At 43.9% G+C, this 51,748-nt stretch overlaps 1 protein-coding gene and 1 pseudogene across 2 annotated transcripts; both read right to left on the bottom strand.

Annotated features, from left to right (window-relative positions):
- Positions 1-15,036: 15,036 nt before the first annotated feature.
- E2F6 (E2F transcription factor 6) lies at positions 15,037-34,889 on the bottom strand. Of its 2 annotated transcripts, none has more exons than XM_043469337.1 (7): positions 34,406-34,889; positions 26,394-26,448; positions 23,068-23,284; positions 20,349-20,504; positions 19,274-19,388; positions 17,565-17,721; positions 15,037-17,049 (listed from the first exon to the last, which is right to left on the bottom strand). In XM_043469337.1, the coding sequence occupies exons 1-7, from the start codon at positions 34,511-34,513 to the stop codon at positions 17,000-17,002; spliced, it is 858 nt and encodes a 285-aa protein (XP_043325272.1). In that variant the 5' UTR covers positions 34,514-34,889; the 3' UTR covers positions 15,037-16,999. The 2 variants fall into 2 exon arrangements, with proteins under 2 accessions (XP_043325272.1, XP_043325273.1); XM_043469338.1 differs by having other exon boundaries at positions 23,068-23,208; positions 34,406-34,477.
- A 15,388-nt stretch (positions 34,890-50,277) lies between these two features.
- LOC122442810 lies at positions 50,278-50,404 on the bottom strand (annotated as a pseudogene).
- Between the last annotated feature and the right edge of the window lie 1,344 nt (positions 50,405-51,748).

Below are 51,748 nucleotides of genomic sequence, written 5' to 3'. Positions count from 1 at the left end.
GGATTCCAAACTCTGTGAAAGTCACCATGAGCCTGTTTCCCAGGGTGGTTTCTCTCCTGCCGTGTGGTCTGTGGCTGACTCAGCTGCCTGGATTCCCAGCTTGGGCTTGGGTAGAATCCAGGTGCAAAGCCTGCCATTTAGGAAGAGCATTTGAAGGTTTATTTATTTAGGTCTTTGATTTTTCACATCAGCATTTTGTAATATTCCACATATAGAACCTGTACACGTATCGTTAAGTATATAACCCAAGTATTTCATTTTCTTTGGAATAAACCGTAAATAGTGGAAAGGTTAAGAATCTTTAAAAATTTGTTTTCACTAACAACAACAGATAAACAGATCTTAAATGTGCTGTTTCAATGGGTTTTAGCAATTGTATACACTGTCACCACTAAACAATACAGCATAGAGAATATTTTTGTAGATCAAAGAGTGGATGTTCTTCACCCCCCCGTGACACACCCACTGTTCTTCTTTAAAAAAAAAATTTTTTTTGGCCACATCCAGCAGCTTGTAGGCCCTTAGTTTCCCGACCAGGGATAGAACCCTCTCTCTCTGCATTGGAAGACAGGGTTTTAATCACTGGACCACTGGGGAAGTCCCAACATAGAGAACATTTCTGTCACCACAGAAAGTTTTCAACATTCCTTAGAATACCTCTTTCCAGTCAACTACTGATCCCATATTCTCACACTTAGGCCCACAATGTCTTCTCATTTTTTCCCTAGGGCTAAAGTTATTAAACTCTAAACTGTATTAACATGGAATTTTACATCATCTTAGGTTAGATTGCCCCACATAATGGTGACTGTCTGAAAGAGCTTATGTTGGAAGAATGAGATACTGATGTCAATTAAAATGTTGGTGACCTTGTTCAAAAAAAAGTCTCTTAATGAAATGTTTAAACATTCTCTCGTAAGAGTATTTAATTGAAGTGATAATTTTTTTTTCTATTTTGAACTTTTTGAGTTTGAAAGTTCATTTTTCTGATTGAAAATTTTATTTCAAATGTTTCAACTTCACGCGTAAAGATAGATGGATAGAAATAAAACTAGGAGGAAATGTGGATGATTTTTTACTGCATTTTCCAAACTTTTTGCTACAACCATATGTTGCTCTTAGAATAAAGCAATAACATTTGCCTAAAATGTATTTTTAAAACAATCATGTTGAATCGCTTTATATGACCTTCGGTCAAAGTGTCAGATAAGTGTTCTCATTTAAGAGGCCACACAGTCTACAAGCTGTGGTACTTCTGTTTCTCCTCACCTAAACACTAATTGGCCCCCTTGGTGCTTTTGTGTGGACTGTGATGCATTCTGGGGAAAGATAAAACATATCATTATAGATAAGAGAAAGTGTTGACCAGGTTTGTTATACTCACAGGAAGAGGCAACGTTCCATTTCTCAGAACTTTAATATATATTCTTTCCAACTCATAATACATATAATTTCTTTTTCTCTCTTTTTTTTTTTTTGAGGAAAAATGAGTAGAGATTTAAAAAGCAATGTGAGTTTAGTGAAATGGTCATGCCACCTGTGCTGGACTGGATTTACCTGACCTTGGAATTCAAAACCCTGATGCGTCACAGCTGCTAATCAATCATGCTTCAAGCAAGCTAGGTGTTGAGTTTATATTTCATTTACATGCATCCCACATTTGTGGATACCCTAAAATTAATGCTGAATATGCCTTATTGATAACTAGGCCATGAGATAAATCAGCTTAACTGCTTTAATAGCTTTACCTTTTATTAGAACCACTATAACTGGTCTTTGACAATGAAATATTTCTTGATTAAACATTTTAAATATCAAAATATAATTGTTTAAGCTTAGTTACAGTCTATTAACCACCCCCCGTTTATTTGGAGGTTAATAAAAGTTTACTTCAGAGTTGTTTACTAGCACTTTCTGTGCAACAGAAATGATCTCTCCCTGTACTACCAAATGTGTGAGATACCAGCCACACGTGACCAGTAAGCCCTTGAAATGTGGCCAGTGTGACTCAGAAATTGATTCCCCTTTATTTGATTTTAAACGAATTACCATTTAGAGTTAAATATCCCCTTGTGGCCAATGGCTACTGTGTTGGCTGGCGAAATTTCAAAGAGTAAGGTTCAAACCAAGATAAAAGACAGCTCCTACTGTATACAAAAATTTTTTTGGTCCTGTATGAATTGGAGATTGAGCTTTTGTTGCTGAAATTCATAACTGTGTGAGAAACATGAGGTCTGCTGAAACCAAAGAACCAAAATGGTGATTAACTGCTTTCATCTTAATGTGATATATGGACACGTTAGACCAATCAAGACCAGATTGCTTTTCTGATATGAACAGAGACAATCAGTACTTTGGACAATACCTTCCACTTCCTGTTCTGTGTCTTAGAGATGGTTGATTGATTACCCTTCCTAAGGTCATTGTCATTGAGTAATAAGAAGTATTTTTGTTTTATGGCCATAGCACCCTGAACACGGCTGATTTCATCTGATCTTGGAAGCTAAGCAGGGTCTGGCCTGGTTAGTACTTGCACGGGAGAAGCATTTTTGTAAACAACAGTTTCAGTTTTGTAGAATGATTGAAGGGTCATTCCTTAAGGCAGTTCAGTTCAGTTCAGTTCAGTCCCTCAGTCATGTCCGACTCTTTGCGACCCCATTGTTCTGCCCGTAGTCCGAGTCCCCGGTCGGGAAAGAAGACTCCTCGAAACAATGCAACTCGCAATAGGGGAATTTATTACTGACTCGAGCCAGGGCCTCCCGCCCTCACCAGGTGTGTGAGGACGAAAGGCCCCGAGCCCCAGTTCTCTCGGGTATTTATTAGGTCAAAACAAGCAGCAGGTAGTTGGCGCAATCGGATTGGTTACACAGTGGGTAGTTGGCGTAAGCGGATTGGTTACACAGTTGCAAGGTAATTTTTGTTGGCCCTACGTGGGGCTTTCAGCTTTCCCCTGATAGGTTCCCTTTCTTCTGGCTAGGCATATGTTGATTGGCTGGCTCCAGGAGGCCTGATAATTATGTTACCCCGGGAAACCAGGCCTACTCCTAATCTAGGCTGCCTGCCATGGCATTAGCCGTGACAGCCTCACACCCATGAACTGCAGCACGCCAGGCCTCCCTGTCCATCACCAACTCCCGGAGTTTACCCAAACTCATGTCCATTGAGTCGGTGATGCCATCCAGAACCTTTCATCAAGAGGCTTTTTATTTCTTCCAGCTCATCCTCATCTCAACCTCTCATCTCATCCTGTCATCCCCTTCTCCTTCTGCCTCCAATCTTTCCCAATATCAGGGTCTTTTCAAGTGAGCCAGCTCTTCACCTCACGTGGCCAAAGTATTGGAGTTTCAGCTTCAACATCAGTCCCTCCGATGAACACTCAGGACTGATCTCCTTTAGGATGGACTGGTTGGATCTCCTTGCAGTTCAAGGGACTCTCAAGAGTCTTCTCCAACACCACAGTTCAAAAGCATCAATTCTTTGGTGCTCAGCTTTCTTTGTAGTCCAACTCTCACATCCATACATGACTACTGGAAAAACCATAGCCTTGACTAGACGGAACTGTGTTGGCAAAGTAATGTCTCTGCTTAATAATATGCCATCTAGATTGGTCATAACTTTCCTTCCAGGGAGTAAGCATCTTTTAATTTCATGGTTGCAGTTACCATCTGCAGTGATTTTGGAGCCCAAAAAGACAAAGTCAGCCACTGTTTCCACTGTTTCCCCATCTATTTGCCATGAAGTGCTGGGACTGGATGCCATGATCTTAGTTTTCTGAATGTTGAGCTTTAAGCCAACTTTTTCTCTCTCCTCTTTCACTTTCATTAAGAGGCTCTTTAGTTCTTCTTCACTTTCTGCCATAAGGGTGTTGTCATCTGCATATCTGAGGTTATTGATATTTCTCCTGGCAATCTTGATTCCAGCTTGTGATTCATCTAGCCCAGCATTTCTCATGATGTACTCTGCATAGAAGTTAAATAAGCAGGATGACAACATACAGCCTTGAAGTACTTATTTTCCTATTTGGAAACAGTGTGTTGTTCCATGTCCAGTTCTAACTGTTGCTTCCTGACCTGCATACAGATTTCTCAAGAAGCACATCAGGTGGTCTGGTATTCCCATCTCTTTCAGAATTTTCCACAGTTTACTGTGATCCACACAGTCAAAGGCTTTGGCATAGTCAATAAAGCAGAAATAGATGTTTTTCTGGAACTCTCTTGCTTTTTCTATGATCCAGCAGATGTTGGCAATTTGATCTCTGGTTCCTCTGCCTTTTCTAAAACCACCTTGAACATCTGGAAGTTCACGGTTCAAGTATTGCTGAAGCCTGGCTTGGAGAATTTTGAGCATTACTTTACTAGCATGTGAGATGAGTGCAATTATGTGGTAGTTTGAGCGTTCTTTGGCATTGCCTATCTTAGGGCAATGAAGACTGACCTTTTCCAGTTCTGTGGCCACTGCTGAGTTCATGATCTGAGCCACAGTCAGCTCCTGGTCTTGTTTTTGCTGACTGTATAGAGTGTCTCCATCTTTGGCTGCAAAGAATATAATCAATCTGATTTCAGTGTTGGCCATTTGGTGATGTCCATGTGTAGAGTCTTTTCTTGTGTTGTTGGAAGAGGGTGTTTGCTGTGACCAGTGCGTTCTCTTGGCAAAACTCTGTTAGCCTTTGACCTGCTTCATTCTGTACTCCAAGGCCAAATTTGCCTGTTACTCCAGGTAACAGGCATTCCAGTCCCCTATAATGAAAAGGACATCTTTTTTGGGTGTTAATTCTAGAAGGTCTTCTAGGTCTTCATAGAACTGTTCAACTTCAGCTTCTTCAGTGTTACTGGTCGGGGCATAGACTTGGATTGAATGGTGATATTGAATGGTTTGCCTTGGAAACAAACAGAGGTCATTCTGTTGTTTTTGAGATTGCATCCAAGTACTGCATTTCAGACTCTTTTGTTGACTATGATGGCTACTCCATTTCTCCTAAGGGATTCTTGCCCACAGTAGTAGATATAATGGTCATCTGAGTTAAATTCACCTATTCCAGTCAATTTTAGTTCGCTGATTCTTCGAATGTCGACGTTCACTCTTGCCATCTCCTGTTTGACCACTTCCAATTTGCCTTGATTCATGGACCTAACATTCCAGGTTCCTATGCAATATTGCTCTTTATAGCATCGGACCTAGCTTCTATCACCAGTCACATCCACAACTGGTTGTTGTTTTTGCTTTGGCTCCATTCCTTCACTCTTTCTGAAGTTATTACTCCACTGATCTCCAATAGCATATTGGGCACCTGCTGACCCGGGGAGGTCATCTTTCAGTGTCCTCTCTTTAAGCAAAGGGGCATAAAATGACTGATGGGGCGTGATGGGAAAAGTTTGGTACAGTTCACTCTATTTAGAATTTTATTCTCATGAACTTTATGTATCTTTCTGACAGACAAATACATGAAAAAATCATTACATCTAAAAAAAAATAAAAGGAAGAAACTGAATCAGTGTAATTCATACTGCTTTCACTCCTGTGTATTCACAAGTAATTATTAGCCTAATAATAACAGCCTGAACATGATCACTAGGGTAAGTAATCATGTGTTTTGGTGTCAGGTGTTCATTTCCTTGTAATTATTTTTAAAACTTGTAGCGTGACTTCTCCTTACATTATTGGGAAAGGGATGTTTTCCTCTTGAAGATTACTCAGAGCCCAGAGTTGTACCATCTCTTCTTAATGGGAAGTTTCCTTTCATCATTTTCTTCATGAAATTTGACTGCTCCTGCCCACATTTTCCATCTTATTCTCCATTCCAGGGCATGGAAACAGCTTTACGGAAAGGCTGGCTTTGTGCCATTATCAAGAGGCCAGAGCAACCTTGAGGCCCTTGGATATGAAACCCCACCCTGCCGTGCCCCCCACCCCTGCTGCTCTGCGCCCCGGGCTCGCAGATCCGACCTCCCCGGGACACCGTGGCCCTCCAGGTCTGCACCTCCGCCGTGTTTCACGAGTCAGCTACAGTGAGATGAAGAATGGCTCTCTCAGGCCCTCACTTGTCCTGCCTCTCATGGGCTTCCCATTTGGACCCAAGAACATCTGCATTCAGCCCACCTTGACAGAGGTCTGTTCTGAATGGTTCTCCTTCCCTAAAGGAGCACAAAATTCCTTGGAGATTTCTGAGGACGGTCCACTGAAGACTTCAAAGTCTGGGAGGCCAGACCTTGTGGACCAAGACAGCTGAACCAGTGTACCCTCCTCCTTGGCTGTCCCTGCTCTGGAGGATGGCTGGCCAGGAGGGCCACGTGGGTAAACCGTAAACGGGACTGAGAAAGCCCTGGGCGTAATCAGAAGCCTCCACACTGTGTAACTGCTGCCTCTTGCTGCCAGGACTGCAAGGAGGCTCAGCACACAGAGGGAAGACATGCCCTCGGGGATGACATAGTCACAGCCGGCTATGTGAATTTCCCTCACCCGGCTCCAACATCTCCACCTCTTAACAGAATTGATACATAGGCAAGGACAGCTAGGATCATTGGACACTAAATCCTGAAGACAATAGGATTTGACTATTGTGACTATCTTAAGAAATGAATAGTGAAAGTGTTGTAACTTCTCACTTTATTGTGCTCAGTTGCTAAGTTGTGTCTGACTCTTTGCCACCCCATGGACTGCAGCCCGCCAGGCTCCTCTGTCAGTGGGATTTTCCAGGCAAGAATACTGGAGTGGGTTGCCATTTCCTTCTCTAGGGTCTCTCTGTCTTAATGGAAGATAAAAATCTGTGCATCCCCATCTATCTCTCTGGGAGTTAGAACTCATTTGGCTGTGGCTGGAGCATTTGTTGCAACAATAATCTGATCTGAGAAGGCTGGAATGCTCTGGATTCCTCCATTCACCACTACACCAGCAGATGGATCAGACAAGGGTCCTCTGAAAACAGCAATGCGCCCCCTACCATGCAAGGAGCCCCTCTGGTGGACTGATATGGATTCAAGCTTAAATATCTGTTCAATTACCGTCTCAAAGCAGAATTCAGATTCACCTCATTTCTATTAGATTTTTCAATTTATCAAATACTTATAGAGTATTTACTATGTGCCAGTTCTGTACATTACAAATGCTTCAAAAGTAATGTAGAAGCACTAACTCATTTAATCCTCATACAACAACCCTACACATTTGTTATTGTCCTTCTTGGATACATCTTTTCATCTTTCCAATCCAGGTCCCTTTGACTACTAGGACCAAACTGTGAACCCAGGCTAAACAAACATGTGTGTTCCAATGTAATGCCAAGCCACTTTTGAGAAGGGAATGGCTACCCACTCCAGTATTCTTGCCTAGAGAATTCCACAGACAGAGTAGCCTGGCAGGCTACAGTCTATGGGGTCACAAAGAGTCAGACACAACTGAGTGACTTTCACTTTCTCTGGAAATTTAATCAAAGTTATTAAAAGCAAAACACCCTAGTCCATCACTTCAATATAACCTATACATTTTCTAGAATGGCTGAAGAAGAAAATGAAAGTAATCTTGTTTCAATCTAAATGTCCATTGACAGATGAATGGATAAAGAAGATATGGTACATATATACAATTGAATACTACTCAGTCATTGAAAAGAATTAAACAATACCTTTTGCAGCAACATGGATGGACTATTTTATTAAGTGAAGTAAGTCAGACAGGGAAAGACAAATACCATATGAGATCAACTTCTATGTGGAATCTAAACTATGGCACAAATGAACTTATCTATGAAACAAACAGATATGCAGACATAAAGCACAGCTTTGTTGTTGCCAAGGGGGAGGGGTGGGTTTGTGGGGCTGGAATAAGCAGATGCAAGCTATTATATTTAGAATAGATAAACACCAAGGTCCTATTGTAGAGTGAAGGAAACTATATTCAATATCTTGGGATAAACCATCATGGAAAAGAATATGAAAAGAAAATATATGTATAGCTGAATCACTCTGCTGTACATCAGAATTTAACACAACATTGTAAATCAACTGTACTTCAATAAAATACGCTACAAAAAAAATCTTGTTTCCTTGCCAGTCTTCACTTCTCTCCTCAAGCCCCTTCACACCAACAGGGAGAAACCTGATATTTCACTTCAGTTCAGTTCAGTTGCTCAGTCACGTCTAACTCTTTGCAACCCCATGGACTGCAGCACGCCAGGCCTCCCTGTCCATTGCCAACTCCCAGAGCCTACCCAAACTCATGTCCATTGAGTCGGTGATGCCATCCAACCATCTCATCCTCTGTCGTCCCGTTCTCCTCCTGCCTTCAATCTTTCCCAGCATCAGGGTCTTTTCAAATGAGTCAGCTCTTCGCATTTTCACATTAGACCATTATATATACTATTGTGGGCAAGAAGCCCTTAGAAGAAATGGAGTAGACATCATAGTCAACAAAAGAGTCTGAAATGCAGTTACTTGGATGCAATCTCAAAAATGACAGAATGATCTCTGTTCGTTTCAATATCATTCATTATTCACCATTCAATATCATTCAAACCATTCAATATCATGGGGATCCAAGTCTATGCCCCAACCAGTAATGCTGAAGAAGCTGAAGTTGAATGTTTCTATGAAGACCTAACAAGACCTTTTAGAACTAACAACCTGATATTTACCGAACCCTTATTCTAAGCCAGGTGCCATGTTTCCCACCTCAGGCGAACCATTTTAATGAGTAATCATCCTGAGCTCAGAGAGGTTAAGTAAAGGACTTAGAGGCCTCTGCCGTGAAGTGGAAGATCCTGGATTCAAGCCCCCTCTGCCCCTCTTTTAGAAGGTGGGGACCTTGCCTGTTTGCACGTATCTAGCACTTGCACAATGTGCAACACACGTCTGCGGAATGGAAACAGATTCCAGTCTTCCTGACTCTAAGGGGCTCTCGCTAGGATTACTGTGCTATTGTCTTTCTCAAATCCTAGTCTGACCTCTCTGCTAACTGGTAAGGAACAGCAGCCCTTTATTCTCCAGGGACTAGAGTGTCATGGAGGCTCTATCACAATGCTTTTCAACCTGTAGCTTGAGCATGATGAAGTCTTCAAAAAAATGAAACCCATGGAAGAGCGTATTGCAGGGGAGTGAGTTACGTCTTGTCTGGGAAGCGTCTGTGTGTGCACTGAAGGTTGAACGTCATCCTTGCTGTCCTTGGACCCCTCTCTGCCTTTGCACATATTGTTGCCTTATCTGGAATGTTCCTTCCCTTGCTCTGTCTGGGGACCCCCAGCTGTCCTTCAAGTCAGCCACTCCATTCTCACCTGTTTAATTCTCATCCCTTCCTCTGTTTCCCGGGTGGTGGTCACTTGTTTGCAGCTCTCTCCCAGTGCTGTGGGTAAAGGCAGGGACCAAGTTCTGTTGGTTTTTATCTTTCAAATGCCTGTAACAGAGCTGGTCTCAGGAGGACTCTGAAATGTTCAGTCTTTTATAGATCCCTGCCTGCAGTTCACCTTTATTGAACATCCATTTATTTCTTAATATGTCATAATTTCCCATTATTGTCATATTTAGCTTTTAATAGCAACACAATTCCTCTGTGATCAAAGCTCAAAAATAATGAAAAGGTTGACTACAACTCATATCCATTATGATTCTTAGATTTGTCTTGAATGAGCTGAGGATCACGTAACACATTGGTGATGTCATCTGCTTTTTGTTTCTCCCCGCTCCCAATACTGATGGAAGTGTGTTAGTCTCTCAGTTGCGTCTGACTCTTTGTGACCCCATGGACTGTAGCCTACTAGGCTTCTCTGCCCATGGGATTTTCCAGGCAAGAATACTGGAGTGGGGTGTCATTCCCCTTCTTCAGGGGGATATTCCTGACCTAGGGATTGAACCCACATCTCCTGCATTACAGGCAGATCCTTAACTTTCTGAGCCACCAAGGAAGCCCCAGTATTGATGGAACCCCATTTAAATTAGGAATGCCATCGGTGCATATTTCAGAAGATTCATTCACTTTTTAGTGTAAAGAAATGGTGATCAGGGAGCTCAAACTGGTGCTCTGTGACAACCTAGAGGGTAGGATGGGGTGCGAGGTGGGAGGGAGGTTCTAGAGGGCGGGGGCATATATATACACATGGCTGATTCACGTTGATGTATGGCAGAAACCAACACAATATTGTAAAGCAGGTATCTTTCAATTAAAAATAAATTTAAAAAATTATAAAAAAAGGAGCAGTCAAAACTATGAAGCAATTAGATGAGTAGATAAGAGTGTATTTTTAAGAGAGCTTTTTGTGGCATGTGTATCTCCTTCTTAACATTTGAGCAATTTAAAGAATTTAAGTTGTTACAATAGAAAGAAAGAAGCCGTGATCAAAAAGAGGCCGATTGACCCTGTAGGAATAAAACAGGACAAAAAGATGAGTAAAACTTACACTCTGGGATTTGAAATTCTCTCTTCATAAATAAATTGATTACAGGCAACAAAAGACACTTAAACATAAGACGCCTCATCGAACTCCGGCTAAACCTGAAAATAGCCCCCCCGACCCCATCCATTTCATGCTTGTTCTTTAATTTTCCATTACAACAGCTGCCTTTGGGAACACCTAGAGTAAATTTGAGAAAAATAAGCAAATATCAGTTACCAGTCTACTGTGGAGTGGATGGTTTGCTTTTCTTACCGCCTACGCAGCACCTATGCTTCAGGACTGAAACACTGCAAAAAGGCTAGGCCGTGCTTTCCAGCCCAGCCGCATGGCTGCTCCATTCATGAGCGGAGCGGCTCTTTGTTGGAACACGCTCAGCGCACAGACCCGTGGGCTGCATTCTTGGCCCCACACTTCAGGGCGGTGTAAACAGCTGAAGTGGCCACCTTTGTAGATACCACTCCCGGGTTTTAAAATGACTGTAAGGTTTTACCTCCTCTCAGCAGAGTTTCAGGCTATAAATAGAAGAGAACTAGGTATTTACCCGCCTTCCCCACAGTTCCTGCACCGACAACAGAGAATGTAAGGCAACCTTGCAGACGAGCCATGAATCATTGCGGCCAATCCTTGTCCTCATCTCAGTAAAGGAGAGTGGAGATGAAGGAGGGAGATGACAGCTCCCAATGGGACTGGCTTGTATTTATACAAGTTCAAACCTTCTTACCACACACACCATCAGAATGCAGATCTCCCAGAAACTACCCCTATCACAGCCATCTGCTTGGACTCGGGGAGTCACTGAGGTCATCTTAGACTTGGGAATCAATTTAGAATCATAGGCAATGAGAACTAGAGTAACCCCTTGGCCAATGTGGGGCTTTAGGGGCTCCCACCCTCTGCAGTTGAAAATCACTTTTTCTTTTTGGCTGTGCTGGGTCTTCACTGCAGTGCAGGCTTTTCTTTAGCTGTGGAGAGTGGAGGCTACTCTCCAGTTGTGGTGCTTGGGCTTCTCATTGCAGTGACTTCTCCTGTTGCAGAGAAGGGCTCTAGGACTCACGGGCTTCAGGAGTTGCAGCACACGGGCTCAGTAGTTGTGGCTCCCAGGCTCTAGAGCACAGGCTCAGAGTTGTGGGATATGGGCTTAGTGGAAAAGACTCTTGAGAGTCCCTTGGACAGCAAAGAAATAAAACCAGTCAATCCTAAAGGAAATCAACCCTGAATATTCACTGGAAGGACTGCTGCTGAAGCTGAAGCTCCAATCCTTTGGCCACCTGATGCAAAGAGCTGACTCATTGGAAAAGACCCTGATGCTGGGAAAGATTGAAGGCAGGAGGAAAAGGGGACGACAGAGGATGAGATGATAGGATGGCATCACTGACTCAATGGACATGAGCTTGAGCAAGCTCCGGGAGATGGTGATGGACAGGGAAGCCTGGCGTGCTGCAGTCCATGGGGCTGCAGAGTCAGGTACAACTTAGCAACTGAACAACAATGGGCTTAGTTGCTCCGAGGCATGTGGGATCTTCCTGGATCAGGGATCGAACTGATTGGCAGGTCTCCTGAATTGGCAGGCAGTTTCTTTACCACTGAGCCACCAGGGAAGCCCCACATAAATTTTATAGTCTGTTCTCCTGTTTGTGTTTCCCCTGTGAGTTCCACATCTGTGGGTTCAACCAACCTGGGATCATGCGATACTGCAGTATTTGTTGAAAAAAAATCCACATGTAACTGGATTCATGTTACTCAAGGGTCAACAGTTTGATGGAATTTTACAGTTAGCCTCCAGGTGAGATTAACAGGGTGGTTTCTCTTATGCCATAGCTGGCCAAGGGCAGGGCTGGGGCTGCCATACCTTGGGGCCATTATGGTAGGAAGTTTCCTCTCCAGATCCAAGCCCACCCTTCTATGCTGTTCTGTCCCCCTGGGGCTGGGCCCTGCAGACCCCGTGGCCCTTCCTTCCCTGAGGGCTGGCTGGGTGCTGAGAAGGAGGCAGTGGTGGGAGAATGGATGGCAGCAAGAGAAGAGACTTCCCTTTTTCTAGCTCCTGTCAGCATCCAAGTTGGTTGCTCCGGCACCAGCCATGGAAGGGCCAGCACTAGTGGCTGTAGCCCCGTTAATAGTGTACGCGCCAGTGTCCCTCCCTGATCAGACTTGAGCACCAACCACTAGCTGGGTGTCTCCTTCACCAGAGCACTGGTGTGGCATCTCCTCCAGAGATGTGAAGACCTCTCCTGTGGCTCCCGCGTTATGGGAATGCTACTTCATCCCAGGCGCTACACCTGCTTCCTAAACTATTTGCTACCTCGAGGTCCCTTTTTGCTACTTCAGCCTCCTTGTATTAACTCCCTCTGAAGCAATACCTACTGTGGTTTTTCCACTGGACCCTGCCTGATAGGATTCTCGGTATTAAGTGCATGTTGTACCATCTTTGGAACACATAAATCTTACTGAAACATCTAAGGCATTTGTTACTTTCTGTTCAATAGATTCAATGCCATGGACCAACCTGATGTTCTGAGAGGTGTGAAGACAAGATGTCTGCAGACTAGATTATGGCGAGAACAGAGAAATGGACACATTCTAGAATATAATGCTGATTCCTTGACAGTTGTAACTTCTTTCTTCCTAAATTATTTCATTTAAATCTTAATATGTAAAAGTTAGCATGAATTCACTGTATCAACAAGAATGGGCTCTGAAAATTTAAAGTCAATGCTATTCATTCTCAAGCAGCATCTGCTTAATTGGAAACAAGAGATCTGACAATTGTTAATCCTCCACTAGGTGGCAATCATTACACAAATTCGTGTTCGACTCCCATGATGCTAATAGCCAACAAACAGATTTGACAGTTAAATTTTACTGCTCAGAAGCAACCCACAGCAATTGGGGGTTTGCCAAAGGTACAACACTGCTTTGGTGTGAGGCTGTTTTGAGTCTTTCACTCACTAACTTGTAGCAGAGACTGCTGTGTATGCTTAGCCTGCTAGACTCCTCAGTCCATGGAATTTTCCAGGCAAGAATACTGGAGTGGGTGGTCATTTCCTCCTCCAGGGGAATCTTCCCGACCCAGGGATTGAACCCTCGTCTCCTGCGTTGCAGGCAGATTCTTTACCCACTGAGCCACCAGGGGAACCCCACAGCAGAGACCGCTAGTTGTCCCGAAACATACTAGTTAGGATAGGCTTGATTATGTCACAGTAATAAATTATTAATAGCTCCAAACAAATTAAAATGATTTGACACATTTCATGCTGCATGCAGACTGTCAGGGCAATTCCATGCAGTCTCAGGGATCCAGGCTGACGGCGACCCCAGGATCTTAGAGCTGCATCACCTACAACGTATGGCTTTTTTGATTGCTGGGGCAGGAAGAGCTACTGCAGAATGATGTGTGGTCTTTTCACCACGTCACTGCCTCCTCACAGCTAACTGGATAGAACTTCTCACGTGGTCTTACTGGGAGGTTGTCTTCCTGCCCAGATAGGAGAATCAGATTGTCATGTCTAACCACACCGTGTATCTATTCTTCTTTCTTGAACAGCAATAGAACTCTTGTGTTAGCTGGACATGGGGCTGCCACTCCACCAATGAAGATTCCATTTCTAAATGTAAGGGGCTATGTCGGGTGTAACCTGATGTGAGGTGTAGGAAGTGTCCTCAAGGAGAGGTGTACCCTTCTCTCCTTTCGCCCTGCTTGCTGGCTAGTATACAGACACATGCCCAGGGCTCTTCTGGGTTCTGAAGCGACCTTGGGATTGGAAGCCAAGCCTGAAGGAAGAACTACCTGGAAAGAGCCCCGGTCCTTGTGCCCCTGGAGGCCACACCAACCCTTGACCATCTGAAGTGACAGGTGAAGCTGCATCTTTTATGCCACTATAATTTGGGGGTTGTTTCCTGCTACCTGCAGCTGAATTTAATCCTAACATGGGTTCCTTTCCCAACAAGTAACATCCCCCTCCCCTTCCACATTCAGAATTAACTGATAGACACGGAGGTCTGAGAGATGGAGGTCGCAGTGGCTCTATCATTATTAATGCTGATTGGAGACACAGCTTTACATTGGTGGACAAAGGTGCAATTTCCTAAAATCAGACAACAATGGAAGTTGACTCTGACTTTCATAGATGACTTCTCTGTAGCAGGCAACCATGTTTGCTAAAGTTTTACCCACAGTAGTGTCTTTTAAAATTGCCATTGAACTTCTCAAACCCTGCTGCTGCTTTATCAACTACAGTTTATATTCTCAATCCATTGTTGTCACTTCAATTTTCACAGCATCTTCACGCAGATTAGAGCCCAACTCCAGAAATCATGTTGTTTCATCAATAAGAAGCAACTCATCTATCAAACTTTTTTTTTTTTATAACAGATGTAACAAAATGAAAAAAAACCTGACATACTGCAAGAATTACCACAATGTGACACAGACATGAAATGAGCAAATGCTTTTAGGAAAAGTGCTCACGGACTTGCTGGACACAGGGGGGCCAAACCTTCAGTTTTTAAAAAATCACAGTATGGCAAAGCATAAAATGAGGTACGCCTGCACAGAGATGGGCAGTGCTGTTGAGGACAGAGCCGGGAGGAAGAGCCTGGAGGCCCGGTTCAACGATGCTCACTTTAACAGTTGTGAAAAGAAGAGACGAAACACCAGAAGCTGGAGTGATGAAAAAGAGTCATTTATGTAACATGTCTACAGTTTACAGAGGGCTTTCGTTTACACAATCTCACATTACTCTCAGAATGATTTGCAAAGTAGAACACTTTGTCACATTTCACAAGTAAGGAACTGCTGCTTAGAAAAATGCTATCACCTGTGGCCATGCTTCCTTTGTGGGTTTTGGGGGCACCACCTTCTTCAGCCATTTTTTCCCTCCTCCTTTTTTCTCTCTTGGGAAAGGCTTTTTCTTTGGTGAAAGTGTTAAGTTGCTCAGTCGCGTCCGACTCAGCGACCCCATGGAAATCTCCAGGCAAGAAACTGGAGTGGGTACCTCCCCTTAAAATAAATGCTAACAGGCCTTTCCTCTTCTCCTGCTGGTACCCTCTCATTAGGTGGCCTCACCCACTCATGTTTAGCCATCACATGTAACTGACAGCTGCCAAATGTACAATGCAGAGCCTGGAATCCTCCGCGGAGCACTTGACCTATACACACAACTTCTGCCTCGTGGCCAAGGCCTGCAGAGGCAGCTGCTAAGGACTGTGAGGAGGGAGGAGGCTGGTGTTCAGCTGAGGGACAGGACTGCAAAAGCCACTGGAGCTCGGAGGTGTGCGAATCCTACATACTTGACATGATTTTCCAGCATGTTGATTTTTTATTCCTAAGCTAACTCTTTTTCTACATGGTCCTAATCTCACGTCACCTCAATTCTTTCTTTCAAAGTGAGAGAAGTTTAAAATATGAATCTGAATGATATAAGAATTTTGAATGGTATGAGCCAAGCATTATCAGTCTAATTATACCATTCACTCACTCACGCACTCACTCACCTGATTTGTTCAAACATTTATCGAGCGCTTTTCAATTGCCAGGAGTGGCGCAAGGCGTTGGGCTTAACAATGATTAAGACAAAGTCCCCCAAGGAGCTCACAGTCTAATGGTAAACTACTGAGTAAACTGAGGCACAGAGTGGTAATGACTTACCCGATGAGGTAGAAAGAGCGAGGTGCTCAGGAACATGGGACTAGAGCTGGAGAGAGGGCAGGGGACCACTGACTCATTGTAAATAAACCCCTCTGGTTGAAAAGCAAGGCTGCGTACAGAAACATATTACAAAATCTTGCAAAAAAGGTTAAAATAGTTTTCAACTGTCACCATGACTGAATTCATGTCTTGCAAGGAATTCAGTCATGAGCTGATGGCATTTCTGCACTTGTCCCCAAAGCTTGGGGCACGTCAGCAGTCTGCTTGGACACAATGACTCTGTAGGGAGCCTGAAGTCCAATTTTAGCACTGGGAAACCATACTGAAATACTTGCATTAAATCCACAAACTTTAACTGCACACATATTTATGGTACTTCTACATGTAGAAGTTAGGGAAAAAACTCTCCTCTAACCCTCATTCGGAGGATTCTAATAAGTTATAGATACCACAGAAATTAGAGAATATGTCTGTTACTTTCCATATTTACATTTTGGCTGTACAAGGGTGAACAGTCTCACTTAGACGTATATCACAAGTGATCTAGACATTATACAAATATGTACAAAGACATCACATCAGGTGTGTGCACACACCCATCCATGCAGACATGAACCCATGTAAGGCAACTTCTTTTGTGACAACAACACGCGATCCGCGCGGCAAAGGGCAGAGTCCACGAGGAGCTGTCCACCCAGCCTGCCTGTCTGTTTCAGTGACAGTCGTGTGATTCAGTAATTTCTGTAGGCAAGATGACTGCTTCACTGGCAAAAAAGCAGTGAATAATTATACAAAAAGCTGTTTTCAAATGCAGAAACCGCCATTATCCAGGAATCTAAGGAGCAAAGTGCTTGGAGGCACTCCTGGCCTTCTTGCAGCTACCAAGAATGAGAAAACGGCAGGGACGATTTATTGCTCTGAGGATCTTCATCCACACAGGAGTCCAAGAGACTCCATGCATGGACCGTCAAACACCATCAGTTGCTCACTTCAAGCACTTCCTCACTTTGATGTGGAGGATTTTCTTCTGAAAGATAAACACGGGAGAAATCTTCCTAAATGAAGGTCTCAAAGGCAGGCAGCTAAGAGAACATTCAAATTTTTAAGACAAAATAGGAAGACCTCAGTCAAGAACCATATTCTTACATGAGTGGCATAAGGCCAATGTTTCCAGTCTCACAAGAATAATAAACCAGGACTCAAGCATGAGCCTGAGGACCTGGGTCAGAGGATCAGCCTTCTCTACAGAGACCACACTCCAAAATCAACTACAATTCTAACTTTTCACAGGTATCAAAATTACACGGGATTTAACAACAGGGTTGTTAGAAACAGTAAGCAACTATAGTAAGAATTACCCTGTAATTTTTAACTCATGTTTTTGTAGCTAGGAAGAGTAAACATATCTTTAAGGCCATAATATTCATTTTATGAATATTATTCATAAATATTCATATCCATAATATTCATTTGTTAAACTATATACATTTAAAAAATCATTAGAGTCTTAAATTTTCCTAATCACAAAATCGGCGTGTTTACCTTTCTCAGGTTGAGGGAGCTCCGAAGGCTTGCTTTTGGATGAAGAGGTCCCTACACTGTCTGACGTTTTATTACTTGAGTGGGAACCCTGCTCCACTTCACATAAATAAACATCAATGGGTCCTTTGGTGCTCCTGATATGTACTGTGATAGAATCCTAGCACAAGATACAGAAAGCATTAAGATGAATGAGAGGATTCATGAATTACATTTTTTTACTTTCTAGAACTGTAGAAGTTTCAAGGGACACTTCTGGAAATTCTCATCCAGGTCGTTTCTTTGCTGTCATATATTTGAGAATATCATGTATTTGCTTAGCCTGAACCACAGGAAGCACTCATTAGGAAGCATCACCTTGAAGTCACAATTTGAGTGTGATTAGAATAAACAAAAGGTGTTCCTTAACTGTAATACACTGTCCAGTAACAGCTAGGGTCTCACGTGGACTGTGCTCTTCTAGGGATAAAAGGGGAAGGTGGGTGAGAGTCACCTCACCGAGGGAGGTGAAGTCCCCTATTGCAATGAAGAGGACACAACTTCAGCGCTGACGGGTCTATCAGGCCATCAGCACTCCATCTGTCCTAAGAATGGTCTCACTCCTTGGTTGAGTCCACCCTGACCACGCATCTATCGACAAGTATCTTTCAACACAAACTTTCCTGCAAGCAGCTGACAGTATTTCCATTTACACATTAATTTTATTTTTCATTTTAAATGTTTAATTTAGTGTCCTCCTTTATTTGTGAGTCTTTTATGAGTTTGGTTAGTGAGTTAATTCCCCAGAGCCCTGTTTGACACTGGATCTTAACACTGAGGCCAATTCTTGGTGATTCCTCTAAGAGGCCATGATAGTACAATGGCTAAGAATAGATTCTGAAGCCAAACTGTCTGGGTTTGAATTCTGTTTTTCTTACTTACTGTATGATGGTAAGAAAGTTTATCTTTCTGTGCTTTAGACTTCTCATCTGTAGAGGATAATAATCATGACTGCTGAGTTTGTTGTGTTACTCAAAACACATTAAACACATTAAAATGGGTGAAGTGCCTTGAGCTGTGGATCAGGTATGCAGCTAACATGCACACACTAGTTATCAAGTTACTGGGACTGCAACAACGCACTGGCTTGCCTCCCTCTGTTGTTGTTTAGTCATACAGTTGTGTCGAATTCTTTGTGACTCATGGACTGCAGTCCACCAGGCTCCTCCGTCCATGGGATTTTCCAGGCAAGAACACTGGAGTGGGTTCCCATTTTCTTCTATAGGGGATCTTCCCAACACAGGGATTGATACCCGCATCTCCTGCATTGTAGTAGCTGGCTTGCCTCCCTTTGTTGTTGTTTAGTCATACAGTTGTTTCCAATTCTTTGTGACTCATGGACTGCAGTCCACCAGGCTCCTCCGTCCATGGGATTTTCCAGGCAAGAACACTGGAGTGGGTTCCCATTTTCTTCTCCAGGGGATCTTCCCAACACAGGGATTGAACCCGCATCTCCTGCATTGTAGGCAGATTCTTTACTGCTGAGCCACCAAGGAAGCCCCTGTTTCCCTTTAAACGTTCTTAAGAACAGGGGGGTGGAGAATTCTTGCTTGGAGAATCCCCATGGACAGATGAGCTTGGCGGGCTAAAGTCCATTAAGTGGCAAAGAGTCGGACATGACGTGAGCAGCTAAGCACGTGCACACACACAGACACAAAAGCAGGGCTACCTACCTTCCTGGGAGCTGGAACATCCAATCTGGTTTCTGCCGGCGCTTTAACTGCGATTACAATCTGTTCATGGAAGGCTTGGATGCTGTGAATGTCTTGATACGTCACATATGCTAGTGTAAAAACCAGTTAAGGGTCTCTAAGCAGAGGATGGAGATTAAAAAATTATTTCATAAGTAATTCTTACTATTTCATCAACGATCCTTAGGATTTTACGAAGTGTTTTACAATATAACTCAAAAGAATTCTTTTATACTACTATGATAGTGATAACACTTTCTGGACAAAAAATAGTAATAAAGTCTGGGTGTTTAAAACAAAGACAACACATGAAGGTATTCAAACCTCCCTGCACTTCTCCCTATCATTGCTACATTTTATGAGAATCTCTGGAGAAAAATAAGTGTTTTGATGAGAATCTCCTAAAATGTAAGGGAGAAAGAATCTGTTAGTAGTAGAAACAACTTAGAAAACCAGTTTTTCAGGACTATCAACTACTCATGGGACTGCTCTCATCCCAAACTATTTTCAATCTTGCTACCTGAATTTTTCTCATCTTCTTTTATTGTGTTGCTTGAAATTTTACCACTTACCTGATTTAAAGGGTTTCACCAGCATTTTTTTTTTTTAAACTCCACAGACCTTTTTGACTGAGTCCAGTAACAGCATTTACTTTCCTTCTAATAACTGTATTGTGGAAACAGGAGTTTTTGACTGGGGTAGAATTTAAGTAAATTTGAAACGTGAACTAGCTCAGTATCAGTGACACCTCAGAAAGGTGCTGCATGGGGAACACGGCAGCAAAACTGTCTAGGAGACTTGGGAGGCGATCAGAATCAAAGACAATCTCCCCCTCTGGTCCCAGAGACACTGTCTTGAAGAGCATGACCATCCAACTGTGTCAGGCTTGGTGGACTGGAAAGGCAGTTTCAGTATCATTTCTATGGCAGTTCATTTACTTCTAAAGGTCTCATTTTCTATCTTAAATATATTAATTAAATTACCAAGTTGAGCCTACTATTTAAGGTAATTGCTTTGGGACAATTTTTTTTTTTTAAAGGTACAGATTAAAGGATATCTTTCATTTTCTTTGTCATCTGTCAACTCAAACAATTGCTGAGCACAATCCTTGATTAACTCATCCAGGGCATCTTCCATTGTTGATAAGTCAGACAGCTCCTCCTGCAGCTTCTTCTGTTGGGGCACTGCTCCAAAATTGCTAAGATCAGAGCCTCTTTAAAAGAAAAAGATCCCCATCAACAACATCTGGGAGATTACAAATTAATACAAATTAGGTTACTGGAATGTCTCCAGAAGTTTACACCTGGTGTCTCCCACAAGAACAGACAATAGGTAACAAACTCCACTCATGCTCTCCTGTTATTCTAGACAACCATTACTTCTCTTTGGTTTTTGTCCCTATTTCTATTCCCTGACAAAGAAACTTTAAAAACAAAACCAACATCACAACCCTCTGGAAATCAGAAGTTCTACGGAAAGCTTACTAAAGTTCAGTGAGCAGTGAACTGAGTCAGTAGCACCTAGATTCAGCCCAGCTCTGCTTTCCACAGTATGACTTTTGACAAGTTCTTGTCCATTTGTGTTTGTGCTCATTCGTGTCTGACTCTTTTATGACCCTTTGGACTGTGGCCTGCCGGCCTCCTCTGTCCGTGGGATTTTCCAGGCAAAGATACTGGAGTGGATTGCTATTTCTTCTTCCAGGGGATCTTCCTGACTCAGAGATCGAACCAGCTTCTCCTGTGTCTTCTGCACTGCAGGTGGATTCTTTACCCACTGAGCCATGGGAGAAGTCCTTTTGACAAGTTACAGTCTTATGGCAGAAAGTGAAGAACTAAAGAACCTCTTGATGAAAGTGAAAGAGGAAAGAGAAAAAGTTGGCTTAAAGCTCAACATTCAGAAAACTAAGATCATGGCATCTGGTCCCATCACTTCATGGCAAATAGATAGGGAAACAGTGGAAACAGTGGCTAACTTTATTTTTCTGGGCTCCAAAATCACTGCAGATGGTGACTGCAGCCATGAAATTAAAAGACGCTTACTCCTTGGAAGCAAAGTTATGACCAACCTAGACAGTATATTAAAAAGCAGAGACATTACCTTGCCAACAAAGGTCCATCTAGTCAAGGCTATGGTTTTTCCAGTAGTCATGTATGGGTGTGAGAGTTGGACTATAAAGAAAACTGAGCACAGAAGAATTGATGCTTTTGAACTGTGGTGTTGGAGAAGATTCTTAAGAGTCCCTTGGATTGCAAGGAGATCTAACCTGTCCATCCTAAAGGAGATCAGTCCTGGGTATTCACTGGAAGGACTGATGCTGAAGCTGAAACTCTTGTTATTTTGGCCATCTCATGCGAAGAACTGACTCATTTGAAAAGGCCCTGATGCTGGGAGGGATTGGGGGCGGGAGAAGAAGGGGACGAAAGAGGATGAGATGGTTGGATGGCATCACTGACTCAATGGACATGGGTTTGGGTGGACTCCAGGAATTGGTGATGGACAGGGAGGCCTGGTATGCTGCGGTTCATGGGGTCGCACAGAGTCGGACACGACTGAGCGACTGAACTGACCCTTTAGTTTTTACACATGAAAAACAGCACATACTGGCCAAACGACAGTTCATCTGCTAAAATTCTGAGCCTTTAGTTTTCCCTACAGTGCATATTTAATCTGGTTCTACCTGAAAATAATAATTTTTCAAAGATTTATTTTCTTTATTACGGTCTGCCCCAATATGATGTGACTTGAGCAACTACCAATATTCATTCTTTTCTTCGATCTTTATAGAAAATTAAGAGGGGAGAGGCTGTTACAACTTTACCTTTTGCTCGCTAGTTCTCAAATCTGATTCTAATTAGTGTCTTAGAACACAATCCGACATTAGCCCCTAAAATGTTAGCTATTATTCAGCTGCTGCTGCTGCTGCTAAGTGGTGTCAGTCATGTCCGACTCTGCAAACATGTTCAAATTAAAATTCAATTTGAATTTCTGTACTACTAAAAAAATAACCTCCTTTATGAACCCCTTTCCTCTAATAGTGAAGTTAACTACTGAGAATCATTTAATGATCTTTGCTGGTAGATTTTTCTTTTGCCTGCAAGGTATCTAGGTACTTATATGCTGGAACTGTTTCTTACTGATTCAAAATACTTGTGTGTTGTTAAGTATGACCGCTCCCTTCCTTTGTGTGTGTGTGTGTCCCCCACGCTTATCTATATGTAATAACTACATTTATACTATAAGGTCTTCTTTTCCTGAAATCCTTCCTAATCATACGCTAAGTATTTACCAATTAACTCTGAGATACGCAGCCTCCTGAATTTTTTTTTTTTAACATTCAGGGAATTGCTTCCAAGCCTGACCTGCACCATAACCCGGGGGTCGCTGTTAAGAAGGCAGGTATCTGGGTTCTCCCAGAACTGAACTACAGCCCCTTGGGAGGAGGCCTCTCCATGTTCACCACACTCCAGAGCAAGAACCACTGTTTTACCACCGTAACTGATGCCCCCTGGTATCAATGATCAACTGGAACTGAGGAAATATTTTTTTAAAAAAATTCCTACACAATCAGATGCCCACTTATCTTGAAAAGTGAAATTCCTAAAACTAATCATGACTCCACTCAGCTTTTCCATAATATTGGGATATTATATGGCTTTTAGTTGGTACCAAGTAGGAAAAAAGAAAACAAACCATTGATAGTACCTAGTTTGTTTTAAGCACAGTATTGTCACTTATTGAGGAGAAAAAAAAACATGAAAAGTTTGAAAACAACTCACATCCACCGAATATGGTTCTTAGACTTCTTTTCAACCAGGTTGATTCCATCTAAGACGTTGGTGATGTCATACACTCTTCGTTTTCGTACTCCCAGTTTCGTTGCAACCTTGTTTAAGTCAAGAATGCCCCCAGGAGCAGATCTGACAAGATCCATAAATTTTCGAGTTAAATAAACCAGTGATACATCAAAACGAGGTCTCTTCACTTTTAGTGCTTCTGGGATACAAAACAAACACAATTCGTAAAATTTTAAATAGCATTTCTTTCTCAATTTATTAAAAAGACCATTTATTTCTTCTTGATCAATAACCACAGACACCTACAGATATTCTACCCACTGACCAAATCATAGCTAATTTTTACAAAATCGACTTCTTAAAATGGATGAAAATTTATTAGCCTATTCCAGGTAAACAAAGGCTTTAGACTGAAAGGAATATTTGAAATATGCAACCAGTTCCCCCTGAGTATGTGAATCTGAACGGCATCGTATCAGACATAAATGGTGAGCCTGCATCTATATCCATACCACTCTCAGGAGCAGGATTAGAAATAATGTTTACAATCAAATTTCTCATTTGGTCCTCAAGTCATGAAATTCTTTATGAAGCCAAGTTAGAGATCTAGCTTTAAAAAAAAAGGTTTAAAATGTCCCTATACGTGTCATAGTGTAAACCAACCTGATGAAATCTGGAAAGGGCTCAAATCAGTCTTCTAATTAGCATGGTTAGGATATACCTTGAGGGAAAGTGGCGTGACTATTTTTCAAAATATTCATTACCCTATATTAACAGATAAGCAAATGAATAGGGAAAAATCTCTTTAATTCCCTCATTTACTCATTGCTACGGTTTTCCAGATTCCCCGACACTACACATACATTTTCACATGCCCACGTCAATATGTAAATATATACAGTTTTAAAAAGCGAGAACAGAAACACACCGCTTTTTGACACACTGCTTCTTAATTCAGTATTATGAACATCCTGATGTGTCAGCAAATTTATTTCAACTTTATTCTTTATGGCTGCATATTTAACTGCATGGAATATTTGCTCAACTCAGCCCAATGTGGGAAATTCAAATTATCTCTAATTTTACTATTTTGCACAATACTTCAATGAATCTCCTAGAAGCTAAATTTTTGCATGCGTCTTTGCTTCCTTTAGATAAGTTTCAAGATGTGGAATTGTTGAGTAAAAGTGTATTTTTAAACGCTGCCAAACCTGCTATTTAGGATGTGGGTTCTATCAGTTTTACAAAGTTTATAAGGGCCTCCTCTCTTGCCCTTGCCAAAACTGAAGATTATCATTCTTTCCATCTTTCCCAGTTTGATACATGGGAAATAGATGGGCAAACAGTGGAAACAGTGTCAGACTTTATTTTTTGGGGCTCCAAAATCACTGCAGATGGTAACTGCAGCCATGAAGTTAAAAGATGCTTACTCCTTGGAAGGAAAGTTATAACCAACCTAGATAGCATATTAAAAAGCAGAGACATTACTTTGCCAACAAAGGTCCATCTAGTCAAGGCTATGGTTTTTCCAGTGGTCATGTATGGATGTGAGAGTTGGATGGTGAAGAAAGCGGAGTGCCGAAAAATTGATGCTTTTGAACTGTGGTGTTGGAGAAGACTCTTGAGAGTCCCTTGGACAGCAAGGAGATCCAACCAGTCCATCCTAAAGCAGATCAGTCCTGGGTGTTCATTGGAAGTACTGATGCTGAAGCTGAAACTCCAATACTTTGGCCACCCCATGCGAAGAGTTGACTCATTGGAAAAGACCCTGATGCTGGGAGGGATTGGGCGCGGGAGGAGAAGGGGACGACAGAGGATGAGATGGTTGGATGGCATCACTGACTCGACGGACACAAGTAAACTCCGGGAGTAAACTCCGGGAGGTGGTGATGGACAGGGAGGCCTGGTGTGCTGGGATTCATGGGGTCGCAAAGAGTCGGACACGACTGAGTGACTGAACTGAACTGAACTGAATAGTTCTTATGGTTTAGTGCGCAGAGGAAATAAATTCTACAAATAATTTAGCTGTACTCCTGGTGTGGAGTATGTGATTACATTTTTTTTCCTACTTCACAGCACACCACAGAATGCTTCAAAGGAAACAGTCATCCTATCTTCAATCAGAAATGTTCTTCTCCTGAACCTCTATAATATTATATTCAACTTAAAGACCACTGGTGGTTACTCCAAGAAACAAAAGGACATATTTTATAATGTAAATGTCTTCTATGTGGAGACCACTCCTATACTTAAAGATTAAACAGGATTAAATAGGAAATTTTTTTCAAAAAAGTAGAAGATAGTCATCATTCTATAAAATCTTGCAAGATTACAAATGAGAAATTCTGACTTTAAAAACATTTACATCTGACTCTTGACCTAGACAAGAGTTAACCTATGTATAATTTACTATATAATGTGAATCCTATCTGCAGATTCAATCAATCCATCTGTTTGGCTGAAATCACCATCGTGTTTCTGTGTTAAGAGAGACCCCATGGGCAGCAGGGAGGGCCTGGCAGAGACGACTGGCGTGGGCAGCTGTGCCAGGGTGGCCTGCTCAGGAAGCAGGACCTGACCCAGGGATAAGACTGCATGCTCAAGTCTGAGCAGGGGGATGAATTCTGATTGGACAAGTTACTTAATCCCTCTGGGCCTCCGTTTACTTGTCTACCAAATAGAAGTAATAATCCATACCTTTACTTTGAAAGGTTGCTGTGATAATCCATGTAAAGAGCTAAATACAGGCCAGGCACTGCATGAGCTCAATACACGTGAGACACGAGTGTAAGTCATGGCATGGGGCAGACGAAGGAAATGCTTCCAGAGGAAAACTGGGGGCCAGATATGGGTGGGACTGTGGGGGTTGCTGAGGAGAAATGAAGGCTACCATTAAGATTCATACTGGATGTCTAGGCATCGTGTATCCCCTGAGATTAGGATAGGAGTAGATGGAAAGAGCACAAGGAACCACAGGAAACCAGGAGGGCAAAGACTGTCCTCATGTTTCTTGCCAAACTGCCTGCAATTCCACTGATGACAACAACTGCTCTCACAGAACTCTGGGAAATATCCCTAAACTCGGACCATTTAGGGAAAAAAAAAGACATTTCCAAAGCAATGAAGAATAAACTGGCATTTGTGCACAATGACAGCCCACAACCTCAGGAGTTTTTGCTGAAATTCCAAGCTTGACATAGTACACTTTATTTAAGTTACTCATCAACTCAGGTACCTTTATAATAAGTTACTGAAATCATAAGAAGGTCAAATGGCAGAACCTAAAACCTATTCAGGAATCAACTTACTTCTCATGGACACATATTGTACGTTATCTTCTAAGTTAATCCTTATTTTTGATGGCTGGAAAAGAGAAGATACAGAAATTTAACTTAGTAATTTAATTACAAGCAAATGAATAGCAAAAAAAAAGAAAAAAACCACAATGCAAATGAACAGCATTTTACTGGATAATATAAAGGTTTGTCCTTTTTTTCACCCTGGGAAATAATTATGGTGTGAGGAAACCAGTCCTCCTAAACTACATTTATGCTAACTGTCATCACATCTGACAGAGTTTACACACTTGCATTTCTGAAACTGCATGGGCCTCTATAGGTACAGAAAGGGGAAGTGAAAGTCGCTCAGTTATGTCCAACTCTCTGTGACTCCATGGACTATACAGTCCATGGAATTCTCCAGGCCAGAATACTGGAGTGGGTAGCCTTTCCCTTCTCCAGGGGATGTTAGCAACCCAGGGATTGAACCCAGGTCCCCCTCGTTGCAGGCGGATTCTTTACCAGCTGAGCCACAAGGGAAGCCCATAGCTACGGAAGCAGTAGTTAAAGAGGTGGGGTGGGGGGAGAAAGGAAGGGTGGTGGCAGTAGAGAACGAATATTGGAATTTATTACTACATGGACATTAATTTACTGACTGTCTCAGGTACTGGGGATAAAAGGGAATTCAGAGGTGATCAGGACTCTGTCTCTGATCAGGATCTGTCTCTGACTCTGGAAGGTGAGGGAGAGATCTAAACCCAAACTAACAAATGCTCACCCTTTGCTAACTCAGTGTTAAGTGCCTCCGGAGAAATGAGCTCACAAACTTTCATTTTCAAAAGCAGCCATGCAGTCCCACGATAATGTAAAAACAGCATTTCTAATCATGCAAAATAATGCATGCAATGTAACTGGAAACTTCGGTATCAGATTAATAAAACACTTCTTGTAAATCCCTGAGGCAACCAGGAAATTAGTATAACAGTAGCTCCACTGGCAATGCTCATCATTTTACTATCTACTTAAAGGCTATGAAGGCTTACATAAACTTGTCGTAACATCTGCAGTACACTTAAAAATTGTTTTTTGCAAAACATATATAAATCCTAACCATGAAGCTAATGAAGAGAAACCCATATTAGCCTTTTGCTTAGAACAAAGTATAATGATGTCATGTGTCTCCAGACAGGCTGTGGGCGGGTTTAGCTTCTGTTTAAGTGAAAAAACTGCCCTCAATGGGGCCGCAGCAAGATTGGGGGATTCATGAGGAGCTCTAAGAGAAGAGTCACCAGAACTCTGGGGTGTAGCCAGCAATTCTCAGGAGAGGGACCCCCCAGCCAAGCCTTGGAAGACAAGCCAGATTTTGCAGGAACCTGTGGGAGGTTGGAGAGAGAAGATAAATAATTCTTGGTGCAGGAAGTGACATGAATAAAGGTATGGAAATACAAACTACCTGGCACCTTTCGCGAGGCCACCTGGCTGGCCAGTATGAAATCGACTTGTCACTGAGGCTGGAAGGGCCTGCCAGCACCATGCTTGACACACAGGACTGTCAAAGTCGTGCCCTGGAGTTTGGCCTTTAGGCTGTAACCAGTGCAGAAACGCCACAGATTTCTGAACAAGACATGACATCCTTGGGCTCATGGTTCAGAGATCTAAGTACGGTGGCAATACGCCAAAAAGACTGAGGAACGGGGAAGCCTGAAGGTGAGGTGAGCAGCTAAGCAGCTCTCTCCCTGCTGGTGTTACTATACAAGCCTTGGCATGATGGTTCCCTTATCATTCACGACAAGATGATGGCATCTGTCAGGAAGCTAACTCGATACGGAATAACGCCCCTGAAGCAGAATTCCACTGTAAAATGAATTTAGTCGTTGGAATTTAAACACCTGCAGGTACACCTGCTGGGTGCAAAACCGGAGTGGGGAGAGCCTGTCCTGGGGCAGGGACTCTGCTTGGCTGGCTCTCAGGCAGTGCCGACAACAGGGACAGGCTGAAAGAAAGTGAAGCTGCTCAGTCGTGTCCAACTCTTTGCGACCCTATGTAGCCCACCAGGCTCCTCTGTCCATGGTGATTCTCCAGGCAAGAATACTGAAGTGGGTTGCCATTTCCTTCTCCAGGAGATCTTCCCAACCCAGGGATCAAACCTTGGTCTCCCACACTGCAGGCAGACTATTTACCCTCTGAGCCACCAGGGACACGTTGAAGGGCAGTGCTATTGAAGCCAAACTTCAGACCAGGGTGACCAACTGTCACTGCTATTTTTACATTCAACCCTTCTGCTAAAAGACTATGAGACAGAGTTGAACTACTGATGCAAAATTTCTTAAAAGAAAAAAAAAAATCCATCCTTATCACAGGGACCTGAAACACCCATCAACAAACACCCTAAGTTGCTACACTACTTCAATCACTGTAGCGTCACAATCAACCCTGAGAACGCACATAGACGGGATTAACAGAGCAGCAGCCCCAGGGGTCGTGCTGCAGACAAGACTTGTTCTTGGTTCAGAGCGGGAGGGCCCAGGCCCCCACTAGTGCTATCTCCCTATCTGCTCTTCGCATGTGCTCCAAGGGTGCCTTCCCTGCTCCAGACCCCTCCCTCTGGTCTCCTTATCTAGAAGGCTGCTATTCATGGCTTGGCACAGGGATGGTGGTACCTCAATTAGTAACATGAGAATGTATGATTTTCTTTCCCCCACATTCTTTGCTATAAACTACGTATGGGCTATCTTGGGATCTGTGGGGAAACATCCATTGGTTTTGATTCCCCACCACCCACCGAACAAAAAAACCCTCTCTCTTTCTTTTGGAAGACGCACGATAGCATCATGGCCTCTCAGGGGCTGACCTCCCAAGTAAAAATGGTGTAAATCCTACAGACCTACAATTTGGGAGATTTGCAATGAGTCAACAGCAATGACACATTCATCTCATTTATACTCAATAGTTCTTGGCTTAAGATGGGTTTCAGGACCACCAGGACTTCTCAGGTGCAGGGAGACTCTTCCCTCATCTGTAACACAGTGTAGGGACAAACTTCTAATTACAGCCCACTTTCCAAGCTATTGTGAAGATCAAATGACCAATTCTGTAAACTGTAAAAATCCAAAGAATGAATAAGAGACTATTATTGTTGTCGTCCTGTTTGAACCAGAACAGTTCTTGGCACATTCAGGCACTTGGCAAACATTTGTTAAACTAATGAATGGAAGAGTGAAATAGGATCTTGTCACGGATGATGTCAACTGATAAACAACAACGTGTATTTACAGACACAGGGACACCGGGAAAAGATGCCCTCTTAGATGCCCCATCTGTAAGGATCACTGAGATTAGGAGGCCTCAGGTTCTGTTTTCTAATACAGATTTATCATCTGGGGAGATTCAGTCTGACAATCCTGATTGGCCTTTCCAGCTATGCTAACTCTGGTGAACCACATTCGACAAACAGGTGAGGAGCTTTTCCTTGTCTCACAGGCCTAAAGATCTGGAGGAACTATATTTGAGGCTGTACTTAACGAGCTACACCGAAGAAGCCTGAACTCCTATCTTATTCTGAGTATAAAATCTGGTATCTTAAGGCTCAAATTATCCCAGATTCGGCCAATGGGAACCTTTTCAAAGTAGCTCCTGCAGAGGACACATCTTTTACCTTCTCGGTGTCTCGGGGATGGCAGTCCCCAGAGGAACATCCTCAAACTTCTATGGCACTAGATGCTGCTGCTTCTAGTGCAGACAGCCCACCCCTGGGGGCACTGCCAACATTTCTGTTCCTTCAAGGAAGCCTCCCTGAGAGGACACGCTCCCTGATGACCTGCCCACAGACAGCCTGCTCTGCTCAGTAGCGCCTGACTCTCTGTGACCCCCAGACTGTAGCCTGTGCGCCTGTCCATAGGATTTCCCAGGCAAGAATACTGGAGTGGGTTGCCATTTCCTCCTCCAGGAAATCTTCCCGACCCAGGGGTCCAACCCGCGTCTCCTCCATCTCCTGCACTGGCAGAAGATTCCTTACTGCTGAGCCAGCAGGGGAACCCAAAAGAGAGCCTGGTAGCAGCCAAACCTCAGACTTCTTAAAAAAGCTTGTGGCTCAAACACTCAAACTGCTCTCCTCACTTGTTCGGGTCTATTAATCTGTCTCCATGCTGAAACTATGGCGGCTGCGCTCAGCGCACACAGCTCTCTAGGAACCAGCAGCTCCTGGTAGGCAGGGTCAGCACATTCCAAGTCATTTCCTGATGCTCCAAGTTCCCACATCTCAAAACCTACACTTTGCAATTTAAGATCTCAAAGGAGAAAGAAGTAAAAGGTGAGTTTTAGGGGCTAAAATCTTAAACACTGCTTCTAAATTGGTTAAAAATGTCTCTATACAGAGATGCTCGCTTGTCCTGAAACAGCCTGTTTGGGGGAGTAATATCCCTTTAAGAGCTCTGCAGGCACATACCTTTTTCCAGGGGTCTGCTTTCTAGTCACACATGCAAGTTTTCCTTATTTTTCAATGTGCAGACTAAATCCTATCTCTAATCATGTTCTGCCTTCATAAAATCCCAGTTTTTAAGCCATTTACCCCTGGGGGAAACATCAAACACTCAGCTGTACACAAAACTATTTTTTTTGCATAGCATTTAATAATACACAGTCTACTAAATACTTCTAGTCATTATCCAATTTTTCTAAAAAATGCTGAGAGAGGTGTTGAAGTCACCATTTCACAGCCAGGAAAATAAACATTCATACATTCAAACATTTGGAGGGTACCTACTTCATTCACTTAACAGCTATTTACCAAAATAGTTTTTTTGTTTTTGCAAGAAGCCCCAAGATACGCTGGGGATGTACCAATGAAAGGCCAGAGCGGTTCCCCGGGCCTGAAGTGCCCCCATGCTGAGGAAGGGGTACGCAGGAAGCTCACAGGAGTGCCCAGCCCAGCCCAGAGGCTGGGTCAGCAAGGCTGCCCACAAATGACCTGTAATGGGAACCACAGGAGGTAACAAGGGAAAGTGTGCTCTAAAGAAAAAAATTTTTTAAAGGGGGAAGTACAGATATACAGAAGTCCAGAAGAATATAGACATATGGAAAATTCAGCAACCATAAGCAGTTCAGCAAAGATAAACCCAGGAGTCTGATGACATTAAGAAGTTTCTCCTCTATGATGAGAGCAGCTAGGAACCATGATAAGATTCTTTTAAGCCAAATGACATGATCAGAAATACACTTTAAAAAGACCATCATGGTTAGTTACTATATGGAGAATATATAGAAAAATCAGGGGCAAGATGAGAAGCAGGAAAACTAGTTGAGAAGATAGCAATCCGAAAGGCAGATGACAGCTAGAAGTGGCAAGTACTGGTGACTAATTTCTATTAGACAGGATGGAGGGGGTCCATTTGGAAAAGGTAAAGATGATGCGCAGGATACCAACTCGGGCAATATGGAGGGTGTGAGATCGAGAGTTGTCGCTTAAGCAAGACAATGAATTCCACTTCAGGTTATGAGTTTGAAATCTAGATAGAGGTGTGTAGTAGACAATTGGAAAGCTCTGAGCCCAATTTACAGATTTGGGAGTCATGACATGGTAACCAAAACTACCAGAGTGGATTGTTGTTGTTTAGTTACTAAATTGTGTCCACTCTTTTGTGACCCCATGGATTGCAGCCCGACAGACTCCTCTGCCCATGGGATTTCCCAGGCAAGAATACTGGAGTAGGTTGCAATTTTCTTCTCCAGGGAATCTTCCCTACCCAGGGAAATGAATCCATGTCTCCTGCACTAGCAGGCGAATTCTTCACCACTGAGCCATCAGAGAAGCCCTACCAAGAGTGGGACTATCTGAAATTTCAAGGGATACGTGTATCTTCTGATAATAAATGCAAAATAAAGTGTTTTTTCCAGAGTAAGAGTTCAGAGCTTTTATCAACTTCTAAAATAAGAAGAAAGTCTATGACAAACCTAGACGGCATATTAAAAAGCAGAGACTTTGCCGACAAAGGCCCATCTAGCCAAAGGTATGGTTTTTCCAGTAATCATGTATGAATGTGAGAGCTGGACCATAATGAAAGCTGAGTGCCAAAGAATTGATGCATTTGAACTGTGGTGTTGGAGAAGACTCTTGAGAGTCCCTTGGACTGCAAGGAGATCCAACCAATCAATCCTAAAGAAAATCAGTCCTGAATACCCATTGGAAAGGCTGAAGATGAAGCTGAAGCGCCAATACTTTGGCCACCTGATGCAAAGAACTGACTCAGTGGAAAAGATCCTGGTGCTGGGATAGACTGAAGGCAGGAGGAGAAGGGGACGACAGAGGATGAGATTGGTGGATGGCATCACTGACTTGATGGACATGAGTTTGAGCAAGCTCCAATAGTTGGTGATGGACGGAGAAGCCTGGTGTGCTGGAAAATTCAGCAACCATAAGCAGTTCAGCAAAGATAAATCCAGGAGTCTGATGACATTAAGAAGGAGTCCACAGGTGGCAGAGTCAGACACGACTGAGCTGAACTGAAAAGAATAAGACCACCAGTACAAATAGTAATAGAAGTCACAAGAGTGCTGACTGACACCCCATATGAAGAGACTGTGGAGAAGGCTGAAGAGCTGAATAACACCAACATGAAAGGGATGGGAAAAGGAAGAGTTTACAAAAGAGAACAGGAGAGACCAGAGAGGCAGATGGAGTGCTGACAGCATGTGTCCAAGGGGACGTCAATGGTGAGTTTCCAACAGAGTGAGTGGTCCACAGTGTTAAAACCACATGCGCTGGACCTGACAAGGTTGCTGGCAACCTTGGTTAGGACAGTCCTAGAGTTGTGCTTAGGGCTGAGGTCCCCCAGCAGCAGGTCAAGGTGGTAATGAGATGTGAGCAAGAAGACCCAGAGTGCAAACAACTTTTTCAAAGAGTTTGGCTGTGAAGGGGAAGTGATATAGTAGGTGGAAAGACATAAGCGATTAAAGGAGGGATCTCTCAAAATGGAAATGGATTTAGGAAATGGTTGGGTGGGGAAGATCCAATGGAGAAGGGATAGGTTACCCACTCCAGTATTCTTGGGCTTCCCTTGTGGCTCAGCTGGTAAAGAATCTGCCTGCAATGCGGGAGACCTGGGTTCGATCCCCGGTTTGCGAAGATCCCCTGGAGAAGGGAAAGGTTACCCACTCCAGTATTCTGACTTGGAGAATTTCGTGGTCTGTATAGTCCATGAGGTCGCATGAGCAACTTTTCACTTCACTTTCAAGTAATTGAGAATTTACCATCTGGAGTCAGACACAGGGAGGTTCAACCCAGGCTTTTCTACTTACTAACCATAGAAAAACCACTTAACATCTCCAAGTCTATCTTGGCAACTGTCAAACAAGAATAATCCCTTAGGACCGCTGTGCAGAATTAAATGAGATGGCGCTCATCAACTATTTTGGAGCACTGAGTCCTCCTGGTGTCTGGATAATTTGACTTCAGGAAATATTTATTTACTAGTAACGGGAAGAAACCAGCAGAGAGGTCAAGAATGCGGGGAGAAATGGGAACTGACGGGTTTCTTCCACGGAAAAGTCCTGATAATCAAGGAGAATACACTGCATGCAGTCCAGAGCAACAGAAGAATTAAACGTTTCACAGGGAGTCTTAATCTCCCTCGCGTTTTCACTGTCAAAGAGGATGTAAGACGACAACGTGATGAATGGGTGGAGCTGTGGGGTGTGAGGTGTGGACACGGTTTTAAGCGGCTGCAGCTAAGAAGGAGTATGGGAGAGGAGGCTGCAGAGAACACGAAAAAGAGAGTTTGCAGAGACCCACTGAAATAAAAATGGGCGAGCATGCCAGTGTCAGGCAAAGCTGTGCAATTTTCTCCAACACTGCTCTGTGGCCCGAAGGAAAGATCGAGGAGGCTGACAACGTTATTTTGGAGCACATGGAAAGGATAAGGTAAAGCGTTTCAGTGGACGACGACGGCTCTGGTTCAGAGGACGTGACAGGCACTACGAGAACCCCGGGGGCCCGGGGACCCCCCACACGCACGCCGTTCCCCGCCCCCCACCCCGGGGGGGCTTACCAGCAGGCCCTCCACGTTGATGGGGTCGCGGCAGCGGCGGCGCACAGTCTCCTCCGCCGGGTCCACGAGCAGGCTGGGCAGCTTCTGCGCCGGCCGCTGCTGACTCATGCTGCCCGGCCAGTCGCTCCTCGCCTCGCACCCCCAAGAGCTCTCCCGCCTTCTCCCGCGCCGCTCAGGCAACGCCCCCCACACACAACACGCCGGGTCTCGGGGGGTAGGGGGGCGGGAGGGGAGAAGGGGGCGTCGTCAAGCACGAACCGAGCCCCTGGCCGGCTCAGAGGCGCCGCCTAACTAGACCGGCTGGCGGACCGGACGCGACCCCGGGAGGTGGGACGCGGGCGGGCTAGAGAGCACCTTGACCCGCGCACATCAGGACGCCAGTCCCGCCATTTTCCCGCATGCGCAGTGCGCCGCCGCCCCCAGTGCGCATGCGCGCCGCCGCCGCCGCCGCCGCCGCAGCCCGAGCACTCTCCACGCGCCGCGCGCGGCCCCCAGCCGGGCGGGACAAGGGGGAGCCCGGGAAATCCCGGAGGGCGGAGTCCGCGGAGAGGACGGCACCGTGAGAGGAAGACGCGGCGTGGGAGGTCCAGACGGAGGGGTCGGGGCGGGAGGGACCCAGGCCGCTGGGACAGCTCGCTTGTGCCCCTCGGAGTTCTTGACCCTTCACCGCACTAATAACTGAACGTTCTCAGCGCGCAGGGAGTTAATTTACATCTCAGGCACGTGCCCACTGCTGATGCTTATTCGTCGGTGTTGGTCACCGAACCGTCGTGGAATTATTTACTGCTGTGCGTCTTTTTTTTCCCCCCTTCTTCTCCTTTCTTCCTTCCAAATGAAAATTTGAGAAATAAATGATTCCCTATGGTGTCGGAGATCGTGGTGGGCACAGGAGTTGCTCCTTTGAATTTGGCACAATCTCCAATTCTAGTGGAGGAGAGAGATAAAGAAAATGTTTAAAGTTGGAAGAATTGATGCTTTTGAACTGTGGTGTTATAGAAGACTCTTGAGAGTCCCTTGGACTGCCTTTGCCAACAAAGGCCGGTCTAGTCAAAGCTATGGTTTTTCCAGTAGTCATGCATGGATGTGAGAGTTGGACTGTAAAGAAAGCTGAGCGCCGAAGGATTGATGCTTTTAAACTGTAGTGTGGAGAAGGCAATGGCACCCCACTCCAGTGCTCTTGCCTGGAAAATCCCATGGACAGAGGAGCCTGGTAGGCAGCAGTCCATGGGGTCGCTAAGAGTCGGACAGGACTGAGGGACTTCACTTTCACTTTTCATGCACTGGGGAAGGAAATGGCAACTAACTCCACTGTTCTTGCCTGGAGAATCCCGGGGACAGGGGAGCCTGGTGGGCTGCGTCTATGGGGTCGCACAGAGTCGGACACGACTGAAGCGACTTAGCAGCAGCAGCAAACTGTAGTGTTGGAGAAGACTCTTGAAACTCTTGGACTATAGAGAGATCCAACCGGTCCATCCGAAAGGAAATCAATCCCGAATATTCTTTGGAAGGACTGATGCTGAAGCTGAAACTTTAATACTTTGGCCATCTGATGCGAAGAACTGACTCATTGGAAAAGACCCTGATGCTGGGAAAGATTGAAGGCAGGAGGAGAAGGGGAAGACAGAGGATGAGATAGTTGGATGGCATCACCGACTCAACGGACATGAGTTTGAGTAAACTCTGGGAGTTGGTGATGGACAGCCTGGCGTGCTGCAGTCCATGGGGTCGCAAAGAGTGGACAGGACTGAGCCACTGAACTGAAAACTGGAGCCACTTTGCTCTCTCTAGCAGTAGTTAATACAACGTTGCTTCCCAGGTGGCACTAGTGGTAAAGAACCCCCCTGAGGAGGCAGGAGGCTCAGGTTTAATCCCTGGGTCGGGGAGATCCCCTGGAGGAGGGCATGCAACCCACTCCAGTATTCTTGCTTGGAGAATCCCATAGTCAAAGGTGCCTGGTGGGCTACAGTCCATAGGGTCATAAAGAGTCAGAGATGACTGAAGTGACTTAGCACACATGCATGTAAATTAACTCAACTTCCATTACAAAAAGAAAAGAAAGTGTTTCAATAAGAAAACTTACATGTGCCACAAATCCAGGAAGCAGGTAATAAAAGGTGGAGTTTAAATGCCTATATAAATAAATAATAAAGCTGGAGCCAGAAGATGTGTCTTTCTGATCCTGGCTCCCCATGCTTAGACGTTTATAAGATCTGAAGAAAGTGAAAAAAAAGTGAAGTTGCTCAGTCGTGTCTGACTCTTTTCGACCCCATGGACTGTAGCCTACCAGGCTTTTCCGTCCTCGGGATTTTCCAGGCAAGGGTACTGGAGTAGGTTGCTATTTCCTTCTCCAGGGAATCTTCCCCACCCAGGAATCGAATCCGAGTTTCCCGTATTGCAGGCAGACGCTTTACCCTCTGAGCCACCAAGGACGCCCTATAAAACCTGAAACAAGCTGTTTAATCAGTCCCTGCCTCATTTTCCTTATTTGCTAAATGGGATTAAAGACTACTTACCTCCTAAAATTGTTGTGGGGATTAAATGAACTAATGAATGTAGTCTACTTAGAACTGGGAATAGCTAGGATTTGATACAAAAAGGCATTTGTTGTTGTTGTGTAGTGGCCAAGTTGTGTCTGACTCTTTGGCAGTGCCTTGGACTGTAGCCCACCAGGCTCCTCTGTCCATGGGATTCTTTAGGCAAGAATACTGGAGTGGGTTGCCATTTCCTTCTGCAGGGGATCTTCCCGACCCAGGGATCAAACCTGAGTCTCCTGCATTGGCAGTCAGATTCTTTACCATCTGAGCCAAAGGCAGCCTAAGGTGGGGCAACAAGGCTTCCAGAGAAAGGTGGTTTCCCAACAGACTTAAATTTCTTGAGAGCAGAGATATTCTTTAATCTTTGTATCTCCGGCATCTAGCACAGTTCCTGGCAAATAGTCAGTCAATTAGGTCGCTCAGTCGTGTCCGACTCTTTGCGACCCCATGAATCGCAGCACGCCAGGCCCCCCAGTCCATCACCAACTCCCAGAGTTTACTCAAATTCATGCCCATCGAGTTGGTGATGCCATCCAGCCATCTCATCCTCTGTCATCCCCTTCTCCTCCTGCCCCCAATCCCTCCAACATCAGGGTCTTTTCCAATGAGTCAACTCTTCACGTGAGGTGGCCAAAGTACTGGAGTTTCAGCTTCAGCATCGGTACTTCCAATGAACACCCAGGACTGATCTCCTTTAGGATGGACTGGTTGGATCTCCTTGCAGTCCAAGGGACTCTCAAGAGTCTTCTCCAACACCACAGTTCAAAAGCATCAATTTTTCGGTGCTCAGCTTTCTTCACAGTCCAATTCTCACATCCGTACATGACCACTGGAAAAACCATAGCCTTGACCAGACGGACCTTTGTTGGCAAAGTAATGTCTCTGCTTTTTAATATGCTACCTAGGTTGGTCATAACTTTCCTTCCAAGGAGTAAGCGTCTTTTAATTTCATGGCTGCAGTCACCATCTGCAGTGATTTTGGAGCCCAAAAAATGAAGTCTGACACTGGCAAATAGTAAGTGCCCCATAAGTGTTTGCTAGATGAATGACTTTAAATGAAGGATAACCTGGAGGAAGTCACTAGAAGAGTTGGTTTTATTGCAGAATGGAGAATTTCCCAGAGTAATTAAGTGATACCTTTACCAACCGCAGTCTCTGAGAAGGCAAGCTCTGGAGAACAGAAATGGCTGTTTTTAATTAAAAAGAGACACAATCCAGCATTTGCTGTCCGTTTAGCATTCTGCTAAATGTTCTGTATACATTTCCTTATGTAAATCTCATATCAAAACTGAAAGATATGTATTTTTCTGCCCAATTTGTAGATTAGGAAAATAAAGATTAGCAAGATTTGTAAAAATTACCTGAAGTCCTAGCTAGGCAGTGACAGAGTCAGGATTTGACTTCATAACTGATTGGTTTAGTATGGATCCTTGGGAAGATTCATGAAGGATGACTAGATTTTCTACGGCCACAGGTTGGGTCAGGGAGTGAAGGTGGGTGGGTCAGGGTGGGGGTGGCCAGCACTGCATTTCAGGCTGAAGGCAGAACGAGAGCACAGCTGTGGAGGGCCAGGGCTGTGACACTGCCCTCCAGATACTTACAATACCTGTGACTTGGTTTTACTCAACGTGAAGTGAAGTGAAGTGAAGTTGCTCAGTCGTGTCTGACTCTCTGCGACCCCATGGACTGTAGCCTACCAGGATCCTCCCTCCTTGGGATTCTCCAGGCAAGAGTACTGGAGTGGGTTGCCATTTCCTTCTCTAGGGGATCTTCCCAACTCAGGGATCGAACCCGGGCCTCCCGCATTCCAGGCAGACGCTTTAACCTCTGAGCCACCAGGGAAGCCCCCAATATATTCAGTATATATATGCATAAAAGGATGGATGGGTGATGAACAGTAGAGTAGAATGGCTTGAGAAACATAAGATTTGGGATTCCACCAGAGATTATATTACCTCTGCAGTCTGTGGCTACCCCACAGTGTCTCTGATGGACATAGCCTCATATGAGAATTGTAGAAAGAGGAGGGTATATAAAACATGGCCAAGGAGATATGGTGGGAGCAAGGACCATTCCCCATTAGTTTTCTGTGTCATAGAAACTTAAGCACAGAAAAAGTTTTGGGGGATGATTTAGTGAAAATTTCTCATCTCACAGGGGAGGGAACCAATACCAGCGAGGCTAAGTGACTTGCCGAAGATTAAAATAACGGTGTCTATGATTAAAAAATGGGCAGAAGAACCAAGCAGACATTTTTCCAAAGAGGAAATGCAGATGACCAATAGGCACATGAAAAGATGCTTAACATACTAATCATCAGGGAAAAAATCAAAGCCATAATAAGATATAACCTGACATCTGTCAGAATGGTTACCATCAAAAAAGAACACAAGCTAGAAATGTTGGTGAGAATGTGGAGAAATGAGAACCCTCGTACACTGTTGGTGGGAATATAAATTGGTGTGGGCACTGTGGGAAGCAATATGGAAGTTTTTAAAAAAACTAAGAATAGAACTACCATGTGACCCAGCAATTTCACTCCTAGATATAACCAAAAAGAATGAAAACATTGACTCTCAAAGGTACCAGCCTCCCAGTGTTCATAGAAGCACTGTTTACAATTGCCAAGATGTGGAGGCAACCTAAGGGTCCATCAATAGATGAATGGATAAAGAAGATGTAGTGTACACACACACATACACATACACACACACACACACACACACACACACACAATGGAATATTACTCAGCCATAAAAAAGACAAAATCTTGCCATTTGCAGTAACATGGATGGCTTCACAGGGTATTAAGCTAAGTTAAATAAATTAGACAAAGACAAATACTGTACGATGTCAGTTAAATGTAAAATCTAAAAAAATATGACAAACTAGTGATGAAAAAGAAGAAGCAGATTCACAGATATAGAGAGCAAACTAGTGATTACCAGTGGAGAGAGGAAAGGGGGACGGGGAACTTAAAGGTTATGGGGGAAAAAAAGCATTATTATGGGATGACCTGAAATCATGTGCATGAAATTCTGAAAACTCCAAAGCACTCTAGAATTTTAAGAATCTTTTATTCAATAATAACCGTAAAAAAAGATGGTTTCTGGTCTTCTACTTTCCAGATCAGTACATTTTTTAGGGAGGTGATACGGTATCAGGACAAACACGAAGCGGGAGAGGATTGTTCTAGAGATGGAAGGATGCTGAGAGGGGAGAGGTGGGATGGAAGGAGGCACAGACAGTCCTGGGCTGGAGTGAGTCCTGCCGCCCTCATCAGACTCACTGGCAAGCATCTTAACCTGCAGGATACTCAGTGTCTGTATTTGTAAACTGAGGGCAAACCTACCTGCAGTTCTGCTATATTAGAGATAAAGGACGTCCAGTTCCTGCTGCGTTGAATCCATCTTCAATGGTAGTGCAAACTTCCTAATTTCACAGGGGCTGTCTCTAACCAAGTCTCAAAGCTCCCTGCTCCAGAGACTAAAAATGGTTCTCAGATGACATCAAATGGAACAAAGAGCTGGGCGCTGACTCTTTGTTCTGAGGTTTTGTTCAGAACTTGACAAGCCTTCCTGAGAGCTCCCCAGAAGTTGCTGGCCCACGAAAGACTTCATTGGTCCAGACACAGGGATTCAGTCTCTCCACTTAGCAACAGTATTTGCCTCCTGCTTCAGAAAAGGAAACAAAAAAGTAAGCCTGCAGTTAAATACACCCACAAGGGCAAATCCCCATGAAAGCCTGTCAAAAAAGAGCTGTGGGAAAGATGAGCTATAGCTCTACGCCTGGGTGAACTCCAATGAGGAAGCCACAAAGGGGAGGGAGGGTGGGCATGCAGGCTTGTCAGTTCCAGCCCCCCAAAGGGTTTCAGCTCTTCCTTCCTCCTGACTCCCGCTGCCCCACCACTGCCCTCACTGTCATTGTTCCAGAACTATTTTAACTGCTTCCTAATTCATCCCCCTGTCCTTCCATCTACAAGGCACTCTATACTATCACTGTCAAATTAAGCAGCTGCCTTTTAGGGGGTGGCTGTTGACCTCACATGGCAGGGGAATTCTTTCTAAAGTGCGGATCTGATATCATCACTCCTCTGCTTAAAATCAGTCCATGTACTTTGTCTGTATTATGCTCCTGGTTAATATTTTCCCCTGGGCACTGGTCATTTGCCTGCCTGGCTGTCTCCAGCATCACACTTTCGGAGGGAGGCCAGGGTTGGGTTGTGGGGACTCAGGGATCCCCACCACCTTATCAGAGCCATTCTATGCATTGTTTTCTCTGGTGCAGTCACGCTAATCTTCCTTCAATTCCTCAAAAGCCTTCCCTCACTGCTGAATCTTCTCACATATTGTTTTCTTTGCAAGATCATTATCCCTTTGAGGCTTCCCCTAGCAAGTGCTTCTTCCTTATTTTATACCTTCTTCCCCCAGAAAGCGTTCCCTGAACCCCTAGATGCTGCTAGCACCCCAACCTCATCCCCATGTGTTGCCTGACGGGCCCACAATGTGGACTGATGCCCTTAGTAATCTTTCACCACCAGTAGGTATATTACGTAAATAGCATTTGGAAAAAATGTTATCTTTGCCATGTTGACGTTGAAATGTAAGTTCTAAAGCAAAATATGACAACCCAAAATATAGAGGTAGTATTTTGTCTTAAATCTTCGAAGCGTACCTTACAATGGATTTTCTTTTAATTTGACATTATCAGATTATTGATGAGTTTAGCAACTTTTTCCTTCTATCAAATTTTATGATGAATGATACTTGTGTTTTTGGTAGGTCTTGAGTATTGTAGGTTTACATTAGTTTCATTTGGGGAAAAGAGTATTCATTTTATTAATTGTGTTATGAATTGTGCTATGGTAAAATCCATTTGTATTAATTGTGTTGGAAGGAGAAATACAATCAGTAAACTTGAAACTTTTTGTTTTGTTAGGTAGTTACACATAATTTTTTTAATGAAAAAGATAAATTACAATACCTTCCCCTAACAGAAAAGAAAGCTGCCAAAATTTAGAGAATAACCACATTGGCTTCAGACTTACGATACCAACAGTTCAAAAACATCATTAGACCTTTGAGAAACTTTACTTGATGAAAATTAAGCAGAAAAAACTTAATTTTTTGAACAGTTTCATTTGTATGACTCAAAATTCAAAAGATACCAAAGAGTAAACAAGAATGTCCCTTCCACGCCTGTCTCTCAGGAATAAAGTCCTCTCTTTGAGGCTATTGCTCTGGTTTTGCATGGATTCTTGCAGAGATATTTTATGCATAAATAGACATCTATGTTTCTTCCCTGACTCTTGTTTGCACGCTGGTAAATCATACTATTTCTTGATTTTTTTGAACCTACCAAAATATCTTGCAGACTGTTCCCTAACAGCCCAATGAAAGTTTTCCTTACTCTTTTTTTTTTTTTTAAATGTCTACAGAGTATTATATGTGTCTATGTGCTATATAAATCACCCAAGCCTTTCTCCGAGTCTAAACATTTGGGTTATTTCCAATACTTTCCAACCATAAACAACACCAAATACAGAACAATCTCATTCAGCCTTCCTTTTACATAGGTGGGAGTAATCTAAAAGATAAATAGCTAGCAGTGAACCATGAGGCCAGAGGTGATTTTGATAGATAGTCAAATTACCCTTCAAAGAAGCTGAATCAATTTACCTCCCCTTTAGCAAGAGCTAAGGTGGGAAAATATGACAAATCAATTTTCACTTGGCCTTTAAGAAGCAGCATTGCTTTCTCTGTCTTAATACATTACTTCAACAAAAGCATCATTATTCTTCAGGATAGTAAGAAACTACATCAAGAGGCTATCAACTGCTAGAACACTAATGTTTCTTTGCTGATGCTGTCAAAGTTTTTTTCCAGTCATTTTTACTAAAAGGCGGACATGTTGGTGAGATATACATGAATTTGGGGACACATCCCAATAATCCAGGTCTGCTATACATATGTCTGTTATAGGGGCTTCCCTGGTGGTTTTGATGGTAAAGAATCTGCCTTTACAGATCTGCCATGCAGGAGACCCGGTTCGATCCATGGGTCGGGAAGATCCCCTGGAGGAGGGAATGGCTACCCACTCCAGCATTCTTGCCTGGAGAATCCCATGGTTACACTATTACATTCCTGGAGGAATGAACTCCAAAGAGGACTTTTTTTGGAGAGAAAGAGGATGTGTGTGCTTAGTCGCTCAGTCGTGTCCACCTCCTTGCAACCTCATGGACTGTAGCCCACCAGGCTCCTCTGTCCATGGGATTCTCCAGGCAAGAATACTGGAGTGTGTAGCCCTGCCCTCCTCCAGGGCATCTTCCCCACTCAGGGACCAAATGCAGGTTTCTGGCACTGCAGGTGGATTCTTTACCATCTGAGCCACCAGCGAAGCCCAGGTTAAATGTGATGGCTATGGTGTTGTTGGTATTCTTTGCATTTATTCAGTCTTACATAATTTTGTTGTATAAATGCCATTTGGGATTATGAAGGGGGTCCTTAAATCTTGTTGCACAATTGGCAGGTGATTTATTTCCATACATATTATCAGACAAAGGATCTTCTCCATCAAACTTTTATATAATTTAATCCTTTCTGGTTATGAAGGGCCAGTGTTACATTGCTAGTGTGTGCTATGTTGCAGCCGGAGGGTCCCCATGAAAGTTGAACTACTACATTTTATTCCACCTGAATTTTTCTATACAAATTCAATTTAGTTTGTTTGCTGGTGTGTTACTGTTAAATGTGTTGGACTCAAACGTTCACCTCCAACGCACTATCTCTATGAAATACACCAGTTACACCAAATTTGTTCTGCCCCCCTGATTCTTTTCCCTTGTTTATCTAACATTTGATACCAGACAATGAGGTGCTAGCCGCCCCGTTACAAGCAGGGCTACCCTTTGCTGACATGTAGTGCCTTAACATTCCACCAGGTGGAGCACTTTCACCTTAGGGAGCGCAGTGATTAGGGTCTCTGAATTTGGGGTGGTCTATGTCCGCACTTCTGTTAGGTCCATACCATTTCTGTCCTTTATCGAACCCATCTTTGCCTGAAATTTTCCCTTGATATCTCTAATTTTCTTGAAGAGATATCTAGTCTTTCCCATTCTGTTGTTTTCCTCTATTTCTTTGCATTGATCTCTGAGGAAGGCTTTCTTATCTCTCCTGGCTATTCTTTGGAACTCTGCATTCAAATGGGAATATCTTTCCTTTTCTCCTTTGCTTTTTGCTTCTCTTCTTTTCACAGCTATTTGTAAGGCCTCCTCAGACAGCCATTTTGCCTTTTTTGTATTTCTTTTCCATGGGGATGGTCTTGATTCCTATCTCCTGTACAATGTCACGAACCTCCGTCCCTCATGACATCACCCTTATGGCAGAGAGTGAAGAGGAACTAAAAAGCCTCTTGATGAAAGTGAAAGAGGAGAGCAAAAAAGTTGGCTTAAAGCTTAACATTCAGAAAACTAAGATCATGGCATCTGGTCCCATCACCTCATCGGAAATAGATGGGGAGACAGTGGAAACAGTGTCAGACTTTATTTTTTTGGGCTCCAAAATCACTGCAGATGGTGACTGCAGCCATGAAATTAAAAGATGCTTACTCCTTGGAAGGAAAGTTATGACCAACCTAGATAACATATTAAAAAGCAGAGACATTACTTTGCCAACAAAGGTCCGCCTGGTCAAGGCTATGGTTTTTCCAGTGGTCGTGTATGGATGTAAGAGTTGGACTGTGAAGAAAGCTGAGCATCGAAAAATTGATGCTTTTGAACTGTGGTGTTGGAGAAGACTCTTGAGTCCCTTGGACTGCAAGGAGATCCAACCAGTCCATCCTAAAGGAGATCAGTCCTGGGTGTTCATTGGAAGGACTGATGCTGAAGCTGAAACTCCAGTACTTTGGCCACCTCATGTGAAGAGTTGACTCATTGGAAAAGACTCTGATGTTGGGAGGGATTGGGGGCAGAAGGAGAAGGGGACAACAGAGGATGAGATGGCTGGATGGCATCACCGACTCAATGGGCATGAGTTTGAGTAAACTCCGGGAGTTGGTGATAGACAGGGAGGCCTGGCGTGCTGCGATTCATGGGTTCGCAAACAGTCGGACACAACTGAGCGACTGAACTAAACTGAACTGATGTCCGCCTCACATGCTAGCAAAGTAATGCTCAAAATTCTCCAAGCCAGGCTTCAACAGTATGTGAACCGTGAACTTCCAGATGTTCAAGCTGGATTTAGAAAAGGCAGAGGAACCAGAGATCAAATTGCCAACATCCGTTGAATCGTTGAAAAAGCAAGAGAGTTCTAGAAAAACATCTACTTCTGCTTTATTGACTATGCCAAAGCCTCTGACTGTGTGGATCACAACAAACTGTGGAAAATTCTGAAAGAGGTGGGAATACCAGACCACCTGACCTGCCTCCTGAGATATCTGTATGCAGGTCAAGAAGCAACAGTTAGAACCACTCATGGAAAAACAGACTGGTTCCAAATTGGGAAATGAGTACGTCAAGGCTGTATATTGTCACCTTGCTTATTTAACTTATATGCAGAGTACATCATGAGAAATGCTGGGCTGGATGAAGCACATGTTGGAATCAAGATTGCCAGGAGAAATATCAATAACCTCAGATATGCAAATGACATCATCCTAATGGCAGAAAGCGAAGAAGAACTAATGAGTCTCCTGATGAAGGTGAAAAAAGAGAGTGAAAAAGCTGGCTTAAAACTCAACATACAGAAACAAAGATTACAGCATCCAGTTCCATCACTTCATGGCAAATAGATGGGGAAACGGTAGAAACAGTGACAGACTATTTTCTTGGGGCTCCAAATTCATTAGAGATGGTGACTGCAGTCATGAAATTAAAAGACACTTGGTCCTTGGAAGAAAAGCTATGACCAACCTAGACAGAATATTAAAAAGCAGGAACATTACTTTGCCAACAAAGGTCCGTCTAGTCAAAGCCATGGTTTTCCCAGTAGTCATGTATGGATGTGAATGTTGGACTATAAAGAAAGCCGAGAGCCAAAGAATTGATGCTTTTGAACTATGGTGTTTGAGAAGACTCTTGAGAGTCCTTTGGACTGCAAAGAGATCCAACCAGTCAATCCTAAAGGAAATTAGTCCTGAATATTCATTGGAAGGACTGATGTTGAAGCTGAAACTTCAGTACTTTGGCCATCTGATGCGAAGAACTGACTCATTGGAAAAGACCCTGATGCTGGGAAAGATTGAAGGCAGGAGGAGAAGGGGATGAGAGGGTGAGATGATTGGATGGCATCACTGACTCGATGGACATGAGTTTGAGCAAGCTCTGGGAGTTGGTGATGGACAGGGTAGCCTGGCGTGCTTCAGTTCATGGGGTCCCAAAGAACTGGACATGACTGGGAGACTGAACAACAATAATGTTCCTGGTAAAATGGAGGTGGACAGTGTGGAATGCAGTTGGAGTCTGAAGTTTCTAATGAGCAAGTGCCACATTTAGGTCTCAGATGCATCGTTGGTCCAGGTGAAGTTCAGCATCTCTGGTGTGAGCCACCCATAGAAACAGGTCAAATCCTAGTGTTAGGGGCTGAATTGCATTACCCATTCCTGCCTCCTTCCAAATTCATATACTGAAGTCCTAAACCCCAGCACTTTAAAATGTGACCTTATTTGGAGAGAAGGTTTTAACTGAGGTCGCTAAAATAAGGTCGCTAAGGTGGGCCCTAAGCCAATATGATTGGTGTCCTTATGAGAAAGGACATTTTGGACACTGACATACCTAGAGAGAAGACAGCCATGGGAGTCAAAGAGAAAGGCCTGGAACAGATCCTTCTCATACCACCCTCAGAAAGAACCAAGCCCACTGACACCTGGATTTTGGGCTCCCAGCCTCCAGAGCTGTGGACCATATATTTCTGTCATTTAAGCCTCTCAGCTTGTAGTATTTTGTTATGGCAGCTCAAGCAAACCAATATGCGCCCCCCCCCAACCTCACATTTTGGGAGAATTTAAGTGAGCTGAGTTTAAGCATTTAATAGGCTAGAGAAGTATTTGCTCCACAGAGAGTGCTAACAATGTAAACTGAGTTATACTTTACAGATTTTTATCAAAAGTGAATAAACTTGATGTACAGAAAGACATGCAGAAACCCTTTCATATGGAAACAAGCGGTAAGCTAACAAGTGACTCTGTACTGCTTGACACACACAAATGGGAGCTGCTAAAGGCTCCAGCCAGCTCTTACTCTGTGGTATTTTGACTGCGCTGCTGTGATGGAGGTGAAAAGAGGAACCTGTGCTTAGGCAGGAAATGAAGGAGATGGTGTATATATTTGTATGTGTGATGAGATGGTTGGATGGCATCACCGACTCAATGGACATGAGTTTGAGTAAGCTCCGGGAGATGGTGATGGATAGGGGGGCCTGGTGTGCTGCAGTCCATGGGGTCGCAAAGAGTCGGACACGACTGAACTGAACAGAACTGAGATAAGCAAATATACATATCTATGAAAACCTGTGAGAGGATGCATTTGGGTCTGGGTATAGCCGTGTGAAAATATGTGTATGTTAGAAAAAGGTAGAGAAGTGTTGGATTTGCAAGAAACAGATATGGGAGTAAGGAGAATGTATGTGCTGAGGGGAGAAATGTTTGTGTGACAAGTGTGTGTAAGAGAGAGAAGAGAGAGAGAGGAAGAAAGAGAAATCTTTAGTGTTGGTGGAAAGAAACGCATGTGAGAAACATATGTCTGTGAAGAAGAGCCATGTGCATATTTGAAGCGTGTACACTACGTGCATTTAAGGAAGCAGATATGTTTGTAAGGAATACATGCAGCACATGCAAAACATGTAAAGGGGACATGTGTGTGAGAATGTGTATGTAAGAGGGAGAGAAGAATGTGTGTGTGATTCTTCAGGATAATGCTGGTGAAAGAAAAAATATGCCCAGAAGCCATGTCTAATTGCCTTCCTGACCCCGTGGCCTCCGTGAACCCGGCTTACTGAATGAGCTCAGAGATTGACAGTGCCTTTGTAAGTCTGAGGTTGGCCACCACAGTTTTTTTAGTTTGGTCCTGTTTTTGTCAACAACATTTTAAACTAGGTTGAGTCCCCTCATGTAAGAAAATATCTTGAAATTACTGTTTTCAAGTTTTAGTTCAAGTTCAGTAAAGATAAAAATAAGTAGGTCAGGTTCATTTCAGGGAGAAAAAGCTAACTATTTGTATTTGTGCTCATATTTAAATCAATGAACTAGGAGCAGAGAGATGATTCATCAAGCAGGAAAAAAATACATAGCAAAAAAAAACCCCACATTCATTGAGTGTCATTTCTTGTCTAATTCTTCATTGATAGGAGTCTTTCCATTTCTAGAGTTTATTATAGATTTAAAAAATAGGATTCAGTGGTTTCCTCAAAGTCATTATATCAATCAGCTGAGGCATGGGACATCTTCCTAGGAATTTTTCCCTAGTAGGAATCTCATATTCACTTCCATTCTTTTGGTGAATCAAATCATATTTTTGTCTTTATTAAAAGTGACTTCCTGGGGAATTCTCTGGCAGTCCTGTGGTTGGAAATCCGCCTTCCAGTGCAGGGGGTGTGGGTTTGATCTCTGGTTATGGAGCTGGCCTCCTACATGTCTCATGGCCACAAAACCAGAAAACAAACAACAGAGACAATATTGTAACTAATTCAGTGGGGACTTTAAAAACAGTCCACATCCAAAAAATTCTTTAAAACTGACTTCCTTTTTAATGTTGGTTTTCAAGGAAAGGAATGCATTTTTTTGAATGACTTTCACATAATGGTGGTTAGGCAGACAAACTATGGCCCATGGGCCAAATCTGTTCTGCTATCTAGGTTTTTTTTTGGGGGGGGAGGGTGTCTTTTTTTTATGACCCATGAGGTAAGAATGGTCTTCACATTTTTAAAAGATTATACTTTAAATGGTTATATAAGTACTTATATAATCAAATAGTGTGAATTTTGCCTCCTGGCTGGCCTAAAGCCACAAATATTTCCTTTAATCCTTCAATAAAAGGTTTCCTGACCTTGTCCTGTAGAATTTTATTTGCTTGATAAAATTTAAGCTGTCAAAATGCAAGAGAAAAAAAGTAAGTGTAGTGATTATTCATTTAGCAATTGCACTAAGTAATCTACACCATAGAATCAGCATATTAGTTAAGATTAACACAGTTATTCTACACATGTTTTTATTGCAGTGGTTGAAAAACAGTGCATTCCCTAGAAACACAAATGCAGTCGAGAATGTTCATTGCAGTTGTTTCTTTTCGTTTCTTTCTTTTGTGTGTGTGTGTGTGGTCATGTGGTAAATGGCATCTTAGTTTCTCAACCAGGGATTGAACCTGGGGCACCCTGCAGTAGAAGCATGGAGTCTTAACCACTGAACTGCCAGGGAAGTCCCACAGCAATCTTATTTCTAATCATGAAAAACTGATCAACTTAAACATTGATCAACAGAAAAATGTCTATACAAGCCAAGCCATTCATGCAATGGAACGCTATTCAGTAGTTAAAATGAATAGCCTAGGGTTATATGTATGACAGGCTTCCTAGGTGGTGCAGGGGTCAAGAATCTGCCTGTCAAGTAGAAGTTGTGGGTGTGATCCCTGGGTGGGGAAAATCCCCTGGAGGAGGGCATGGCAACCCACTCCAGTATTCTGGCCTGGGAAATCCCATGGACAGAAGCACCTGGTGGGCTAGAGTGCACAGGGCTGCAAAGAGTTGGATATATCTTAGTGACTGAACAACAACATTTGTATGATGAGATGGCTCTTAAGCATAACATTGAGTGAAACAGCATAAAACAAACCGACTGGGTTACATGACGAAATGCAGAACATAACACACAGAAAGCTGTAAAACTGGTAAACATGTTCTATTTGAACACATGTATATGTAGTAACATGAACATGTGCATATGTAGTAATGGTATGAAAACATTGATTTTTAAAATTTTTTTTTCATTTATTTTTATTAGTTGGAGGCTAATTACTTTACAATATTGTAGTGGGTTTTGTCATACATTGACATCAATCAGCCATGGATTTACATGTATTCCCCATCCCGATCCCCCCTCCCACCTCCCTCTCTACCCGCTCCCTCTGGGTCTTCCCAGTGCACCAGGCCCAAGCACTTGTCCCATGCATCCAACCTGGGCTGGTGATCTGTTTCACCCTAGATAATATACATGTTTCGATGCTGTTCTCTCGAAACATCCCACCCTTGCCTTCTCCCACAGAGTCCAAAAGTCTGTTCTGTACATCTGTGTCTCTTTTTCTGTTTTGCATATAGGGTATCATTACCATCTTTCTAAATCCCATATATACGTGTTAGTATGCTGTAATGTTCTCATTTGGGGAAATCGCAGGGGTCAGCACATCTGGAGTGCAATGGATAAGCCTCGCCCTGGGAAAACCACCTTCGTGATCATGGTATCTCCCCTGCCAGGTAAGTATGATGAGATGTTTTAAAGGAATGCTGGGGGTGTTAATTCGGGAGAGAACTGGGATCAGGGAGGGCTGTCCAGAGGCTTTAACTGTATTGTGATATTTATTTCTTAGGAGAAAATCTGAATTAAGTATGGCAAGAGGTTAGGATTAGCTGGTTCTTGGGCACACACGGAGGGGCTGACGAACTTACTGTCTCTAGTGTGCCTCTGAAATATGTTATAATAAGCAAAGTGATGGTACCGTCAACCAGAGGACAGGAAATCTACAGAGATTAAGGCAGTATTTTTACCCAGAACCTGTTGAGTGCTGGCACTGGCTGCGGGCCAGACCCTCATTCCCTCATGTAATGATTCAGTTCAGTGAACTGTGACTGTGTTCCCCATCCTCAAGGACAGCGTCAGACTGGCCCAAGGCCACAGTGGGAGTCATAGGGGTGAGTGCCCCTGAGGTTTCAGGGCTGGTCTTTGACTCTACCTCTGTGCCAGGCACGCAGGTTTCTGAAATCACAGGGGCCCCTCTTTTGGCTTCGAAAGATAAAAGAAATCTGGAGCTTTACCCCTGTGCTCATCCCTCGGGCTACCTCAGCACCAGCCTCCCCGAGAGGTCTGCAAAGATTTCTTGGAGGTTCGTGGCTTCCTTCCTTCCTTTCACTCATTCTACCCGACCCTGGGGCCGGGGAAGGTTCCACCCGCAAGTGCCTGGCATTCCAGAAGCCTTCTCTTCTGCTGGCCTCAGACAGGCTCCCTGGTGGGCCGCTGGCGGTTGGGGACCCTAGTCCTCCATGCCCTGCTTCGAGCCGTTGGCAGAAAGAAGGGCGCGGGGAGCCGGTACCGCGGGCGCCCAGGACGGCGCCTCGGGCGCCCGACCGACGAGGCCCTCCGCCGGGCTCAGTCCGGGGGGCCGGGGTCCTTGGTGGGGAGCCTTTGGGAAGCCTGGGCTCCGCTGCTGCCGCCTCCCAGACTTGCCTGGTCGCCTCGCCACTGGGCACCTGGGTCCCAAGCGACAAAACGACCTGTGTTCTCCCAACGTCTGTCCAGGCTCTAGCCCCAACTCAGCCTCCGGGGGCCGGAGGGGCTCCCAGTGTGGCCCCGCGGGACGGTGGGCGGTGTGCTGGGGGCTGAACGGGGAAGCTGCTGGAGGACTCCCCGGGGGAGATCGGAGAAGAAAGCCGGCGGCGCCCCCTCGTCCGCTGCCTGGCCCGGCAGGTGGGAAGGTAGGACTTCGGTGACCAGGGCGCAGGGGCAGGGCGAGGGGACCCGGCCCGGGCTGTGGGCGCCGCGTCCTCGGCGGGGCGAGGACCCGGATCGGCTGTCGGGCGCCGAGCTCGGCTCCGGCCCTCGAACCTCCTCC

The sequence above is a fragment of the Cervus canadensis genome, chromosome 5, assembly GCF_019320065.1.
Source record: "Cervus canadensis isolate Bull #8, Minnesota chromosome 5, ASM1932006v1, whole genome shotgun sequence".
NCBI classification, from domain to species: domain Eukaryota; kingdom Metazoa; phylum Chordata; class Mammalia; order Artiodactyla; family Cervidae; genus Cervus; species Cervus canadensis.
This window is presented reverse-complemented; position numbering and strand designations above follow the sequence as displayed.

Bases quoted from the DNA above. Each gene is read 5' to 3' on its own strand.
- E2F6 (XM_043469337.1), bottom strand. From the start codon at position 34,513: ATGAGTCAGCAGCGGCCGGCGCAGAAGCTGCCCAGCCTGCTCGTGGAC. The intron at 20,505-23,067 runs GTGAGTTGTTTT...TTTCTTTTAAAG, and splicing joins AAGAACCATATTCGGTGGAT to AGGCTCTGATCTTAGCAATT. The intron at 19,389-20,348 runs ATATCCTTTAAT...ACTGGTTTTTAC, and splicing joins GATGACAAAGAAAATGAAAG to ACTAGCATATGTGACGTATC.